Consider the following 72,089-nt stretch of genomic DNA (forward strand, 5'->3'; position numbering starts at 1 on the left):
GTTTTGTTTTGTTTTTGGCTGCACCATGAGGCTTGCGGGATCTTAGTTCCTTGACCAGGGATTGAACCCAGGCTCCAGCAGTGAAAGTGCCAAATCCTCACCACTGGACCGCAGGGAATTCTACTAAAGGGTTCAGTCTTTGAACCACTTTTACTCCGTTCTCACTAATTCTCTAGGTCCATAAAACAAGAAACTTATCTAGGTCTGTAACATCAGATGTCATCTTTCAGTGCTGTCCAATAGAACGCCAGTGATGATGGGAATGTTCCACATCTGCACTGTCCAATACAAGAGCCTCAAGCCTCATGCGGCTGTTAAGTATGTGAAATGTGGCTAGAGCAACTGAGAAACTGAATTTTTAATGTCATTTAATTTAAATTTAAATTGCCACATGCAGCTAGTGGCCGTCACATTGGACAGCATAGATCTATGTGACTTCCATATTTCTAACACCAGTTCATAACTGTTCCCTGAACTCCAGACTCATGCCAGTATACCCAACTGCCTACTCAGTATCTCCACTTGCAGATCTTACAGGCATTTGAAAATTAGTACATTCAAAACCAAGCTACTGATGTTCTCCCCCAGTATCTGCTCTTGCTGTAATCTTCTCCATCTTGGTTAATGGCAATTCCATTCTTCTAGTTTCTCAGACCACAAACCTTGCAGTTGTCCCTGACTCCACATCTAATTTGTCAGCAATCCTCTCTGTTCTACAAAATATAGCCAGAATATGACCTCTCCCCAGCATTACTACTGCAATCATCCTAGTGTACACCACCATTATCCCTCACCTGGATTATTGCTAAAGCCTCCAACTCTTGTCTCCCTGCTTTCTTCCTGGCCCTCTTGAGTCTGTTCTTAACAGGAGTCTATTCTTAAGAACAGCCAAGGGGCTTACCTGGTGGTGCAGTGGTTGAGAGTCCACCTGCCGATTCAGGGGATACGGGCTCGTGCCCCGGTCCGGGAACATCCCACATGCCGTGGAGCGGCTAGGCCCTTGAGCCACGGCCGCTGAGCCTGCGCATCCGGAGCCTGCACTCCACAACGGGAGAGGACACAACAGTGAGAGGCCCGCGTACCGCAAAAAATACAAATAATTTTAGAAAGAACAGCCAATGTTATTTTGTTAGAATATAAGTTAGACCACATCACTCCTCTGCTCAAAGCTCTGCAGTGGCTTCATGACTCAGAGTAAAAACTAAAACTCTTCCACAAGCCTAGAAACTTCCTACGATCTGGTGCCCTGCCCCTCCCTTTCCTTTCTGACCTTATTTCTCACCTGCTCTAGTTTCCTCCACTGCAGATACATTAGATTCCTTGGTATCCCTCCACAGGGCAATGCAGGGCCTTTGCACTGGCTATTCTCACTGCCTGGAATTCTCTTATGCAGATAAATTCTTGGCTCATTCTTTCACCTCCTTCAATCTTTCTCAAATATCACTCTCTTGGGGAAGCTTTTCGTATTTAAAATTGCAGCTCCTATCCTCAACAATCCTTAATTCTACTTTCTTGCTTTTTTTCCCTCCATATCACTGATCACCATCCAACATGTTACAGTAGTGTTTATTATTTGTGTCTCTTCAGGCTTACACTGAAACAGAAGCTCCATGGAGCTGACATTTTTTGCTGTTCAATCTCCAGGGTTAGGTGCATAGTAAGTGCTCATTACATATTTGTTGAATAAATGAATGAATATTTGTGCAGTTTACTACTTAGTGTGTGCTGTAACATTTTTCTTTAATCTACGTCTACCCTGTATAATACTGTGACTTCCATAACAAAGAGAACAAATATTTTATTTATCTTTGAAGTCCCTAAAACCTAGTGTTGGAAAACATTAGGTACTCAATAAATATTCACTGAAAAGAAACAACTCTACTAACACATACTATCTAAGAGTCACTCGCAGAGTTTAATATGCCCAAAACCCTTCCTGCAGAAAACTGATCTACCCACAGCTACTTTTTTCTTACCACCTGACCCTGGGCAATTTGCCACTACTGCTCAGACCACAAGTAAGCTCCTGACTCAAGAACAACCCTTCCATTGGCTGGCCAAAAACCTATAATGTACCCTGGCATGAAAAGATGAAATGAACTAACTTAACTTTCCCTCTTTGGATTCTAAGTTAAGAAGTAAAAAGAGAATTACGTGGGGCTTCCCTGGTGGCGCAGTGGTTGAGAGTCTGCCTGCCAATGCAGGGGACACGGGTTCGGGCCCTGGCCTGGGAGGATCCCACATGCCGCGGAGCAACTGGGCCCGTGAGCCACAACTACTGAGCCTGCTTATCTGGAGCCCGTGCTCCACAACAAGAGAGGCTGCAACAGTGAGAGGCCCGCGCACCATGATGAGGAGTGGCCCCCGCTCGCTGCAACTAGAGAAGGCCCTCACACAGAAACGAAGACCCAACACAGCCAGAAATAAATAAATAAATAAATATTTTTAAAAAATTACGTGATGGGAACATGTGAGTTAAAACAAAAGAGAATCCAAGAATTAAAGATAGGAGCTTGAGGAGCCTGGCAAGGCAAAGTTTTAAGGTAGCAGAAACTACATTAAGTAGAAACTCTGAAATATAGAAAAGGTGTACAGAGTAAAAGGGGATGGGGGAAGGAACACAGTACCTAAGAGAGAGTCACTGAATAACATTAATAAGCGTGCCCTGGAATGAGGATCCACAGACTCCGGCAATTGAAGTCCCATTTGAACTGTTTTGAATCCAGTACTCTTGAAATTCTGGGCCCCTTCTTGCTCTCTGTGTCACGATAATGCCCAGTTGCTTGAGGTGCCTTAAAGAGATTGTCCCTGTAATTTACAACCCTCAACCTAACTAAAACACCATTCTTGGTTCATACAGTTGCGGTCACCTGTCAAAGAGTGAAAGTATTGCATTTTCGTATTTTCTACCAAATGATACACTTGAGATGTTCTTCAGAGCCTTTGACAATTGACCCTTTGAGCTTTGAACCTTTATTGGGAGGCACGGGGACAAATGTTCTCTTCAGAGCTGTTTGGTTTCCCTTAAAGTCACCCTCCTGTGGCAAGCCAGGATCCACGTATACTGTGAATGTACCTTGCTTTAAACAGATTTGAAACTCTGGATTTACAGCAATAGATTATTACGGGGTCACTTTTAACAATCTTTTATTTATTTATTTAATCAGAAAAGTCACATACTGTTAGAAATTCAAAGCATATTCTTTTCAATAGTGAGGATTTATGAACCACAAGAGTGCCACAAACCTCAAGTTCCCTTGCTATGTTTCAGGGACTACCATTGGCTTGGGTAAACACAAAGCACCCAAGGAAAGGTGCTTTCTGCTTCAAAGACTTGGTCACAATCTTTCTCTTTTTCCTTCTCCATGAGTAGCTCTCCCCCATGGGTCCACACAGCTGCCACTACCCAAGGAAGCCAGCTATTTCAAAATGCATTCACTACTTTGCTCAAGGGGCAGTGGGGCATAACCGTTAACACAACCAGCTTTATTTTGAATACGTTTTGGCAGTATCTACCAACATTTTAAACATGCATGCTTAAGGCCCAGCCGTTGATGCCATTCTGACACCTACAAATCTATCCTACAGAAACACTAACGAAAATGCACGAACATATACATATAAGCAGGGTCACTGAAGCAATGTTTGTAATAGCAAAACCTTGGAAAGATCCTACATTGTCTATCAGGGAAGTGGTTAAATGAATTAGAATACGTCCATACAATGGTATACTAGGCAACTATTAAAGAGAATGAGGAGTGTGTTATGTAATGAAATGGAAATAGGCCTATGACACGTTGTTAAATCTAAAAAAGGCAAGTTGCAGAACAGCAGTTATTGTATAATCCATTTTAAATGTGTGTATGTGCGTGTTAGGAGCAAAATAAAAAGTTAGAAGGATTGTCCACCAAACCATTCACACATTGGTTACCTCTGAGAAGTGGAATGGTGACTTTCTACCTTACTATATTGTGGAGCAATATAGCAAAGGTGTATTATTTTTGTCATTTTTATTTAAATAAAACATTTCAATAAAGAGAAAAGAAAAATGAAGGAAGAGGCTTCAGAATCAAACTCTGGTTCAAATTCCAGCTGTGTCATCTTTTTCAGGTTATTTGGGATATTAAAACGAAAACGTGCTTTATCTTACCTTCTGACTGACTTCACAGCAATTGCTTGAAATACCTCAACTTTTACTGTGCACATTGTTTTTAAACACCAGAGAAGATTCTGCCTTAAGGGACTTAGGATCCGTTTTTCATGTGAGGAATACTTTTTGTAAGGTGAGTAATTTCATTCCTTAAGTTATCTGTTTGCTAATAAGGTATTCATAATAAAGAGGGCATATTCTGTTGCTTTCGAAAATCCAGCTCCCTTTTCTCCCCTTCTCACCCCAAGCCTCCACAACCTGGGAGCTGTCCAGGTACAAATTAACATGTACAAAGTCCTCTAGGTGTTCACACAAGCAGCTCTATTATTGCTCTCTCCTTTACAGCCTTGGTCTGCTCAAAAACCCATATTCAAATTGGATCACATCCACTCCAGCCCTTCTGCACACAGGTATTGTGGCAGAGAGGCTGCTTTTGGCTGCAAACCCCTTTATTCACTCTAAAATAACTTCATTCATAAGGTTCATTGAACAACTAGCTTGTGCCCATCACTGAATCTGACAAAGCATTTTTGCCTACCTGTCACACTAATCCTTACTGAAACTCTGTGGGTGGGTGAAGCTTCATTTCACAGATGAGCAAACCAAGGTTCCAGAAGGTGAAGAGACTTGCCCAAGTTCACACAGCTAGTAAGTGGGGGAGTCTGCTGGGAAATCTAGGCTTACTAAAGGTCTCCAATGGTTCTTTATCTTTTTCCTTTTTTTGAACTAACTAGTTTTAAAAGTCAAATAGTACTCTAGAACATGTAAAGGAAAACAGCCTTCCCCTACCCCACACGTCCCCTCTCTCCTATTCTAACGCGCCTGTGCAACTACGTGCAAAGTTTTCAGCTCTGTCTACTGGTTTACCTCCAGATTTCTAGATAAACGCATGACCCGTGTGTTGAACAGATTTAACCACGGTATAACCAAAACACCACTCTACCGTCCACTCCCTTTGCTTGCTCTTGGTTCCTGGGGTCCCCCACCCCGCCCAGCTTGGAAATTCGATCGGGGCCCCTCTCTTCGCTCACATAGTCTCCAGCACCTCCGCTGCGGTAACTAGGCTGGCCAGGGCCAAGGGACCACCATCGGGACCCGGGCCGGGATGCGGGCTGAGCTGTCAGCCTCCTCTGGCCCGGCCAGGGCTCACCCCAGACCCCTCGAGGGCTGCGGACAGGGAGGGCTCCGGGCGGCGGTCGGTGTCTGTGAGCGAGGATTGGGCGGGGGCGAGAGGCTGGGGTCGCAGGAGAGGGTCAGGGTCGGAGGGTCGGAGGCCCAGGGCCTGGCCCGCGGGATGAAGATCCGTGTCAGCGGGAGAAGAAGGTCTGGGTGGGGGGCCGAGGGCCGGGGTCAGGGGACAAGGAACAGAGTCAGGGATAGAGGGCCCAGCGGGCGCAGCGGCGGAGATGGGCACTGGAAGCGAGGCGGAGCGGAGCGGAGCGGGCGCCTCCCCACCGGGCCGCGGTGGCCCTCGGGGGCCTCCTGCCGGCCGTCGATAGAGCGGCCTCAGCCCCGTGGACAGGGCGCCGCCCTCCGCTCCCGTCTGGTCCCCGCAGCTACTCGGCGCCGCAGCCCGGGCCCAACTCGCCAGCCCTCCCCTGCTGCCCGCAGGCCGTTGGCCTCCCAGGCCACGGATTCGCCGCAGGAGGCGGCCCGGGTCGCAGGTGGCGCGAGTCAGGCACCAGGGCTCCGGGTTTCCCGGCCCCTCGGCCCGAAAGCCGCCCCCGAGTTCGGGGTCGAGGGTTGCACCCCTGTCCCTTCCTCGGGGGACGAGAGGGTCCACAATCCCGCAGCCTTGCTCCAAAGAACTGCTGCAACCAAGCCCTCCATTTTTCCCTTCTGGCCCCGTTTGTATGTCCTTTCTCAGACTAAAGGGGTCCAAGACTTGGGCAGTTTCTGAGGGAAATGTCCTTTGTTTATGGAGGGGGCAGTCTGTTTCCCGTTCAATGTGGTATCCTCTTAGCAGTCTCTCACCAACTCTGTCCCCTTTTCTCCACACACACTCATCCTCCCCACACCGTGGGTTAAAACAATTTTTAATTTACATTATTATGCATTGAAAATACTTTTCACAGTGGGTCTGAGTAATACACTATGATTGTATCTCCTGTCTAGTCCCTAGAGTTAATCACTGTCTCAGTTCTTTGTTAAGCATTCTACATGTCGTATCTCACTCATTTCCCCCCAAACTGTAAATCTCCATTCATTCATCAGGTAAAATACATCTTATTTTGTTTTTTCTCGGGAATCTTCCCCCCATTCCAATCTTAACTGTTGCTCACTAAGCCAATTGCACAGCTGTTGTTCTGGGCTTTCCCTTCATCGTCATCCTGGGAATTTTCCTTACCTTTTTGTGTGAGTCCCCTGTGTCCTGGATCCCATGTCTCGTTTTTTCTCCCTCGTTTTGGTGCAGCACATCTTCTGCTAGCTTCCTGAGAAGGAGTGTAAAGGAGGTAATTTTATTTGGGATCTTGCATGTCTGAAAATATCTTTATTTTACCTCCTCACTTGATTGAAGTGATAATTTGTCTGGGTATATAATTCTAGTTTGGAATTCATTTTTCCTTACAACTATGAATTGTCTTCTAGCTTCCAGTTATCTCAACAGTTATTGTTGAGAAGTCTAATGAAATTCTTACTTTTGTACATGACCCATAGTCCTTTGTGTATTACTGTATTTTATTTCTGGAAACTTTGATTATCTTCTATCTTTGGTGTTCTGAAAATGCCCAATGATATACCTTGCTATACATCTTTTCATTCATTGTGTTAAACACTCAAGGGCCCTTTCAATTTAGAAATTCTTGCCCTTTAGTTCTGGAAAATTCCTCACTTTTCTTTTTTTCCTTGCATTACTCATTAGATCTCTCCCCTCCACACACACATACTCTGCTCCACTCCATCCGGATGTCTTCTCTGTTCTTACTTTCTCAAACTTCTCTTATCTGTACATCAGACTCTCCAAATAATTCTAATTCTCTCATCTTTTCTCTTCCACTTCTCATGTCTTTATTTTCCCTACTGTCTGCAGATTTCTTCATCTCTATTTTCCAAACTTTTCATTACCCCTTGGCCAATTTTGCCTTCTAAACAATGTTGTGCCAGTAAATGACTAACAACCAACTCTCCAAAGGCGGGGTGTGTGTGTGTGGGGGGTGTGGGGCCTTGATTGGTAGTGCTTGCCCATTTTCAAAGTGTAAATATTTGCACAGTGGCTGATTTTAAGCTACCAACATTATACCATTGAATGCAGAATTGGGAAGAGAAGCACAATAGTATATAATTATACTAGTATTTCTATAATATAGATACAAGAGACAATCTCAAGAGCATAGGTGATCATAAAATATCAATAATAAAATAATTTGGAAGTGATGGGTTTTGAGTATTACTTTTATTTTTAATATCCTTAATTTTAACCTTATATAACCTAATTTTAAATAACAACTGTGTTTAACAAATGGCTTACAAAATTCCTCAAGATCCACCAGTTGGCTCTTGCAAGCTGGTATGAGCCAGCTCCTGCAAATTATTGTTTCAAAATAAAAAAACCATGGTCTCGAATGTAATAAAATTAAATCAGAGTAATCCTCCATATGCAGTTCTGATCACATCATTCCCCTGAGTGAAACTCTTTATTGCTTCTCTGCCCTCTGAAACCCTCAAGTCAAGGCTCAATTCACATTCTACCTTTCTTATTTGTTCATCCAAAAATATTGATCTGGTATCTGCTAAGTTCTAAATTAAAAGAGGCTGAGGATCCAAGGATGAATAATATAACACTACTATATTTAACATAGATAATTAATGAGAACCTTCTGTATAGCACAGGGAACTCTACTCAATGTTCTGTGGTCACCTAAATGGGAAGGAAATCTGAAAAAGAGTGGATATATGTATACGTATAACTGATTCACTTTGCTGTACAGCAGAAACTAACACAACATTGCAAAGCAACTGTACTCCAAGAAAAATTAATTTTTAAAAAAGGATGAATAATATACATTTCCTTTCTTTGATGTAGTCCCAGTGTAGTAGGAGAAGCAGAAACCTAAATACATTCTATAGAATGTGGTAAGTACCTTTAAAAAGGTATGTACAAAGTACTATAGGAATGTCTAGCAAATGAATAATTCAGCCTGGGTGATCTACCAAGAAAAAACTCAGCATGTTTTTCCTTGTCTTCTAGGTCTACTAGTGGGTCAGGTTTTTAAATTTTATTCAGCATTATATATTTTTCTCATCACAAGCTCTAAGGGTAAAATGGAGTTTTGATTTTGAAAAGTGCTAGTGTGTTTTTTTTTAGCTACAAGAGATGTCCTCAGAATAAACTGCGGGTTAATCCAGTTAAGTGCACAAATTTTAGACTGAACTTACAGAGGATTTTTTAAAGCTATGTATGGGGAAGATAGGCATATTAAAGTATGTGGTGCTAAGTTTCTGGACCATATTTACATGTATGAATAGAAGAAATGTCATAGAAATAATGTAAAACATAAATGGAAGTAATAGAATATAAGGCAGTGGATGAAATACACTTAAAAGTTGTAACTGAGCTCTAAGAAGCTTTCAAGAAATCATACAGGTAGAATTTCATAGGACTAGCAATCTTCTTATCAGAGGATCACAGAGATTTTTCTGACCCCAAATATTTGAGGCTATGATCTCATTCCAGACTGAGAATAACTGATCCAGCGGAATCTTCTAATTGTGTAAAGAAATAGGCCCAGAAAGTTGAAGCGACTTTTCTAAGGCTATGTAGATGTTGGTTGAGCTAGGATCCGAGAAGCTAGGTGACTTGGCTCCCACTTCAGTGTATCTTTCCCTTTAAATACTTTCAGTATTTACCTAGGGGCAAGCTCTGATGTCCACCAAGCAGCGCTGAAGCAACTTTATGTAGATATATTCATTTTTTGTTAATTAGTTCAACAAACATTTATTGAATGCCTTTTCGGCAATAGGCTTTAAAGATACACAGATGAATTAGATGTTAGCTAATAGGGTAGACAAGCACATACACTATGGGTAATTTATTCTATCTGGCAAGATTAGGCAGTATTTTCATGTCAGAGGTGACATCTAAGTGAAAATGATAAATGTGCAGAACTTTGATGAGGGAAGGGGGGAAGGCATTCCAAGCACAGTAAGAAAGTATAGAAGTGCTCATGGAATAATGCTGAAACCAGTATGACTGGAGAGCAGGCAGTACAGCCAGGAATAGAAAGAGATGAAATATGAAAGTAGGAAGTGTTACAGACAAGGGTTCTTGGCCTACCCCAATCAACAGAAATTGACCAGAGGCCAGGCAAGAAATTCAGGCAAGGCTTTATTGGGGCCCCTGCTGCACCAGGGGGGAGTGAAAACAAGTAACAGGTTCCCTTGCTTGCTGGCTCCCTGAGGGGGAGCAAGCTTGTTCCTTATACCGGGTGAGGGTAGGGGTGTGTCCAGGGGTGGCTTAGGTGTTTTGCTCACTCCTTAAGTGGTGTTGTGTGCAGGGGGAGTGCGCAGTACCCTGCTTTTGCTCCAGGCTCTTCAAAATTGGCAGTTGGGTTTTTTTGGTCTCTTTGTATCTTTTGGATCCAGAATTTGCCCCAGCTGTGCCTGCATGCAGTCCCATATAGTTTCTTTGTATTTTATTGCTCGAGGAGAGGTGTGTCCATGTGCAAACACTGCAGCACTGCAGCAAAGGGTCCCAGGTCCCAGCCTGTCTCAGAAGGACTCTGATTTTGCAAGCCATTTTCCTGAGAAATTAGGGATATTTATTAACTTTGCAAAAGGCCCGATCATAGTGTTGTTGGAAGCAGGATTCAGTAGCTTAGGCACTTGAAAAAGTCTTCAAGACTCATGACTTTCCAGACTACTCGCTATATGCCATACTCCTCGAGGAGATACTCTTGAATTCACAGTGTCAGGAAACATTTATCCCAGAGTAAAACAAGTCCCCCAACTCTGTTTGGGGTTTCATGGTGAAGTTCCCTCTGTTCAAGATATATTCTGGGGCTTCCCTGGTGGCGCAGTGGTTAAGAATCTGCCTGCCGATGCAGGGGACACGGGTTCGTGCCCCAGTCCAGGAAGATCCCACGTGCCGCGGAGCAGCTGGGCCCGTGAGCCATGGCCACTGAGCCTGTGCGTCCGAAAAAAAAAAAGATATATTCTGTTCTCCCTTCTTCTGCTCAGACATGTCAGTAAAATTTTAAGATTTCCAAGAAATGAAAACTAGCTTCTAACGAGAAAGAAAAGGAACTCTTGAGTATATAATTAAGTGTATAAGAAACATAATTAGAATCAGAAAGATATAACTGATACTACAATTTTCCAGGAGCCCTTAACGTGAGAAACCTGAAACATGCCCCTTATGATGGGGACTCACGTTAAAGTAAAGAAGAAGCCCCCAGTCTGGAGAGTGAGCTCTGCCAGGAAAGAGGAAGGATAACTGAGAAGTAGACCTTCAACTAGTTTGCTGTCCCCATTGCCTGTTTCTCTCAGTGTTTGCTGGGAAGGGCAATGAGCTGTGCCACCCTTCCTTTTACTGGGGGATTTGGTTGTCACCTCTCTCCTCTGTAACATTTCAAGTTTCCTGGGAAAATGAAATTAGTTCTTTCTCGAGCATATGGCTGATTCACTTTGTTGTGCAACAGAAACTAACACAGTATTGTGAAGCAGTTATACTCCAAAAAAGATCTATTTAAAAAAATGAATATCATGTTATATGTCAATTATATCTCAATTTTAAAATAAATGAAAACCTGCATGTTGCAAAAAAGAAAAGGTGGTAGCACCTGTTAAACACACAAGTAATTATATTAACAGCACCATCTGGAGCGTCTTGGGGTAAGTGCTCAGGAAAGGGAGAGAGATTGAAAAGAACACGACGACTACTATTGAAAAGCAAACATTAAAATAAAAGAAATAGAGTCTGAGACATCAGTACAAACTCAAGTTTAGCTTAATGTAATAGAGATGACAGGCAGAAATAATTACATATTTGTGTGTATGCACATGCTAGAATACATACACATATATCCTATCCACTGAGAGGGCCTAGAAGAAATGACACCTCAGAAGCTATGAGCACACCCAGCACCCACATCTTGGTTTCTCCATCATTTTATCATAATGAAAGGAACCAGAGGTCCTTAGAGAAATGGCTGCTCTAGGACTGGGGTAGGGAATATTACAAGATGAGGCTGGCACTTGTCATAGTACAAGAAAGTAAGAAATGGCTAAAAGCAAAACACAAATGATGGTGCTGTGTCAAAGGGGCACATCTCCCCAATGGCCAAAGCAGCAACGATCTGAACAACAAATTAAATGGTGTAGTACTGAATATAGCCCAAAGTATCCAAGTAAATATCCATAAATAAATGATTGCATAAATACAGAAACGAGGGAGAAAAGTCTTCTATACAGAGGAATTGTAAATAACTTACAAAGCTACTCCCCCATCAAGGAAGTGGATACTTCCTTCACCACCACAACCTCTATCACCACACCTGAGTGTGGGCTTCACGTGGGGACTTGCTTTCAAAGAGTAGAGTGGAGAAGACTGTGAAATACTTAGTTGTTCTGGTGGCTAAGGTTAACATCATCAATGACAATCATGTTGATAGCAGGTACCCTGGATATGAAGTGATGAAAATGGCAATTCGTCTCTGGGATCTTCCTCCCCAAGACCCATAACCCCACTCTATTAGAAAAACATCAGACAAATCCAAACTGAGGAATATTATACAAAATACCAGTACTCTTTAAAACTGTCAAGGTCATCAAAAACAAGGAAAGTCTGAGAGCTGTCACAGGCCACAGACCAGAGGAGACTAAGGAGCGTGAGGAACAAAAGTAATGTGGTATCTTGGATGATGACAGGTGGATTGATAGGTAGACAGATATAGATGATTAACTTTATTTGTGTATGTGTTTTCTTTTCTTTTTCTTTCTTTCTTTTCTTTCTTTTTTTTTTTTTTTGCCGCGAGTGGCTTGCGTGGATCTTAGTTCCCCGACCAGGGATTGAACCCAGGCCCCTGCAGTGAAAGCGTTGAGTCCTAACCACTGGACAGCCAGGGAATTCCCTAGATGATTAACTTTGGACACAACAGAAAATATCCATATTATTGAAACATCCATGGAACATTAAAAATAATTGACCATTTGGGGCCCTGAAAAAAAGACTGGGGACTTCCCTGGTGGCACAGTGGTTAAGAATTTGCCTGCCAATGCAGGAGACATGTGTTCCATCCCTGGTCCGGGAAGATCGCACACGCCATCATGGGGCAACTAAGCCCACGTGCCCTAGAGCCCACGTGCCGCAACTACCGAGCTCATGTCCTGCAACTACTGAGGCCTGCGTGCTGCAACTACTGAAGCCCGTGCACCTGGAGCCCATTCTCTGCAACAAGAGAAGCCACTGCAATGAGAAGCCTGAGCACCACAACAAAGAGTAGCCCCCACTCGCCACAACTAGAGAGAGCTTGTGCGCAGCAACAAAGACCTAACACGGCCAAAAAATTAATTAATTAATTAATTAAAAAATAAAAAGAAGTAAAGGTAATTAAAAAAAAGACTGAACAAATTCCCAAAAGGAATTTATACAGGGCTTTTTTTTCTTCTTACCATAGTGTAACACAGAATTAATAGAAGATGGGTTATTGTGCAATTCACCTTCTTACCCGGCACTATTCTGCACCATTTGACATGTTTTGAGCTGAATTTGTTAACCCTTTTTTGCTCCATTGGAGAAAAGATAACACTATTTGCCTTTTGTTTATTGATCATTCAGGAACCAAAAGTAGAACCCAAGTTTTATGATTTTTACAGAAAAGGAACATTAGGATGAATTTAACTTTGTTATAGCACACTAGAAGGTGATTTCTGTGATTTTCTTAGAATTAAAGAACGGGGATAACTTTAACAATAACCTATATCAGTGTTTCTTGATTTTTTTCCCTCGATATCTAATTTGATTTTTGAAAACTTCCTATTCCCCTACCCCTGTAACCCATGTCTATCTTTATAGGGAGATGTGCCTTAAGAACACTGATATCTGGAAAACTGTCTATCTCTTCATGTACCCACTGATACAGAACTTTATTTTCACTGATTATAGGGTAAAAACTGCAGATAGCTTTGTTTTTGCTTTCCAAAAATAAAATTATAATGTTGAACATGATTTTCCACATTACACATGATCTACCTTCAACTTCCAGGGATTCTGTTATGGACAAAAATCACTGGTCTAAATCAATCCTTAATTTTATATTTGAGAAAAGAAAGACCAGAGAACGTAAATAACTTTCTCAAACTCACACTGTGAAATAATGACCAAGTCAAGTCTTGATTGATAGTATAATGTTCTTTCTCCTAAGTTTGTTGCAAAGTGGAACTTGAGGAAAAAAATAGATTTTAAAAATAGAAATAGAGCCAGAAGCATTTCTCTCCTAGTAAGAAAATTCTCTTCGAAGAGTACGCTCTGAAGACAGCTCAACCAAATTAAAATTCGCCTCTGCGTGTCAATTTTGATCCTGATACACTAAAAGTACAGAAACAATTTATCTTGATATCAAGTTGAAGTCACACTCCCCCAATCGCTCTCTCTCTCGTCACTTACAATGCCTCTGTGATAGAAAATGGTTACAGAATTCTGAAATCTATTGTCAAATGCTTTTATGACCTCAATGAATTTTTTCCAGGCACGTAGAGTACTAACTATCCCAGTGGCAACAGGTAAGGTCTGTGCTGTTCTATCAAAAACAGCTGCTAAAGCACTCTGCGGTCTCTTCAGGACACCTCTCTTATTCAGCTCAACCATGAGGGTGGCAACTTTCGCAAATTAGTCACGTGAATAAGTTATTGTAGGAAGCCTTGAGTATGAAGAAAAAAAGTAGTTCAACCAGGAATAACAGCAATGTTTTCCCAGGGTCTAGTTCCACTGAATAGTGTGCAAGCAGAAATAAAATTCTGAGTCGAGTAAGGTGGATGAGGACTTTTTTTTAATGAAGTACATACCAAACATCCTAAAGAATACTGAATGTATAAGCTAAGAGGCAGCTTTTCCACAAATATTTAGCCCTATAGATTCTCTCTCGGCATATACTTAAACCTCCTGTGTGATCTTGGCAAATTAAACTGTGGAACTCAGTTTCCTCAGGTGTATAAAAAGAGGCTTAAGCTAGATACTATCTAAGTTTCCTCTAGCTATAAAATTTGTTTTCATCTAATAAATTAAGTTATAAACAGTAATTGCTAAATGTATCCTACAAACAAAAACCATATCATGGAAAGAAGAACAATATTTGTAAAATGACAACTAGCTAAAACTAAAGACCTGTATCTCTTAATTTGTTCTGATTAAAAGTAGTAATCAGCAATTGTAAAATGAAGGTGAACTTATAAACTTTAAATGGAAATCCAGACTATACCATTATTATGGAAGTGGTATAATACCTAGTTTTGTTGATATTATTTATGAAGAATGGTGACATAGTAATGCTCTTTTTTTCCTCAGAAAATGAGGGAAACATTTAGTTTGGAAACAATCAGTTCACACAAAGATAAGGGGTAACAACAGCAAGACTGAATTTTTTTTTCTGGGCAGGGCATGCGTGAGATATACACAGATTTTTTTCATCTATATTTCATTACTATTAAAGTAATCTTCATTACTCTTAGCATACTCTTGTTTTTAATGGTGTCAAATTTTGAGGTGAGTATAGCCCAGAATGCATTATTAGTGTCATTTTAGCTCATTGTTTCTCATTATCAGGCTTGGGAAGGTAGCTGAGTGTAATGCGGTGGTTTTCAAAAAATATTTTTTCAGCAAGTAGATCCATTATCTTCAAACAAATTATAAACACATAAAAGCAGAACAGATCTGATTGAAGATGAACAAAAGGGGAAGCAGAGTCCACACTGTTTCCCTTGAGGTAGATTTTTGAAACTCTGGGGCTTCCAAAATGCTTCCTAGATACCTTTGTTATACTGGAAAACACATGGGGTTTTGAGTTCCCTGTAACTGGGTTCAAATCTCAGCTCACCCACTTAAAAGCTGTGAGATGGGGAGAGAGTTACTGAGATTCAGTTACTCATGTGTAAGAGGCTAACAATAGTAAATAACATAACTGTTTATGATTGTTGTATGGATAGAATGCTCAATAAATATCAATTCACTCCTGCTTTTGTTTAAAATTAAAGATAAAACCACCTGTCCTATAGTTTTAAAAATGGGCATAGTAGCTATCTCCAGATGTAGGCCTCCCAAAATTCAGGTTTAGATATTTCCAATTTGTCTCAGGTGGTTTTTCCTCCCTCAAGTTATTAGTGTCAAGTTTCTTTTTGTCTCAGGGGTTCTAACTATGCCTTACTAGCACCCTTATTATATCTAGTTAAAACTAGATAAACACACACACACACACACACACACACACACACACACACACATCAGGGGTTTATTATGAAAACCCCATAATACACAGTGAACGTTCCATGGTTCTTATAGTTTTCTTTTCTAGACAAAGGAAACAAAAATGTGCAAGCTTTTGATTTTAAACTTCAAATAGAACTGTTAAAATTGTTCTTTCACACTAACTTGTATTAGGAGGTTATTAGTATTTTTACTTTGGAGGCCATTCCTTTTTAAAAATCAAATTTGATTATATCTCTCCAAGAATTTATCAGCAAATATAACTTCAGTTCACTCAAAGCAAGGCTTAAACATATATATATTTTTTCTGATATAGCTTTTGTTGGCTTAGATTCAGTGCTTAATCTTAAGGTGATGGGAGTGGATGGAGGACAGAAAGACACTATACAAGTAAAAAGGAAAACTGATACCTAGGTTATTTTTCAGCAAATGCATTCAATACTGAGGATCATTCATTCCAGTGCATCAGAGGCAATATTTACTAATTTTTCTTGACCTAGAAATGACACGTGCAATATTTTATATCTCTAAAGCTCTCCAGTTTCATGGCATGATGGTCAAGAGTGAGAGCTCTGGAAGCAGATTGTTTGGGTTAGAATACCAGCTCCATTAATTGTCTTGTGCAAGTTACTTAACAAGACTTGCCTTTGTTTCTTCAACTATAAAATGGGAAAAATAATAGTTACCAACATCAGAGGGTTGGTGGGAGGTCTGAATGAGTTGGAATTGTTAAAAGCTTAAAATACTGCCTGGCACATAGTAAGTACTTAATTATTATTATCAGTATTTATATTTATGCACTGGTGTCCATTCCTATTTATCAAAACTCATTGGATGAGCCCCTCTTCTATGCCAGGCACAGTGACAGACACCTCAGTTGCTAAAACAAATCACCCATCATCTCTGCCCCCAAGAGCTTACAGCCAAGTAGAAAGAAAAAGACTTGATGCTGTGACGCCAAGTTGTAAATCTGTATCAAATTCAGGGAGTCCCCGAATTTAGAGGAGAAAATAAATTACCTCTTTATGTACATTAACCTCTAACTGAAATTTAGCATTTCCTTCAACTACTAATATAGGTGACAAATCACAGTAGTGTTAGCAATGCCTGTGGCTTTGTTTCCAAGAGAAGTTACAGATATTTTCATATCACATTACACTTCTTGCAGGTATCTCAAAATATTATTTGCCCTCATCACTGCTTTGAAATTATGATAGTCATAAGACTGACCTGCTGCTAGATCTTTAGTAAATTTAAAAAGAAGCACCTATATTAACACATCACAACTTTGTTGGTTTCCCTTATAATCCAATACATTTTATATTTGTGCATTTACAAAAGAAGTTTTCATAGGCTCCATCAGACTGCCAAAGGGGTCCATGGAACAAGAAAGGTTAAAAATCCCAGCACAGAAGTCTCTGTAAGGCCAAGTGGGGACACTGATGAAAAAGGGCACAATAGGAAGGAGTATAAAATGATTTTTTTGGGTAAGAGAAGCTAAGTGGTCTTCAGTTTTTAAAACATACTTAAAAACCATCAACTTGAGATACTAAGGGTAACTTTATGCTGATTGCAAAAGTGCATAGAAATTGAATTTTAAAAACCTGGGTCCAGGGACTTCCTTGGTGGTCCAGGGAAGTGGTTAAGACTCCGTGCTCCCAATGCAAGGGGCAGGGAACTAAGATCCCCTTTGCTGCAGGGTGCAGCCAAAAAAAAAAACAAAAAAACAAAAAAACAAAAAAAAACCTGGGTCCAACTCACAGCTCTGCCACTAAATGAGCAAATCACTTAACGTCTCTGAGACTATTTTCTCTTCTGTAAAATGAAACTAGTGCCAATTTCATAGGATCATTATGACAAAGTGAGGTAATATACATAAAAGCATACTCACAACTATAAAGGTCAAAATGATTGCTCTTCTTCTTTCCTTGCATGTATATCTAGTCCTGTGCTAGGAAATATAAAAGAAATGAACAGGGGCCTTTGCCTTTTAGGAGTTTACCAATTCCAAATATGCATGAAGGCAGAAACAAAGGAAACCCTGGAAAGCAATTCAAATTCAGTGTGAGTTAGGGGACTAAACATACACCTGTCTTTGACAGTGAATTGGCATCGAAAGTCTCAAAAACTGTTGCCACACCAACCTTAAAAATAACAACACAAAATAAATAAGCTGGCCACAGAAGTTACCAATACTGAGGTGATATACAGACATTTTACCTATAGGACAGAGTCTGATTAAGAGTACTGTAATGTAACCAAGAAAACCCCTCAATTAATTCTAATCTGTCCGAGGGTATAAGGATTTTTTTTAGTGTTCTACAAAGCAGACTACAAAAAGGGAGAATTTGTTACTATGCCCCTCCCATAGAATGGATGGCTTTGATTCTCATGACCAGTACTGGTAAGCGACTGTACGTTAAAACCATGTCCATGCTGAAGCCTAGAACGCTACCATGGCATTCCTAAAGGAATACCCTTTAAGAACATCCCAACTCCTTTGGCCGCATTTTTCTGTTCATCAAAGATTTATAACCTGTGACTCGGTCTTTTTCTTTGACTGTACCTGTATCTCCACCCTCCCGTCATCCCAAAGAACCCTGTATAAATGACAAAGACTGGTAATTCTGCCAGTTACATTTACTGTTAATTCATAAATGAGCATTCTGGTTTATAATTTGATATCTTGCGATTTGCTTAGTGTGCTTTAGTTCTCCAGACCCTGACTGAATTGATGAAACTTCATTTTCTAACCCTGTAAAGCTAAAGATGAGCAGTTTAGCAAGATCTAAAACCCCACAAGCCTCTAGGGGTGGCACTAATCAGAGAAGGCTTATTTGAGAAATCTAAAGAACAAAACAAAACCTTTTTTTTTCTTGGTAGGGGCGAATATTTTTTAAAATACTGAGTACAGAACAGCATAACAAAGAGAGCATTCTGAACTTTTTGTCTGACTAAAAATATAGACTGTACTTAAAAATCAGCAACAAGTATACATAATTTCAGATGTGTTCCTGAAATGCCAAATTTTATACTACAGGCATCATTTGTAGAGCTCACTTTCTTATGTAGCAAATGCATTGTAAAATCAGCACTTTGGTTATTTAAATAACCATTCCAAAGGTACTTGCTTTGTAAACAGCGTTTTGAAGTGAATTCTAAAGGGCTCAAAGCAGGCATTTAAAAATATTATTGAAAGTATGAAACGGCTCTGTGTTTACAGATTAGAATTTTTGAAGATAATGTTTCATTTTAATGTAACACAAGATTACAGGATTTGACTTGGAAGAACATCCTTAGAGATCATCTTGTCCGACTTGAAATTCAAATCTTGACGAGTATTAGCTCAACTCCAAACCCGTCCGGGCCTATGCATCTCTCTTTTTAAGCGAGACCGGCTGAACACCGGATCCCCTCTCCAGTTTTGGAGCGCAAAATGAGCAGGTTCTCAAAGATGGGTGTAGGTACTTCTAAGAAATCATCCAGTTTGTCCCTCTGGCCACTCCTGTGGTGTCCGGGAATCAAAAATCTAAGTGTTGCTTCCAACACGTTGAGAAGCCACGACCGCTCTCAGTAACGATCCTGGTGCCTCACCGCACCTACAGAAAATCCTTTTCCTCATTTGATAGGACATTCCTGCTCCCTAGAAATCGCTCCCTTTGGTGGAGCCCAGCGGTGTCCGAGAGCAGCAGCCGCAACCCCTTGGCTGCCCCCAGTCCTCTCCAGGGCTCGCTGGGTGGGATTCCGCCAAGGGTGGCTTGAGTCACGTGGTGGCGAGGGGACAGGGGAAGAGATCCTCGCCCTGCGAGCCCCTCAGACCAGAAGCGACCCGACCAACACCAGGCAGGCCCCTTCCTGTGAAGTTAGAGACTCGATGATCCGGCATGGATCTCAGTTCATTTAATGAGCCCCTCGACCCCCCAGCACCCGCCCCGCCGTTCCTCAGAGGCCTGCCTCTTCTCAGGGGTCCTGTATCCCCCGGGGGTGGCGACTGACGACGCTCAGAAGGCGAGAAACGGCTCCCTAAGCCGCTCGCTGGGTCCCTCTCACCCCACAATGCACCGGGGCCAGCAGGAAGGCCGCTCCGACCCCTAATTTTCCCGCGAATTCAGTTCAAAGAGGCGGCAGGGCCAGCGGTCAGCAGCGCGCACGGGCCAACCAAGCTGCGCCTGCGCGAGAAGCGCCTCCGCGTGACTGACGGGGGAATGCGCGGGCCAACAGGCTGGGCATCAGAGCGCCGGGCGGGGGAAGTGAGCGGTCTCCCGAGCGGAGCGGGGCTCTCAGGAGGAGACACTTTTTTTTCCCTCCCTCCTTTCCCTCCTCTCCTCCTCCCTTCCCTTCCCCCCCCCCGCCTCTCTCGTCCTTCCCCCCTCGGTCCGCCGGAGCCTTCTGGGGCGAGCGGTTGGTATTGCCGGCGCTTACTCTCCGGGGCCGCCCGGCGGATAGCTGGCGTGGGGGAGGAGGCAGGAACCGCGAGGGCGCCTCAGGAGCACGGCGGTGGGGGAGGGGGCGGCTCGGGGCCCTGCGCGGGGTCCGGGGGAGGCGGCTTCGGGGGTTCAGTGGCGGCAGCGTCAGGCGGCAAATCCAGTGGTGGGGGCTGTGGAGGCGGCGGTAGTTACCTGGCCTCCTCCTCTTCCTCCGTGGCGGCAGCGGCCGGGGCCGCGGTGTTACCGGTGAAGAAGCCGAAAATGGAGCACGTCCAGGCTGACCACGAGCTTTTTCTCCAGGCCTTTGAGAGTGAGTGTGATGAAGGCTTTGAGGGCAGGAATCCCCACTCTTGCAGCGTTAGGGGGCCGGGACACTCGTGCTGGGACCCCCTTCCTCACCGGGAGTCGGTTTGATTCGGGAGTGGAGGGCGAAATTGAGGGGGCCATTCCGCCTTCCGGGGTTATGGCTCGAGGGGGCCCGAAGTCTAGGGCCTTTGAGGGAGGTGGATTAGGGGGTCCAGGTGAGGTTCGTGCCTCCCCGAAGATTTACACGCGAGCTGAAGCATGGTGCCCCGCGTTGAGAGCAGGCTGCTTTTTAGGTGGGGAGGTCACAGTTGGACTGTACAGTTGGATCTACCGTCAGATCCCAGGACTAGTTCTTGCTTTCTTTCATGCCTTCCATACTCTAGAAGTACAAGGCTGTCGGTTGTAGGTTTAGAGGAGCAAAATTAAGCCTGTGAAGAGAGGAGTGCAGTAAAATCGACCAAATTGTCATTAGTCTGAAATGCCTTCGCACTAACTTGGTGCATTAACATGGCACCGTTTGATGCTCTACACCTTTCACATCTTTCCACCCGTTTCATGGGTATGTAAACTGAGACAGGCAGTGTTTAAGCATCTTATTTCTCTCTAGACGATCTCGGAATTCTGTCCGTTTGTAGTTGTCTTCATTTCGGGACATTTTCTGATGTCAGTTTCTGTTTTTAAGGTCTGTTTCGAGGGCAGAGCTACGACTTAATTTGGGAAGGGGGCAAGGTGTCTGGAAAGAAGCAATAAAATATATAAGAAATGTCATGACTGTGAGTAATCTGAACTGTTCTTGAATGAATATTACATCCTGATGGTTTTCCTCTTTGCTTTTGTATGGATGTTGTAATTTGGATGACCTTTAATAGCTAGATATCTTACAGAGACTTGAAAAAACTCAGCTCTACCACTCAGTGTCTTTATTTACAATTTTTTTTTGTGGCATATGTTAAGGGCTTGGTATCAGCTGTTCTTGGAAAGATGTATTACGTTAATACCCTTCTTTCATTCTCTCTCATTAGTGCTTCATGAAATTCTAATTGGATTTTAATACAAGGAATTTCGGTTTTTATTGAAATTCGTATGGAACCTGCTTGAGAAAGATTCACATTATTCTAGCGTTTGCTCAATATACTTTCAGAAATCTGGAGAGGCTTTCAGTTGGAAATATGGTGGAGAACTAAAGCACAGTGATGACAGTAAACATACATGTTTGCAGCCTTTCTAAAACATCTCATCTCCTTTTAGTTTATTTGAAACTAAAACTAAACTAACTGAAGATTAAGTGGAAATTTAAAAAATTCTTTCCAAATGTAGTGAGAAGACAAATCCTGCAAGAAAGTTTTAGCTGTTTTGCTTTTTTGATGAGTGTACTTCAGAGAGATGAACTGTCATTAAGAGTTAGATATGGTCACAAAACAACTTGATTGTTCTCTAATATTGATCTTAGTTTCTGAGAAGTTTATATGCTTTGATGTATTTACTAATATAGTTATATTAGGTCATTTTTATACCGCTTTATTTAAAGAAACATAATACTAACAGGTCATTAATGTAACTGCTATTATGGTACTTGTATATAAAATATTTTCTATCTGTAACCTAAGTCCTTTATAACAGATTTTAACTAAACAGCATTAAAAACACTGTGGAAATCTGGTACTTTAAAAATATGTGTTGAGGCAGTATTTACATACTGAGGTAATATTTACACTGAGCAAAATAGAAACCTGAACTATAACTAGCAATATTCATTGAAAATTTTAGCTAATTTATGTCTTGGATTTCACTTTGATTATATCTGTATTAGGACATCTATCCAGGTAACGGTTTTATTCCATTTCGGCTTACTACTGTACAGACTTTTGAAAAGACCAGTTAAAAAGTGAACATTTTATTTTCTTATTTGGCTTCAATAAAGAGTTCCTTTACTGAATCCAACTCGTTCACTTTAGCTACTTTTTAGAAGGAGATGGGTTATAAATAGTTTTAATTAAATAAATTAAATGAATATAACTACTTTTCAGTTCTTCATACAGCTAGTTTAAAAATAGCTACCTTAGAAATGCAAGGTTTAAGAACTAGATTGTAGAGAAACTTAAAGTAAATGTAGATGCATTTTGTGAATGTATGCTGTAGATTGAATGTCTTTTGATCTAATCGTGCTTACTTATTTTCTTGATGTAAATGTTCACTACATAGTTTCCATAATAGGTTATTGGTTTATATATTGGTTTATATAACATGGTCTGGGTTGGTATTTTCTTAACAATTTAAGTAATAAGTAAATTTAGATAACTTTGGATTTTGTTTCTGTTACCTAGAACCAACGCAGTTCTATAGGTTTCTTCGAACGCGAAATCTTATAGCGGTAAGTAATCAACAAAATTTACTGATATTATTTTTTTCCTAGAATTTCACCTATTTAATTTTAATATTTTAACTTTTTTTATAGCCAGTATTTTTGCATAGAACTCTTACTTACATGTCTCATCGAAACTCCAGAACAAACATCAAAAGGTACATGTTATGAATCTTATTTCAAGTTGTTCAAACCATGTTAAAATTTTGTTTTAAAGTATGATTTCTAATGAAAGATTAAATATGAAAACTGAGGTGAAAGAGTGAATTGGTTGCAAAGTGATTTTTAATAGTATCATTTCTGTAAATCCCAGTTGATTGCCAGTTTTTTCCTAACAAGTGATTTGGTAGTGGAGTAAATGAAGTGATTTTACTGACTAATGTTTTTTACTCTGTGCTAATAGTTATTTTCAAGTTTGGTAGAAGTTGAGGATTTAAGTATTTACTAAAGGGCTCATGGGAACTATCTTTGATACATAAATTTAACAGTTAATGTCTGAATATTTCTTATATGTTCTAACAATAAAGAATTCACTTCTATGAGGATAGGTTCAGAAAGTCTCATTTTATGTCTTTGGTGGTTGTCTTATTAAAAGGGAAATACTTTTGAAGTCAGTAGGAGGAATGTCTTTAAAAACTTCTTAATCTTAATCACCTAGTCTTAAAGTGGAATCTGAAGGTGTCAGAGAGCTTCTTTTTGCTCTGTAACATTTAACCGTATATAATTATAGAATGGTAGTTTCTTGTTCTGCACCCATGACTATTTACTGAGCATATCAAGTGAACAACTTTACATTTTTAAAGGAGGGAACCTCTACTAAGCATTTGGTATTGTCATAGTTTTGACTTAGTAAAACCATTAAGCTTTTCAATAAACTTTGAAACTAAACTCCTTTGGAGACTCCTACTGGTTATTAAATAAGCACCGCTTTTTTTACAGCAAGACATAGTTTAGCTTTGTAGATATATCTAGATGTATTTTGAAGGATTGAAACGTTAAAACTATTTGTCTTCTGGTAATCTTTCTGAATCGAGAGAGAGAGAGAGAGAGAGAGAGAGAGAGAGAGAGAGAGCGAGAGAGAGCGAGAGAGAGAGCGCGAGTGAGCGCGCATTGCATTTAAGGGGTGAAACCTGCCAGGTGCCTAAATAACTAGGAAGAAGGTGATGAATTAAGCAGCAGAATTATGTCAGCTCTTTACCTGTCTACTCTATGCCAGGAATCAGGAAAATTTTTCTCTAAAGGACTAGATAGTAAATATTTTAGCCTTTGTGGTCCAGGAAACGGAATTGAGGATATTAGGTAGTATGTAGGTACTTACACAGAAAGAGAAAACGAATATCAACATTTTTTTTTAATTGATGAAATTCAAAACATAATAATTGAGTGCAGTGTTTTCTTTTTTTTTCCTTTTCTTTCTTGGGGGGTGGGGGTTGCTGCACGGCTTTCGGGTTCTTAGTTCCCTGACCAGGGATTGAACCTCGGCCCTGGCAGTGAGAGCGCCAAGTCCTAACCACTGGAGCCAGGGAGTACAGTGTTTTATAATATGTGCCTACTAGTGAGAAATGTGGGATTCTTTTATTTTTGTGGGGTAGGGTGGGAGGGATAACATTTAGCTTAATTGGGATTTAGAGTTAGTATTCTCTGTTATCAAATCACTTGCAAATGTTTTATCTGTAAAAACCATTCTTAGCTCATGGGCTGTGCAGAAACAGACAACAGGCTGGATTTGACCAATGGTCCATAATTTGCAGACCCTTGATTTACTCTATAAAACTAGGTGAATTTGATTTAGTAGTAAACTTTTTCTTTAAGTATTTTTAATATGGAAGATCAGTTACCATGTAGAGGGCTTCCCTGGTGGTCCAGTGGTTAAGACCCTGTGCTTCCACTGCAGGGGGCACAGGTTCGATCCCTGGTCAGGGAACTCAGATCCTACATGCTGAGGTGTGGCCAAAAAAAAATTGTTTTTTAAGTACTGCAGTTATCATCTAGAATGCTTCCTGATTTTAATTTTAAAATGATAAAGTGTTTTCAGAATAAATTTGAGTTTAATCCATAAGTGTATTAAAAATATACATCATGTTTGTTTATTAGACTATTTGACTGCCTCATTGTGGGATACATTTCTGTTGTCTGCTAATGAGTGGAGGCAATTTCAAAAGCATGGCAGTAGAAATGAACTTTCTTAATTTAGTACCCCTTAGGTAAAAAAATTTCCTTTGGGACAGTTTTGAAGCAGTTTGCCAGCCAAGAAACATACATTCCATTTAATTTACTTCCATGTAAAAATGCATTAGGAATCACTTAATTCTTTTGTTGTATGCCTGGCATATATAAGACAATAAGACTGATTTTTAACAAATTATACTACAACTTAATATCTTCAAATGAACGCTGTCCTTTTCAAAGTAAGTTGGTGAATTTGGAAGGTGATGAATTCAGCCCAGCGATTGTGGTCTTTGTTCCAAATGTTTTTGGAACTGCTTTTACAGAATTGCTTTTAGTACAATCCCTTTGCTCAGAATGTTTTTGGAACTCCTTTTGTACTGTTACACAACAACATCATATTCACTGTTGGAGTACACTTATCACTCCTTTTGAAGTTGTACAAGCAGGTGTAACATTAATCTGATATATTTGTTAAACTTGCCTTTTACTTTAGTTGCACTTCATAGAGGTATTCAGATTCTGTAGCCTGACACTACACTGGCACAGTGGAAATACTGGTGAGGACAACGGCGTCTTTTATTGAATCCATTTTAGTAGGTTTTATGTAAGCTGTTTCTGAATCCTCCCCCGAAAATGTCTTGAATTTTAAGAATATTCTCCTTTATGATGACCTTTTGATAACTATTTCCCTTGTTAAATCTGAGCTACAGTAGCAGTACCTTTCTAAAGAAGCAGAAATACTTGGTGTTGGGAGGTGGGGCTGCTTTTGTATAGTTGCCTATACAGTTCGTTTTGTTTTTCCTAAGGAATGCTGGGTTACCTGTATGATCTATTCAAATGGTTGTTAATATTCAGTTTTCCTATGTACAGCTGCATAAAGTTGGAAGAGGTGAACCTTGTGACCTACAGTCTTAACTTTTCTTCCTACAGACAGGGTTTCTTCTTAGTCATTACACAAAGATAAACATATTATTCTAAAAAGTTTTCAGTAACTTTACAACCCTCCTCAGTAGTACATTTCAGTATTTATACTGAAAAGTTCTTTGTAACTAGCCTAAAAGAATCCTACATTTTTCTTCTTTCTTCTCTCTTATCTATGGAGATTGAAAATGTATTGCCTGCCATCCTTCGTAAAGAACTCCTTACTGTGCTTTATTGGGGGAAACTTTAATATTGAGGTTTTCAGTAACTCTAAAGGTAAAGAGAGAAGCTTTTTTATAAAAAAGATCTTTTGTTAATGGAGGCTATTTATTCACCTGAAATATAGATCGTATCAATTCTGCTCTTCCTATCAGTGTTTTACTACAATATATTTACATTAACATTTCTCTACTGATAATTTTTATTATAGTAGTTGAGTACAATAGCTGTTTTTGAGGAATGAGCATATTAGTAATTTCTAATATCTGAATTCAAATTTTATAAGAATACATGAATCTTTCCAAGTTCTATATTTGAAGAAAATATATGAGTATAAATAGAAATATTTGTTTCCAATTAACATATATGGGTCTAATTTTTCAGCCTCTAGAAAATGTATATAGTAGAGCACCTTAAGAACTAAGATGAGGCTTGTTTTAGAATCCATTCATTCTTTTTTTTTTTTTTCCAGTATGCGGGCCTCACACTGTTGTGGCCTCTCCTGTTGCAGAGCGCAGGCTCCGGAAGCACAGGCTCAGTGGCCATGGGTCACGGGCCCAGCCGCTCTGCGGCATGTGGGATCTTCCCAGACCGGGACACGAACCCGTGTCTCCTGCATCGGCAGGCGGACTCTCAACCACTGCGCCACCAGGGAAGCCCTAGAATCCATTCATTCTTAAATTGCTTGCTAAGGGTGTGGTTATTCTTAATATAAGCTTCTATTTTATTGGAAATTACTTTTTTCTCTTAAAGTTGTTAAGTTAAAAGCTGATAATTTTGTTATGATTTGATGGGTATGTCCTTTAAACTTCAAATTTTTTTTGTGATGGTGACAACCATCTCTTTAAAATGACATACTTAACTTTAGCCATTGCTGCTAATCTTTGAGGATGTTTTACTAACTTCATATTTGTTTTATGGAATATCCATATTTGTCAGGTTACTTAATGGAAATACAAGTGTTTCAAAATATACATAATTTGCATTTGTTTGGCTCAGTCCAACAAATGCTTGAACACCTACCAAGTATAAGGCAATATGCCAAGCACTATGTGGCTTTCCTTGAAGAAAACAAATCTCTGCCCTTCAGGAGCTAATAATCTAGTAGAAATAAAATATTTATGCAAGTTTCACGTTTAGGAGACTAAATGTCAAAATAAATGTAAACCAGGTGACATAGGTGGGGAAAAAATCACTCTGGTTTGGGAATAATTACAAAAGGTTTCGTAGAAAAGTTAGCATTTGAGATGGGGCTTGAGGGCTTGTTTGCTGTATTACAACATAACACTGTCTCGATAGTATTCATTGTTATGGCTAACCATCCCATAATTTATCTTATTATAAATAAAATCAGATCTCCAACTTGCCTATTATAGTGACAGTAAAGTATAATCTGTTTGTTTTTCCCAGTTGAGAAGTGATTATTTTGTTTATCTGTCTCTTCCAGGAAAACATTTAAAGTTGATGATATGTTATCAAAAGTAGAGAAAATGAAAGGAGAGCAAAAATCTCAGAGGTAAGATAACCTAAAAGTTTACATGAAGTGACATACTTGAGGAAAGAGGAAAAAGTACAGTGATCATTTTCCTAGTGATCACCTCAATATTGTAAGGAGTTAGAATGAACCTTAGATCTCACTTGGTCCAAACTCATACACAGATCAGGGATTACTTCTGTAGCATCCCTGGCAGAGAATCAGTTCTTAAGCCTCATCTTGAATATCTCTAATGCTGGGAACTCACTGTTTTCTAAGGCAGTTCTGTTCATTATTGTTTTTCTCTACTACCAATTTCTTGCATTCTGAATCAGAGTTTCTGTAACTTCTGTATTTAGTGTTAATCCTACTATCTCCTCTAAAGAATGATGGAGACTCATTTTTTATGGTATATGCTAGGTACTGTGCCAGCTGCTTCACAACATCACATGTCTTCTAAGTAATCATCTACAATTCTGAGAGAGGCTCTCTCTCTTTTTTTCCCCCATCTTGTCCTTGCTCTTATTTACAACTTTCAGGCAAAATATTCTTAACTTTAGTTTATATTTGAAATATGTTTATCACATGATAGTTTCAGAAACCTGGCCCTTTGGATGGAACCTTCTTATTGTCTGTTTTCACATGTGTTACCCAGAACTAATCCCTAAATGTTCTGACTAGCCTAATATCTGCCTAGGCTACACAGTATGCTTCCCTTCCTCGACAGTATGCTTCTATTTGTTCTTTCATATGAAAACTAAAGAAAGTTGAATATTATTCTAAAGAGAAACAGGGACTTGGGTGGTATTTGTTTATTCATTGACTACTTTTAGGAAGAATGTAGAACTAAAAATACTGGATTAAAAAAAATGGAATTGGGAAAATTGCCACATGGATTTTTCTTTTTCTCTTGAAGTTTTAAATCATATCTTGCCAGTTTAGATAGGATGTACACTGACTTAATGATGCTTCATTTATACTTTCTCATTTTTGTGGCTAGTATAAGATGTCATTTTTCAATTGCTTTTATTTTAAGTTTGCCTTTTCAATTAGGTTATTTTACTGGAATTTTTTATTGCATTTTAAAATTTTTGTATCAGTATCTTGCAGTCTTGTAGGACTGAAGTGTAATTTATATTTCCATATCTAGGCAATCTTGATTTGTAAATAGACTTTGATAGTCCATTCCCAAATCTTTACCTAATCTGTTATTGCCCAAGGAATACCTTACAATACAGGTTTATAAAGACTGAGAATATTCCCAGCGCATGCACTCTCTATTCTTTGCTTGAATTTCTATTCCAGATCGTTGGCTGTTTACCTACCCTGGACAGAGCTTTTGGGATCCTCAGGGCCTTTTTAACTTATAAAGTATAAAGCTGTAGTCAGAACCTAATGTGACATCCTCACTTCTTTTCTTCTAAACACCTTAATAGTTTGCCCTCCAGGTCTTTCAGGGCTCATGTGAGAAGGAAGAATGAACCAAGAGGAAGAAAACTTGACCCTTTTCTTCATCTTCCCCATCAGGGTTCTACCTTCATCACTGCTAAACCTTACTACTATCTCATTGTGACCCTGGCTTTGATAAATATTACAGAACTTCCTTGATAGTGTGTGTTGTGAGGAAGATAGATTATACTGGTCAGTTCTCTCTGAATAATCACTCACCCAATGATTATATTTCTTTCGACCCAATGGGTTCAATAGCTAGGCCAGTACTATAACAGGGGTATTGTTAACCAACTCACAGAAACATCAGAGAGTTGCATAGAATTCCTGCTTGTAATTTTGAAAAGCAACTTTTTCACTCTTTAGGATCTAGCTGGGACCAGTGAGTTGGTCATTTCAACACCCAAGATCTTTTTTATTTCAAACAGACCTAACTGTTAGAGCTGACCATGCTTATTTAATACCCAGTGAGGCACTTTAGGCCCAGGAGGTACTGAGTTACTGTACTAGGTGCTTCAACCGCCCCCCTGGCCACCATCTTTATGAATGTTTCATTGTTGCTCCCCGAGTCACTAAAATTAATTGAGAAGTTGCTTCATTTTAAGTTTACCCCTAAGGCCCTGTATTATTAAATTTCTTCAGTGTATTTCTCATCTCAAATTAGGCATAATTGGTTTAGTAGACCAATAGGTCTACTAAACTTATCACATAGGATTGTAAGAAGTTCTCTAGATACCAGTATATAATGCCAGCATTGTAAAACTTTACTTGTAAAATCTATGGGCAAATTCCCTGAGAGAACAAAATAAGCCTTTGTTGTTAATTCGTAGATGTTAAAATCTTAAATCACATACACAAAGGTATTTCCATCTGTATGTTTATTCTTTACCATCTCAAACATAGAGATCTTGTTCAGTTTAATTGGATCCTGGGTCTGTTCAGTAGCTACTGTCTGGATGTCTCCCACTGGAACTCATGTTCTTTTAGTACTTCCACAGTTTTAATGTCTCCACTCTCAAACCCAATGTATTTCATTCTCAGAGTTCCAGGAGAATATCAAGATACCCCAAATTACTGTAGTACTACAGCCCAAAGCTTAGAACAGTCAAATGCCTGACCTGTTTATGACAGTTGTAGTGACTTACAAACAAACCCAAATTCCTGGCATTGTCTGTACAAAATAAAGTTGGTGTCCCAGGATCTCTTTTGTGTTTTATACTCTAGATCTATATTTGTCTTACTTGTCTCAGATAATGGCAGAAATTTATTAGGGGAAGGAGCTGATAGAAAAAAGAAACATGGGACATTTCATGGTTTTCACTTCTTTAAGGTAACCATTTGTGACAATAGACCAGAATTGCATTTGTAACCTTAAAACTCAACCATAACACCCACCAACTATGAAGATTTTTTCTTTTCTCGAACAGTGGCTTCTAAAAACTCCACAGCAATTAGCAAATTTTAGAAATTCATAGTGGTCAAACTACTTGACCAGGTTTTTCACATAGTCTAGTGACCAGACCTCTAGTCTCCAGGTTTTTCCTAATCTTTCTCCTTGCTCTTTTGGTGTGGTTATGTATATTTAAAATATCTTTATTTTCTTTTTAGAATTTCTGATGTAATGCCTTATATTCTGTCTTCTCCGTCTCTTGTTTCTGGCATGCCAGTATATTGTGGGTTTTGAGTTTATTTTGAGTTTTGACCAAGCGCCATGGTTTATTGGTATAAATCTCTGATCTTTCTGTAGTTTTCTGTTCTAGCAGGATCCCAGGGGGTCTCTTGGGCTATTAATCCTACCAGTTTTGGAATTCTCTAGTCATATCTCTTGTCTTCTAAGTGCATCTCCACTGACTGAAAGGTATCATGAAAAGATTTCCAAGTTGGAATTGCTTCCAGAAGTATTTCCTGTGGTCAGATTAGAAGCATTTCCACTTAATCATTTTCTGTTCCTGGTCTACTGTTAGTAGCTGGAGAAATCCCCTCCAAAGGTAACTGAACTAGAACATCTACTAGATATATTTTCAAACCTATGTTTTTAGTAGGTTGATAAGGTAAAGTACCTTTCATCACTTTTTGTTGTTGTTATTACAACCTAAACTTCTGAATTAGTAATCTTCCTTTTATCATCTTTTTGTACTGTAACAAAGTCTGGGATTTTTTTCTGGGATTCCCATTTCCTCAGTGTACCATGTCCCAGACCCTATCCTAAGTCCTAGGGGATATAATAATGAGCAAAACAGATGAAGACCTTGCCTGTATGGAACTTATTGGCATTTAGGAGAAAAAGACGTCATTCCAGAATAATGGGCTTGATGCAGTCACCAATTCCTCAGCTTTATAATACATCACAGCATGACATGTAACAGTGTAGATGCCAAATAGCTTATCATCACACTTGGGCTATTTTGAGGTGATACAGCCGTGACCCTAGAAATGAAGCCTTACACCTGCCACTATCAGATTAATGTGTACAAATTCAAGGCCCTAATCTTGGTTTCTTTCCTGCATAAAAATGTTGGTCCTCCTGTGGCATCTGGCTGTTCTTAAAATTTGAGTTTCCTACATGAATCTCATCGCAAAATGTTAGTCCCTTATGAATTTAAATTTACTCAACCTTATTCTGCAGACTTCTTTAGAATTGTCAGGTACTTGTGTTTAGACTCTTATCCCCAAATTTCACATTCCCCCTCTAGTTTCCTGTTGCCATATTGCTTGCTTCCTAAGATACAGATAGGGAACACATCAGGAAGAGGAACCAAATCCTTATCTGATATCTTATCTTGATCACCTAAGCTAGATCCTTTGCTGCCTAAAACTAAAGAGGCCTGACCTTGTTTGTTTCTTCCCTTCTCATTCCCCTCTTCTGATCCAGTTTAACCAATTAAGATGTGGACACAGTAGCAACAAGAGAGGGAAGAGGGTAAATCAGAAAGGGAAAGAAAACTGCCCTTTTTCCTTGGACTCAGCCATCAACTAGGCCTCATTGTTACATTTTATTCTAGGTCCATATCAAGAGTGTTTACTTTTAGGAGGGGAAGGAGGAGGGGAAATTGTGCATAGCAAATCACATTCCCAAGTTTGTTTTTTAAGTTGGTTACTTGAAATTTGGAATTCCTTTTCTCAAAGAAATGTTGTAATGGTGGCTGAATGTCCTTGCCGTCTTTTTTGTGTGTGTGTGCTTGCCATCTTATTTAACTTATAATGTAGCAATTAAAACTGTGTCTCAGACCATCCTTTGGTGACCTTTTTGTTTGTTTTTAATTTCCAGTCTTTTTTGGATGGATACTTTTGTAAATGTACTGATCACATACTTGGATGTTATGTCAATGTTAAATTTTTGTGAAAGTGGTTAAAGTCTTATTCTCAACTTCTTGCCGTGTTGTGGAATGGTAACAGTATCCCGGATGACCTCAGTCTGCAGACCACGTTTTGAATAACACTAATTTAAAATATTTTCTGGGGTAGATCAATGCAAGGTATTTCTGTCATTTCACAGTTGGAACTTAGAATCGCATTCCCTATAAAAACAATGTAAATAATACTATAAGTACTACAGTATAATGGGTCCTGATCCCTGACCTTAGAAATCTTATTACTCTAGGGAGGACATCATTATCCTTTTGAAAATCATTTGTTGAGTGCCTTTCTGTAAGACACTGCTAGGTGCTAAGGACACTGATATGTCAAGAGAGAATGTGTGTGAAAAATTGTGACAAAAAAAGTGGTAAATACAGGTGCTTGTAAAGGAAATTAAGCTCTGGGATGTTTGGGGATGGGTCTTTGTAGAAGAGGGAGAGGGTATTTTGATGGATTGTTTACTATTTTATCCAAGCCTCACAATCTTGAGAGAGGTTATCTCCTCATTTTATAGATATCAGGTCACAGCTAATAACTGGAGCCAGAATTCAAACTTGGATTTTGTCATCCTATTCTACTTTCCTATATATGGCTTTAGAGGTAAAAAGGAATGGGAACCATATTACAGACAGCGGTTAGACAAAAGATTTCACAGTTGGGGACCCATTAGAAAATTGGAGAAAGGAATGATTCATACAAAATCATTTTAAGAAAATTTACCTGGCCTTAGTAGGTAGGTTTAACTGAAGCAACTAAGAATAGGATAAACTGGTTGGGACTAATGGATTATCTTCTAGCAAGGAAACTGTAGAATATTTCTCTCTTTCAGTTTTGTTTTGGAGTTTCACCAATTCTGCATTGTTAGGTTACATTTATGGAACAGTTTTGATAGGAAAATGCTAATTATCTTTTAGTAAAATGGCACGTAGATTTCATAGATGGTAGATATACTTTTTAAAAATCAACTTTGGGTATAATTAATATTCAATAAAATACACTCACCCTAAGTATATAGTTTGAGTTTTGCCAAATGTATGCATTCGCACAAGCATAACCACAGTGAAGATATAGAACATTTTCATTACCTTGAAAAAGTCCTTTGAGCTCCTTTACAGTTGATCCCCTTAATGTACTTTTTTTTTGAGGTATAAATGATATGCAGTCCAGTTCACTCTTTGGTGTATAGTTCTGATGCATTCAGTCAGGTAACAACCACTACAATTAAGATAAACCCTACAGATTCCCTCATGCCCCGTTTATAGTCAACTCTCCACCTCCTCTGTGTTTTTGAAATGTATCTGATACGTGTTAGAAAGTAAGATACATGAATTAACTGTTTTCAAGAATCCCATTTTAGTTTCTTGATACTTAAGTTATAGTTGCTGTTCTTAGTTTTTCTTTTCTATGTTTATGCTTTCTAACTCTGCTTGGACCCTTACACTTCTACTCTACCATAGTCATTTTGTTCTCTACTGATATCCTAGCATACTTTTCTTAGTACTGTTCTAGAAATGCCCTTCAGGACCCCCACCTTGTAGTTTTTTTAAGCATACGCTTTCATGGATTACCTCACTAAGAAAATAGAGGTATCCTCACATCTTCTGTTGAAATATCTCACTTACCTCCTGTTTCTCTAAGAAGAAGAGTCCTGGGCAAAGTTACAGAGCTAACCTCTTTATAACATGTCCTCATTTCCAGTCATTACCTGTTCCTTAACACTCACTTGCCTCAAAGTCTTTACATAACTCTTCCCCTCTGATTATAAGGATGCGTAGATTGTCACCATCATTTAAAAAAAAACACAAAAACATACCCTTTATTGATCCTTATTGCCCTTTTACTGCTATTTACTTTGATTCTTTAGTAAGTTTCTTGAGTAAAAGTACTGCTTCCCTTTTCCCAACATCTGTTCTGGAAAGTTATGAATGGTTCCTGATCACGAGATAGATTGCTCTTTTTCCAGTTGAAAGGTACTATAAAAGCCTGTTGATGTTTTTGTTTATTCTATCCCAACTTACTAGTTTTTCCACTGGTAGTAAATATTTTTCAAAACAAAAGGATCATTATAGTTTATGCTTCCTTTTCATTGCTTCTAAAACTAAAAGTGAAAATGACAAGTTGAAACAGTAAATTACAAATCTATAGCAGATTTGTGATTGTAATATTTCATCCCTAATTGAAGTAGAAAGTGATGGTTCTGCATCATTTGTTAGGAGGTTGAAATTTCGTAGCTTGAAAATACTCAAAAACTTTTGCCTGGATTCAGCTACCGTTTTGACGGGTGGGAAGGGAAACCTGTCCCCATTTTATAGGTAGAACACTGAAGCACAGTAAATTATCTTGCCTCTTATTTGGTGGTTTATTTTTTTCTGCCTTGCTTCTTTGGTGTTTTTGTTTTTATTTGTGTGTGTGTGTGTGTGTGTGTGTGTGTGTGTGTGTTTAATGTGTATAGACACACTGTATTGGATGTCATACTTAACAGGGAGAGCATGGGGTCATGGGCTTGAACAGAGTTAAGAATTAGGCAGCCAAATATTTATATATTAGCTGAAGTAGCTTTGATTTCAGTGTTATATTTTAAAGTTTAGGTTATTTTTATTATAGAATATTAAAGTGATAAAATTTTTTTGTTCTATTTAGCTTGTCAACTCATCTGCAGCTTACATTTACTGGTTTCTTCCACAAAAATGGTATGTACTTAAACATATTGGCATTCTAACAACAAAACACCTTTGTGACTGAAAAAAATTGCGTGTAAATTCAGAAAATTATATTTAATGGAAAAGATGTTGATGTTGATAATTTAATTTCTCTTTAGTGGATTTCTCCAACAGTTTCAATTATTGCTTTATTTGGTCAATGGTGGGATATGGAGGAGGTAACTTGCAACTCATTAAACTTTAAAAGTAGTAGTTCTTAAATTTTAGTGTGTGTAGAAGCATTTTGACAGTTTGTTTGAAATACATATACCTGGACCCTACAGGGACTCAGATCTAGCAGGGTTTTGGTGGAGCTTAGGAGTCTGCATTGTAATAAAGCACCAAGGTAATTCAGAAGTAGGTTGTCTGAGGAACAAGTTTTAAGAAACTCTGGCATTAAAAAAAATGTGTCAATATATATGTGTGTAACTGAGTCACTTTGCTGTGCAGCAGAGGTGGGCACAACGTTGTAAATCGACTACACTTCAATAAAAATAAATAAATAAGAAACTCTGCCTTAAAAGTTTTTTAAAAATTGTAGGTAGACTTTATACATAAGGTTGTGTTCATCGCCTTGTTTTCTTATTGCTGTCTTGCTGTCTATTTAAGTTTTAAGTAGATTTTTAAATTATTAAAATAATCAGTGCTGTGTGGGATCATTCTTGAAGGTAAATGTTAGCTTCATCTGGCTCATATCTAAATAGATGAAATCCCAGCTCTTACCGCTCAACCGTACCTTTTAGGGCTCTAAGTATCACAGTTTTAAAAATGCTGTGTAACATTATCTTACCCAACTCAGAGCCATCATCTTTCCAAAGATTGTAAGTAGAAAATAATGGGAAGGACTTGTAATGAAATTCAATTTCTTAGATTTTTGTCATTTTTTTATTTCCAACGTTTTTCAAACTTTAAATTATAAAGACTAATGATGAGAATTGTAATTAATTGCCTTAGAACCTGGAATAGGTGAAGAGTCTCCTGAGTAGAGCCCTTTCTGCATAAACATTTTGAGTATTTTTAATACAATAATAAAACAACTGAAACAACCACTGCTACCAATGGGATATATCAATGTGTTAGATATTATATAAAGAAAATTATATAGTCGTAAATGTTACTTCATTAAAAGAGGTGAAAGCATACTGGGTAAAGTTTCCGTTGGTTTCAGAATGAATAAAATGCCTCTAGGCTTGTCCATCTTAAATTTGTGTGTGTATCCTTTAATAATCAGGTAATGGAATAAAACCTTTATAAGAAACAGGTCAAGTTGGTCATCCTTGGTATTGTTTAGTAAGAAACAAAGTTTAATAATAAGCAGAATGGTTATATTAGAACAGTTTGATAACTAGTCAGGTTTTTAATGTAAGAAATTTGAAGTCTGGTCATATCTGTATTAGCAGCTAATGTAACTTTACTTATAGTTTTGCCTTACATCTGGTCTATTTAAGTAACCTCAGTAGCATTTTCATGTTTTTTTCCTCCTAAATCATTTATAATCATCTTGTAGAGATCATATTTCTAATCACTCATCATACTTTGTCTTCTGTGATACTTAAAAAGTACATGAACTCTAATACTTTAGAAGCTTATAATTTGAATTTTATAGGTTTGTTTGCCCTTTGTTCTCAGGGACTTCTATAAAACATATAAATTATTCATCACTGAAATCATTGATGGATATTAATCGAATAATATTTACTAATTAATATTATTTAATTAATCATAATTGAATTTACTTGAATTAGTTAGTTGAAATTAACTGGAACATGGTACGATAAACTTCTTTCCCATCTACATGGCAAAAAAGTTCAAAAATTGCACAAATTCACTTAAACTTTATTTTCTTGATATTACTGAAGTAAATGAGAAAGTAAACTCTGTTGATACTTCTATTTCCAGAAAATAATTTCCCATTGTAACTTTGAAATGAGTGGAAGTTGGAAAGAAGCAGATATATTGCCTCCTTTGTCTATTCAAGGTATATTTGTAGTTTTTTTTAAAGAAATAATATTTTTAAGAAATCAGGTTAGAAAAGCAACATCACAATCCCTAAAATATGATTATTTTTTCTTTTGTTTTTAAATGAAGACTTTTGTTTAGCAATTACTACTTGAGACTGCTTAGAATGAATACACAAAGATTATTAGGGTACTATTTTCATGGTGAGTATTGTTCAGAGAGTATTTTTGTTACTGCATTTTAGATATTCAGTTATTTTTTGGTATATTAAATTATTTTTATCCTGGCTGCAACTTTCAAGAGACTGATTGAAATGTATTTTATGTATATACCGTGAGTAAGAAGAATGTTTTCAAGTAGAAAGAAGTATTGTCCAAAATCTCAGAACAAAAATTATTTTATTTCTGTATATGTTTATAGATTTTTCTGTAATATATAGAGAACTATATAGAAGTGTACATAGTAGTTCAATATATTAGGAACTTAATGATGAATGAATGATTAAATATTAAAGTTTTTTGGACTATTAATGCCTTTGGGATTAAAGACAAGCTGTAGGGAAGTATTCTGGAACCTTAATTTGCAGAAACCTTTGTTAGAGTTCATTGATATAGAGAATATAGACTATTACTTTAAAATTAAATTTCCTAAACATTATAAACCAAGAGATTTCCCTAGGTAGTAAATAATATCTTAATTTTTGCTATCCCATTTAGGCATGTAAGTTTTATGTTTAATATTTTTTGAAAACTTTTTTTAATCCCTTTGGTTATAAGTTTCGATCAAATCAAAGAGCCTTTTAAGTTTAAATATCTGAGCATTCAAAATGAAATGAAATATGTAAAAATAGTAACCAGTTCAATTTAAATGTATCTTAAACTAAATAATTTTTCTGATAGATTTTAGAAGAAGGAAAAAAAATTTTAATGTTTATTTTGTGTGTTACCTCGCCTGAACTATTTCATTTGTGCTTTCTACTAAGAAGCCTTAACTGTATTTGTCAAATTTGAAACTGATTTTGGGAAACAGGAATGAGTAAACTTCTGAGAAGACTTCACTATAGGAAGTCTTTTTTGTAAATTCTCAGACTTCTTAGGAAAATGAATACTATTTTTTTAAAAATAGATTTTAATCATTTCTCGGCCTTTTGGCTAAGATCAAGTGTAAAATAGATTTTAAAGTATTGATTTTCTATTTAGATAAGCCATCACAAAATTCAGAAAATGAACAAAATTCTGTTACCCTGGAAGTCCTGCTTGTGAAAGTTTGCCACAAAAAAGGAAAGGTAATGTATAGGATGCTACTGGTAGATGAAATGGAATAATTTTTTTCATTGAATATGTTTATGCATATATATTGTTTATGCATATAAACCTTAAAAGCTTTTAAATATGTTGATGGCTGAATTGTAAAACTGATAAGCTCTTTTGCCAACCTCCCATATCTTCATGTTTTTTTCTAATCTGGCTATAGGTATCTGCATAGAACCTTCTGTTACAGGAGTATGACAGTGAAGGGAAGAAGCTATCTTTTAGCATCTTAGGACATAAATTCAGTTGCTTCCTGCCACTTCAGCCTCTGAGCTTATTTTTTGTAGCTATTTGTACACATTAATGTTTTAAATAAGGTCTAAGAGAGAGTTTTTCCCAAAAGGATTATATTGTAACACTACTCTCAGGCAAAGAAATTTCTGTTTCTAGCATTATCAGTCATTAACTTATAAATATATTGCTTCAAGTTTTTATTTATAAGATGAAATCATTTCACCGTCGAAACAAGTATTATGGTGGTTAAATTTCCTGGGCAACCCACCAAAGCCAACAGAGATACTTTTAGTAGCCTTAAGTCCTTGGGTATTTTAAGAATGGGAGGGAATTCCCTGGCGGTCCAGTGGTTAGGACTTTATGCTCTCACTGCAGGGGGCCTGGGCTCCATCCCTCATCGGGGAAGTAAAAGCCCACAAGCCATGTGGTGAGACCAAAAAAACGAGGAATGACCTGTATAGAGGTTCTGATTGCTCATGCTCTTCCAAAATCAATCACAGTAAGGTGATATGGTGAAAACTGTGCTAGAGCATTGGTATGGAATAGACCAAGGTGATGGGAGACAGCAGTGTAAGTACATATTAAAAACTCTATAAAGTTAGCTAGTAATACTCCACGCTCTCACCCAACACCCATACACAACAAGTAGTGATGTGAAAATTCAAGATAATATTATTATTTAGACAAAAAAATGTGCCTGTAACTATAGTATGATCCTTTTTGTGTTAAAAAAAAGTAATAGGCATACATATTTTCTTCAGAGGATAAATACAACCAATTGCTAATATTAGTCTTCTCTGGAGTATAAGACCCGGGGAGGGGGGTGGAGGCGACTTTTATTTTTCTCATTTTATATTCTTGTAGAGCAGAATTTTAAGACCATAAGCATGTATTCTGTTTGTTTTTAAAAAGAAGTTACCTAAAATATGTACTATATTTTCTTGTTAAAAAGGTCTTCTGCATCTTGCAATTTTTCAACTTTGCTCTTTCGGCATAACTAGTTATATAATTACAGAACATTACTCATAAGATGATTAATATTACTTCTTATAAACAATTATTTAAATATATGGATTTACTATTTCTCAGTGTTTTTGACAGTGGGGTTATTGTAATAATCTTTTTTCATTTCTAATAGTCCTATCAGTCATTTTGTTAAAATAGAATATTTAAGGGGAAAAGATTAATTTACATGAGTTGTAATATTTTAAGCATGGTTTTAGTTCTATATTTCTAACTTAAAACTTTCTGATGACCATCAGCTAAATATTAGATATACTATTATATCATTGTTTTCATTGTATTGAGGATATCCTCAATTGGGCTAATATTTGAAAGATAGTTGATCCAAATTTTCTTTTTGCTTCATCACAATTTTCAGATGTATGGTTAGAATTTTAGCATGCCATTTGGAAATCACGGCCTATACCATATTTCCTATAGCTGTGATTAGAGGTTTTATTGTAATTCTTACAATTGCATATGCATAAATAAATATAATAATCTTTGCCTTTGCAGGATGTACGTTGTCCAATAAGACAAGTTCCTACAGGTAAAAAGCAGGTGCCTTTGAATCCTGACCTCAATCAAACAAAACCTGGAAATTTCCCGTCCCTTGCAGTTTCCAGTAATGAATTTGAACCTAGTAACAGCCATATGGTGAAGTCTTACTCATTGCTATTTAGAGTGACTTGTCCAGGAAGAAGAGAGTTTAATGGAATGATTAATGGAGAAACCAATGAAAATATTGGTAATTTTTATTTTAATAATTTTACTAGATTTTGTTGTTGGAGATTAAGGTGATCAGTGAAAATGATTGAACTAATCCATCTTCATAGTATCCGTAATTGTGTACAGAATATTTCTTTTTTTAGTTATTTTCATAATTATTTAGAGGGAAAAGTGGTACAGAACTAGAAATAAATGCATGTGTTCTAATAGCATGGCCTCTATTTATTTGCAAATCTCTTATAGTCTAATGAGATACTTAATTTTATGGTACATTGGCCTTGCTCTTAGACTTTTGGCTATGATGTTGTACTAGGTATTTAATCTGTAAAATTCTCATTGTTGTATGATGAAACATTTCATGCAGCAAAATGAAAATACACACACACATATATATATATATGTATATATAAAACACTGGATGGAAAAGACTGGTGTTTAAATTAGTCTCTCAGCAAACAATGAATTCATTCCCCCCTCAACATTTTATTGTGAAAAATTTCATACATATGGAACAGACAAAAGAATTTGGTAGTGAGCACCTATCTACCCACCACTTAGAGTCTACAGTTAACATACATCTATCCTTGTATCCTCCCAACAGTTCTGAATCCACCTTTGAGGTAATCATTCAAACAACATATAGGTGTTGGGAACACAGAGATGATTAAAAAGTCCAGTCCCATCTTCCAAAGGCTCATAACCTAGAGTATGGAGATAAACATAAAATATAATTGCAGCTAAATGATATGTGGTATAATAGAGGTATTTGTGAAGTTCAGGGGAGAAGCAGCTTGGAAGAAATAATCTTTGAGTCTTGAAGTATCCTTTGAAGTTCCTGGAAAGTAACCATGAATGAGGAGGGTTTTTTCTCCTTGCCTAGCAATAAAGATCATTCTGAACAGAAAATAACATTTGCAAAAATGTGGAGTTAATAGTGTCAATGAATATCAGGAAGTAAGGACATACACATAAGGTTGAGACATAAAGTTGAAGAGTGTTTGGATATTATTATATTGCAACTTAAGTTTATTTGTACCTCATTTGGGATAAATGTAGTATGTTATGTGAAGGGACTATATATCATAAATCTGTTTTTGCTTGAATATTTGATTCATGAGAAATGTTTGTCAAATTCAGATGTCAATGAAGAACTTGCAGCTAGAAGAAAACGAAATCGTGAAGATGGGGAAAAACATTTGTTGCACAAATGACAGTATTTGATAAAAACAGGTAATGTTGATGGACAAGCAAGGCTCCCATGTTTTAGAAATGTTTTTATTTTGAAGCAGAATATAGTGATGATACTGTTTCTTTGCCTTTGTTTCTCTTTATTCTTATGGATGAAAAAACAAATTTGCAAATACTGAACTTTTGTCTTTATCACCTAGAAAGCAATAAACACAGACGAGGAACTATTTGAACGGCTCAGTTAAGATTGTTCATTCAGCCAGTATTTTCTGAGTGTGTCCTCTTTGTCAGACACTGTTTTAGGCAGTGAGAAGGCAACAAAACCCCTGCCCTCATGGAGCTTAACTTCTAGTGGAGGAAATAGACACCAACCCCAAAATTGTATCAACTAATGTCACTTAGTGGGAATGCTGTGAAGAAAAATAAAGAGAATAAATGGTGGTTTTGTAGAGAAAGCCTCTGAGGAAAGGTCATATTTGAGCAGAGACCTGAATAAAGTGGGCCCCATGCAAATCTTGAGATTATGTATTTACTAGAGTTAAGGAAGAAAAGTGTGTGAAATCATCGTTTGGCTCTGTGTGCATTTGGCACAGGGTAGCAAGGAGCACTTGGATTTATAATCATCTCTGCAGTTTTCAGTTGGGAATGAAGCATCTTAGTGCCAGTAAAAGAACCTCTGGGAAGCAAATACAGTATTCTTTTTTGATAGGGTTGAAGGGTGAAACTTATAATATGTCATGATTTCTTGTCCTAGGCTGCTCACTGGTAGTTAACACAGTCCACCATCAGGTATAGGAGAAAGAGCCAAGAAAAGCAATGAGTGTGTTTCTCCTGCTCTTTAAAAAGTAACTTGTTGCTTTAATGTAATCCACTTATTAGCCACTAGGATAAAGACAGGTTATAGGGCTTTTAATGGGAAAGCAAAGGTGATTAGGAATAATGCCATGGATTTTGCTACCATATTGTCTTAGAATATATCACTTAATGTCGCTTAATGTTACCAGCAGAAACCAATATAGTGTTTTTTTAAAGTCAGAAATTTGAATGTGGATCAAAAATTTAAATGGAGAACAACAGAAACATATATGCTAAGAGATAGGGGTTGTGTCTGTGGGAGAAGCAATTAGGCTGTTGTTGCACACTGGGCTTCATCAGTGTTGGTAAATGTTCTATATATTTTAGGCAGCGTGAGGGTAAGGGTACATTCTTTTAAGAATTCTTTCTACCTTCCTTGTATTAACATATTCCTTGTACGTTAAAACAAAGAAACTGCTTTTTAAAAAAGTACCAAGAGGAAATCATGGGAGAATTTTCCCCAAACTTCTTTTGAAAATTTCCAAACCTATAAACATGTTGAAAGAACAATGCAGGTAGTAATACCCGTGTACCCTTCACCTAGATTCATCAGTTGTTAACATTTTACCACATTTGCTTTATTTGTGAGTGTATTTTTGTGACAAACCATTTGAGGGTTAGATCATGACGCTGGATTTCATTCCTTATTCATAAACACTTCATTCAGCGTGTATCTCCTAAGAGCAGGGACATTTCCCTCCATAACCACAGTACGCCTATCATATTCAGGAAATTTAACATGATACCAAAAATACAGTACTCTCTCCCCAGTTTCCTGGATAATGTCCTTTTCTGTTCCCTACTCACCCCAGTTAAGGATTGCGATCTGTCAGTTGCCATATCTTTTCAGTCTCCTTCAATTTGGAACCATTTTCCAGCCTTTTTTTTTTTTTTTTTGCCTTTTGTAACAACACTTTAAATACAGGCGTGTAGTTTTGCAGAATGTTTTTCAGTTTGGACTTTTGTGATTGTTTCTTTATGTTTAGATTCAGGTTAAACATTTTGGGCAGGAACACTCATTGGTGATGTGTTCTTTGTGGACGTCACAGACACAGCTGATATTAGGTTTGATCGCTTGGCTAAAGTGGTGTTTACCATATTTCTCCATTGTAATGGTCCCTTTTCACTTTAATTAATTAATATGCAACCTCTGTAATAATACATGAAACTGGATAAATATCCTTTTTCTCCCAACAGTTATTTTTTAACGCAATAGTTTAGCATCCATTGATGATTCTTACTTGAATAAATTATTCTATGGCGGTGGCCACATGGTAACTTTCTATCAGTTCTTCCATGTTTGATTTGTTGGCATTTTTCTGTGAAGAAGAACGTTCCTTTTCTCAACCTTTTTTTAAATCAGTATGGATTAACGAATTCCACTTTTATTCAGTCTGTTTTAATCTATTGATGTTGCTATATTAATGCTCAAATTGTCCCAAATTTGGTGAGGAGGAGCCCCTCCAAGCAGGCTCCTAAGTCCCTTTGACTTGTTTTTATTTATTTATTTTCTTGTTTTCTGCAATATTCTTCTAGATATTCCAGGCTTTACATTCTCCTTTTCCTACCTCTGCTCTGGAATTGGCTGTTTCTTCAAAGGGTCATAGTTCTTTTCAGTAGAGGAGAAGTATTTGCCAACCAAGATCTGAGGAGTTAGATGTTTTAAAAATTCTTTTTATAATCTCTTGAGAAGCTAAAGTCTCCTTAAAGAATGACTAAAATTCAAAAGCCATATTGAAAGAGTATGAAATATGGAGTGAAATAAAAAAAAACCTTCTTCTGAAAACAAAAACACCATCATAAGCCAAGTCAAAATAAAGATAACAAGTCAGGAGAAGATTAATTTCAACTCATAATGTATAGATAGATGCCTCATTCCTTTAATATAAAAAGATTATACTAAGTAAAAAGAAAAACACCACAGGCCAGTAGAAGAATGAGGAAGGGATATCGTGAAAATGTTTACAAGAAAAGAGAATATATATGGTTTTTAAACAACTAAAAGGTAAAACATCTGAATATAAAAGTACACTGAGATGTCATTTTTTCACTTAGCAGTTTGACAGATATCAAAAAACTTGATAAAGCACTGTTGATGAGGCTGTGGGGGAAAAGGCCCTCTTCATAGACTACAGGTAGGAGAGTACATTGGATTGTAGCTATCACATGTTCAGCCATAAAATAGAATATTATGTAGCCATGTAAACATGCAGGAGGAAAAAGTCCTTTCCATTTTAGAAGTATACTAATGTATTACCTATTCAAATTAGTAAATAAAATTATCTTCTAAATTATTAAGTTGAACAGCCTTGTTGATAAATTATTGAAGTAGAATAAATTCAGTAGCACAGCATAAAGACAAGAATTCTTTTTTTCTTTTTTCTTTTTTTTTTGCGGTACGCGGGCCTCTCACTGTTGTGGCCTCTCCCGTTGCGGAGCACAGGCTCCGGACGCGCAGGCTCAGCAGCCATGGCTCACGGGCCCAGCCGCTCTGGCGGCATGTGGGATCTTCCCAGAGCAGGGCACAAACCCGTGTCCCCTGCATCGGCAGGCGGACTCTCAACCACTGCGCCACCAGGGAAGCCCAAGACAAGAATTCTTAAGGCTCAAAATCATGCGGTGTTAAGAGCCAGACTTTGGAGACAGATTGCCTAGATTCTGTTGCTAGCTCTGGCTACTTACTGTGTCATCTTAAGGCAAGTTATTTAACCCTCTCTATGCCTCAGTTTCTTCTGAACAATGGAGTAATAACATCTACTTCATAGAGGTGTTGGGAAGATTAAATGAACTCTGTAAAGTCTTTAAAATAGTGCCTGGCACATAGTAAGCACTCAATAAATGTCAGCTAATACCACCTAACAGAATTTCTCTAAGACTGATGAAGAGATGCCAGATTCTTGATATACAATTAATTATTGAGTATGGTTGAAGAATGGTATTTAGGTTAGTAGTGTTTAATTGTATGGAGAAAATAACATAAACTATGTATACACACACAGATATGTACACACACATTAAAAGTATACTGTGAGGATGGGTAGAATTTCATCGATTCTTTGATTCAACCAGTATTCCATTTATTCATTCACCTATGAAATGTTTATTGAGCACCTGTATGTGCCAGGTGCCCCCCAGGATCTTACAGTTAATTAGTTTACTGGTCAAGTATAAAAGTCAAGAATTCTAGTTCAAGTACTTACAGTAGTTAAAGATAACAGAGACCTAATTCTTAGCTGTTCCCTAAAGCAAGTATTATAACACCGTTGTTACCTTGTTTTTAAAAGTATAAAGCCTGCGCACATGCTTTATACTTAACATTTAAAACTTAGCAAGTTTTAAGACCTTAGGCCTATTATACTTTAAATGTTTAAAGTTATATCTGAGTAGCTACAGTAATGAAATAATTCTCTAGTAATAATTATCAGTACAAATCATTAAAATTTCTTTTGTCAGGAATGGAGTGTAGGTATATCTTTAAGTCTTGTTGGGCATGTAAGCTAGTTTATAAATTTAATAAGTGCTTTTTAGTATAAATCTAAAGATGTAGAATTTGTGTACTTACAATAATAGTCAGGTTACTTTAAAGTGTATGTGTTTGTCTAACAGGCGCTTACAGCTTTTAGATGGGGAATATGAAGTAGCCATGCAGGAAATGGAAGAATGTCCAAGAAGCAAGAAAAGAGCAACATGGGAGACTATTTATGATGGGAAGGTATGGACTACTTAGAAGACTGAGCATGTTATAGTTATGAACTCCCATTTTTTATTGATGTTTTGTTCCCCAAATGCAAATTCACATTGGAAGGAATTCAGGTTGGAAGGAAGAAGTCCTTTTTTTTATACTTTGAAAAACACAAGTCAAAATTATCTAGTTCAGAGTATTTAATGGAAGGCATCATCCTTGGAACCAGGTTGCCAGCTTCAAATCTCCACTCCTAGCTATGTGGCATCTGGCAAATTACTTAATTCCCTGTGTGTCTCGGTGTTCTCATTTGTGAAACAAGGCATAGAATTGATGAATTAAATGAAATAATTAAAGATGCTTAGCACCGTGCCTGGCATAAAATAAGTGCTCAGTAAATGTTAACTGATATTTTCAATTCCATTCATAGTAACAGCAGGTAACATATGACTAATTTATCAAGAAATCTTCAAATCTTAGATGAAGCAGGCTTAAAATAAGTCTTCTAAGAGACTTAAAAAATAAATAGGCATACATACATTTCTTGGATAGGCAGACTCATCAGAATACTAATGACATTTATTTCTAAATATATTAGATCAGTGTACCAGCACAAGCAAAATCCTGATTTTTTTAAGCCTTAAATTAGTCTCAAGTTAACCTAGAACAATATGTAATGATACTAAGGAAAATTATGGAAAAGTTTTTTGAGAACCTTTACTTACCAGATAACAGAACATAGTATAAAGTTAAAAGAACTTAAATTTATGGTAAAATCTTAGCAATAGATAAGCCCATCACTGAAGCGTAGTCTTGAAATAGACCTGTATATTTTGAATTTAATCTATGATAAAATTGGTGTTAGATCTGTGTGGGAAAGATAAACTGTTCATTATCCTTGTGACAGAATTGGTCTCTAGCCATCTGGAAATAAACTTAGACCTAATAAATTCCAGAAGGCTCATAAATGTAAATGTGAAAATTAACACTCTATAACTTGGGAAAAAATACAGCTGAATATTAATGTAATCTTGCTATGAGGAAAGCCCTTCTAGGTATGCTACAAAAGCTAGAAAGCATAAAATAAAAATGACTAATTAAAGTGAATCATATACTGCACAAAGCTAAAATTGAAAGCAAATGATGGACTGGGGCTAATATTTGTAACATACAGAAGGCTAATATGAATATGCAGTTAATAAAAACATAAGCAATCTAATTAGAAAAAATGGGTAAAAGTCTGACAGTTCTTAAAGCAGCAAATATAGATGACCAGTAAGCTTTTTAAAAGATATTCAATGTTACTAGTATTCAAAAATACGCAAACAAAATCAGAGATACTACTTTTGACTAGTAGTTTGACAACAGTTACAAAGGGTTGAGAGTTTCTTGTTGGAGACGTGAGGGCACATGCTCTCAAATAATGATTTAATGTAAGAATAAGTTGGTATAACCTTATTGGAGGGCAGACTGGCGATACAAATAAAAATTTTAATTTTGTATATAATTATTAACAGTTTTATGTAACAGTTAATTTTCATTCTACAGTTTTTTTTTAAATTTTTTAACATCTTTATTGGAGTATAATTGTTTTACAATAGTGTGTTAGTTTTCCCTCTACAACAAACTAAATCAGTTATACATACACACATGCTCCCACATCTCCTCCCTCTTGCATCACCCTCTCTCCCACCCTCCCTATCCCACCCCCCCAGGCGGTCACAAAGCACAGAGGTGATCTCCCTGTACTATGCAGCAGCTTCCCACCAGCTATCTAATTTACATTTGATAGTGTATATATGTCCCTGCCACTCCCCCACTTCGTCACAGCCCACCCCTCCCCCTCCCCATATCCTCAAGTCCATGCTCGAGTAAGTCTGTGTTTTATTCCCGTCCTACCACTAACCTCTTCATGACATTTTTTTCCCTTAGAGTCCATATATATGTGTTAGCATACGGTATTTGTTTTTCTCCTTCTGACTTACTTCACTCTGTATGACAGACTCCAGGTCCATCCACCTCATTATAAATAACTCAGTTTCATTTCTTTTTATGGCTGAGTAATATTCCATTGTATATATGTGCCACATCTTCTTTATCCATTCATCTGTTGATGGACACTTAGGTTGCTTCCATGTCCTGGCTATTGTAAATAGAGCTGCAATGAACATTTTGGTACATGAGTCTTTCTGAATTATAGTTTTCTCAGGGTATATTCCCAGTAGTGGGATTGCAGGGTCGTATGGTAGTTCTATTTGTAGTTTTTTAAGGAACCTCCATACTGTCCTCCATAGCGGCTGTATCAATTTACATTCCCACCAGCAGTGCAAGAGGGTTCCCTTTTCTCCACACCCTCTCCAGCATTTATTGTTTCTAGAGTTTTTGATGATGGCCAATCTGACCGGTGTGAGATGATATCTCATTGTAGTTTTGATTTGCATTTCTCTAATGATTAATGAGGTTGAGCATTCTTTCATGTGTTTGTTAGCAATCTGTATATCTTCTTTGGAGAAATGTCTATTTAGTTCTTCTGCCCATTTTTGGATTGGGTTGTTTGTTTTTTTGTTATTGAGCTGCATGAGTTGCTTATAAATTTTGGAAATTAATCCTTTGTTAGTTGCTTCATTTGCAAATATTTTCTCCCATTCTGAGGGTTGTCTTTTGGTCTTGTTTATGGTATCCTTTGCTGTGCAAAAGCTTTTAAGTTTCATTAGGTCCCATTTGTTTATTTGTGTTTTTATTTCCATTTCTCTAGGAGATGGGTCAAAAAGGATCTTGCTGTGATTTATGTCGTATAGTGTTCTGCCTATGTTTTCCTCTAAGAGTTTGATAGTGTCTGGCCTTACATTTAGGTCTTTAACCCATTTTGAGTTTATTTTTGTGTGTGGTGTTAGGGATTGTTCTAATTTCATACTTTTACATGTAGCTGTCCAGTTTTCCCAGCACCACTTATTGAAGAGGCTGTCTTTTCTCCACTGTATATCCTTCCCTCCTTTGTCAAAGATAAGGTGACCATATGTGTGTGGGTTTATCTCTGGGCTCTCTATCCTGTTCCATTGATCTATATTTCTGTTTTTGTGCCAGTACCATATTGTCTTGATTACTGTAGCCTTGTAGTAGAGTCTGAAGTCAGGGAGCCTAATTCCTCCAGCTCCATTTCTCGTTCTCAAGATTGCTTTGGCTATTCGGGGTCTTTTGTGTTTCCATACAAATTGTGAAATTTTTTGTTCTAGTTCTGTAAAAAATGCCAGTGGTAATTTGATAGGGATTGCATTGAATCGGTAGATTGCTTTGGGTAGTATAGTCATTTTCACAATGTTGATTCTTCCAATCCAAGAACATGGTATATTTCTCCACCTATTTGTATCATCTTTAATTTCTTTCATCAGTGTCTTATAGTTTTCTGCATACAAGTCTTTTGTCTCCTTAGGTAGGTTTATTCCTAGATATTTTATTCTTTTTGTTGCAATGGTAAATGGGAGCGTTTTCTTAATTTCACTCTCAGATTTTTCATCATTAGTGTATAAGAATGCCAGAGATTTCTGTGCATTAATTTTGTATCCTGCAACTTTACCAAATTCATTGATTAGCTCTAGTAGTTTTCTGGTAGCATCCTTAGGATTCTCTATGTATAGTATCATGTCATCTGCAAACAGTGACAGCTTTACTTCTTCTTTTCCTATTTGGATTCCTTTTATTTCTTTTTCTTCTCTGATTGCTGTGGCTAGAACTTCCAAAACTATGTTGAATAAGAGTGGTGAGAGTGGGCAACCTTGTCTTGTTCCTGATCTTAGTGGAAATGGTTTCAGTTTTTCACCATTGAGAACGATGCTAGCTGTGGGTTTGTCATATATGGCCTTTATTATGTTGAGGAAAGTTCCCTCTATGCCCACTTTCTGCAAGGTTTTTATCATAAATGAGTGTTGAATTTTGTCAAAAGCTTTCTCTGCATCTATTGAGATGATCATATGGTTTTTCTCCTTCAGTTTGTTGATATGGTGTATCACATTGATTGATTTGCGTATATTGAAGAATCCTTGCATTCCTGGGATAAACCCCACTTGATCATGGTGTATGATCCTTTTAATGTGCTGTTGGATTCTGTTTGCTAATATTTTGTTGAGGATTTTTACATCTATGTTCATCAGTGATATTGGCCTGTAGTTTTCTTTCTTTGTGACGTCTTTGTCTGGTTTTGGTATCAGGGTGATGTTGGCCTCATAGAATGAGTTTGGGAGTGTTCCTCCCTCTGCTATCTTTTGGAAGAGTTTGAGAAGGATAGGTGTTAGCTCTTCTCTAAATGTTTGATAGAATTCGCCTGTGAAGCCATCTGGTCCTGGACTTTTGTTTGCTGGAAGATTTTTAATCACAGTTTCAATTTCAGTGCTTGTGATTGGTCTGTTCATATTTTCTCTTTCTTCCTGGTTCAGTCTCGGCAGGTTGTGCATTTCTAAGAATTTGTCCATTTCTTCCAGGTTGTCCATTTTATTGGCATACAGTTGCTTGTAGTAATCTCTAATAATCTTTTGTATTTCTGCAGTGTCAGTTGTTATATCTCCTTTTTCATTTCTAATTCTATTGATTTGAGTCTTCTCCCTTTTATTCTTGATGAGTCTGGCTAATGGTTTATCAATTTTATTTATCTTCTCAAAGAACCAGCTTTTAGTTTTATTGATCTTTGCTATTGTTTCCTTCACTTCTTTTTCATTTATTTCTGATCTGATCTTTATGATTTCTTTCCTTCTGCTAAATTTGGGGGTTTTTTGTTCTTCTTTCTCTAATTGCTTTAAGTGCAAAGTTAGGTTGTTTATTCGAGATGTTTCCTGTTTCTTAAGGTATGATTGTATTGCTATAAACTTGCCTCTTAGAACTGCTTTTGCTGTATCCCATAGGTTTTGGGTCGTTGTGTCTCCATTGTCATTTGTTTCTAAGTATTTTTTGATTTCCTCTTTGATTTCTTCAGTGATCACTTCGTTATTAAGTAGTGTATTGTTTAGCCTCCATGTGTTTGTATTTTTTACAGATCTTTTCCTATAATTGATATTTAGTCTCATAGCATTGTGGTCGGAAAAGATACTTGATACGATTTCAATTTTCTTAAATTTGCCAAGGCTAGATTTGTGACCCAATATATGATCAATCCTGGAGAATGTTCCATGAGCACTTGAGAAAAATGTGTATCCTGTTGTTTTTGGATGGAATGTCCTATAAATATCAATTAAGTCCATCTTGTGTAATGTATCATTTAAAGCTTGTGTTTCCTTATTTATTTTCATTTTGGATGATCTGTCCATTGGTGAAAGTGGGGTGTTAAAGTCCCCCATTATAATTGTGTTGCTGTCGATTTCCCCTTTTAAGGCTGTTAGTATTTGCCTTATGTATTGAGGTGCTCCTATGTTGGGTGCATAAATATTTACAATTGTTATATCTTCTTCATGGATCGATCCCTTGATCATTATGTAGTGTCCTTCTTTGTCTCTTGTAATAGTCTTTATTTTAAAGTCTATTTTGTCTGATATGAGAATTGCTACTCCAGCTTTCTTCTGATTTCCATTTGCATGGAATATCTTTTTCCATCCCCTTACTTTCAGTCTGTATGTGTCCGTAGGTCTGAAGTGGGTCTCTTGTAGACAGCATATATATGGGTCTTGTTTTTGTATCCATTCAGCCAGTCTGTGTCTTTTGGTGGGAGCATTTAATCCATTTACATTTAAGGTAATTATCGATATGTATGTTCCTATTACCATTTACTTGTTTCGGGTTGTTCTTGTAGGTCTTTTCCTTCTCTTGTGTTTCTTGCCTAGAGAAGTTCCTTTAGGATTTGTTGTAAAGCTGGTTTGGTGGTGCTGAACTCTCTCAGCTTTTGCTTGTCTGTAAAGGTTTTAATTTCTCCCTCAAGTCTGAATGACATCCTTGCTGGGTAGAGTAATCTTGGTTGTAGGTTTTTTTCCTTCATCACTTTAAATATGTCTTGCCACTCCCTTCTGGCTTGTAGAGTTTCTGCTGAAAGATCAGATGTTAATCTTATGGGGATTCCCTTGTGTGTTATTTGTTGTTTTTCCCTTGCTGCTTTTAATATGTTTTCTTTGTATTTAATTTTTGACAGTTTGATTATTATGTGTCGTGGCGTGTTTTTCTTTGGGTTTATCCTGTATGGAACTCTCTGTGCTTCCTGGACTTGATTGACTATTTCCTTTCCTATATTAGGGAAGTTTTCAACTATAATCTCTTCAAATATTTTCTCAGTCCCTTTCTTTTTCTCTTCTTCTTCTGGGACCCCTATAATTCGAATGTTGGTGCGTTTAATGTTGTCCCAGAGGTCTCTGAGACTGTCCTCAGTTCTTTTCATTCTTTTTTCTTTCTTCTGCTCTGCAGTAGTTATTTCCACTATTTTATCTTCCAGGTCACTTATCCGTCCTTCTGCCTCAGTTATTCTGCTATTGATCCCATCTAGAGTATTTTTAATTTCATTTATTGTGTTGCTCATCGTTGCTTGCTTCCTCTTTATTTCTTCTAGGTCCCTGTTAACTGTTTCTTGCAAATTGTCTATTCTATTTCCAAGATTTTGCATCATCTTCACCATCATTATTCTAAATTCTCTTTCAGGTAGATTGGCTATTACCTCTTCATCTGTTAGGTCTGGTGTGTTTTTATCTTGCTCCTTCATCTGTTGTGTGTTTTTCTGTCTTCTCATTTCGCTTATCTTACTGTGTTTGAGGTCTCCTTTTTGCACGCTGCAGGTTCGTAGTTCCTGTTGTTTTTGGTGGCTGTCCCCAGTGGCTAAGGTTGGTTCAGTGGGTTGAGTAGATTCCCTGGTTGGGGGGACTAGTGCCTCTGTTCTGGTGGATGAGGCTGGATCTTGTCCTTCTGGTGGGCAGGTCCTCGTCTGGTGGTGTGTTTGGGGATGTTGGTAACCTTATTATGATTTTAGGCAGCCTCTCTGCTAATGGATGGGGCTGTAGACCTGTCTTGCTCTTTGTTGGGGATAGGGTGTCCAGCACTGTTCGTTGCTGGTCCTTGAGTGAAGCTGGGTCTTGGTGTTGAGATGGAGGTCTCTGGGAGATTTTCGCCGTCTGATATTACGTGGAGCTCGGAGGTCTCTTGTGGACTAGTGTGTTGAGGTTGGTTCTCCCACCTCAGGGACACTGCCCTGGTGCCTGGCTGGGGCGCCAAGAACCTTTAATCCACACGGCTCAAAATAAAAGGTAGAATAAATAGAGAGGAAAGAAAAGGAAGGAAGGAGGGAGGGAGGGAAGGAAGGAAGAAAGGAAGGAAGAAATGAAGGAAGGAAGCAAGAAAGGAAGGAAGGTGCAGAGGAAGAAAGGGAGGAAGGAAGAGAGGAAGGGAGGAAAGAAGGGGGAAGGAAGGAAGAAAGGAGGGAAGGAGGGAAGAAAGGAAGAAAGAAAGGGAGAAGACAGAGTAGTATAAAGTATAGTTATTAAAATAAAAAATAATTATTAAGAAGAAAAATTTCCTTTTAAAAAACAAAAACAAAAACAAAAACAAAAACAAACAAACAAACAAACAAACAAAAAAACAGAAAAATGGGTCGGTCTAACCCTAGGACAAATGGTGCAAGCAAAGCTATACAGACAAAATCTCACACAGCAGCACACACATACACACCCACAAAAAGAAAAAAAAAGGGAAAATAATAGTATATCTTGCTCCCAAAGTCCACCTCCTCAACTTGGGATGATTCGTTGTCTATTCAGGTTTTCAACAGATGCAGGGCACTTCAAGTTGACTGTGGAGCTTTAATCCGCCGCTTCTGAGGCTGTTGGGAGAGATCTCCCCCTCTCCTCTCTGTTCGCACAGCTCCTGGGGTTCAGCTTTGGACTTGGTCCCGCCTCTGCGTGTAGGTTGTCCGAGGGCGACTGCCCTTCGCTCAGACAGGACGATGTTAAAGGAGCAGTTGATTCGGGGGCTCCAGCTCACTCAGGCTGGGGGGAGGGAGTGGCACGGGGGCGGGGCGAGTCCGCGACGTCAGAGGCCGACGTGACGCTGCACAGGCCCAAGGCGCGCCGTGCATTCTCCCGGGGAAGCTGTCCCTGGATCCCGGGACCCCGGCAGTGGCGGACTGCACGGGCTCCCGGGAGGGCCGGTGTGGAGAGTGACCTGTGCTCACACACAGGCCTCTTGGTGGTGGCAGCAGCAACCTTAGCGTCCGACACCCGTCTCTACTGTCCGTGCCGACAGCCGCGGCTCGCGCCCGTTTCTGGAGCTCCTCTACGCGGTGCTCTTAATCCCCTCACCTCACACCCGAGGAAGCAAAGAGGCAAGAAAAAGTCTCTTGTCTCTTCGGCAGCTCCGCGCCCGGTTCTAGGGCTCCTTTAAGCGGCGCACTTAATCCCCTCTCCTCGCGCCCAGGCAGCAAAGAGGGAGGAAAAGGTCTCTTGCCTCTTCGGCAGCTCCAGACTTCTCCCAAACTCCCTCCCGGCCAGCCGTGGCGCACTAGCCCCCTTCAAGCTGTCTTCACTCTGCCAACTCCAGCCCTTTCCCCGGGATCCGACTGAAGCCCGAGCCTCAGCTCCCGGCCCCGCCCGCCCCGGCGGGCGAGCAGACAAGCCTCTCGGGCTGGTGAGCGCCGGTCGGCACCGATCCTCTGCGGGAATCTCTCCGCTTTGCCCTCCGCACCCCTGTGGCTGAGCTGTCCTCCGCGGCTCCAGAGCTTCCCCCTCCGGCGTCCGCGGTCTCCGCCCGCGAAGGGGCCTCTAGTGTGTGGGAGTCTTTCCTCCTTCTCGGCTCCCTCCCACTGGCATAGGTCCCGTCCCTATTCTTTTGTCCCTGTTTATTCTTTTTTCTTTTGCCCTACCCAGATATGTGGGGAGTTTCTTGCCTTTTTGGAGGTCCGAGGTCCTCTGCCAGCGTTCGGTGGGTGCTCTCCATTCTACAGTTTTGTTACAAGGTAGCAACTGTTTAACTGAAAAGATGTAGATAACAAGTCTTGCCTGAATTTTTTTTTTTTTTTTTTTTTTTTTTTTTTTTTTTTTTTTTTTTTTTTTTTTTTGCGGTACGCAAGCTTTTCCCTGTCGTGGCCTCTCCCGTTGCGAAGCACAGGCTCCGGACGCGCAGGCTCAGTGGCCATGGCTTGAGGGCCCAGCCGCTCCGTGGCACGTGGGATCTTCCCGGACCGGGGCACGAACCTGTGTCCCCGGCATTGGCAGGCGGATTCTCAACCACTGCGCCACCAGGGAAGCCCCTAGGTGATGGGACTTTAAATAATTTTTATTTCTTTATACGTATCTACAGTGCTTGAATTTTCTGCAGGTATTATCTTTCTGTTTTAAATTTGTTTGTTAAAGTTTGTTACGTTTATCCATGGGAGAGTAAGGATTATTATATGAGTTGTTGGGTTTTCCCAAGAAATTGAGGCAATATAAAATGGGTATCCTTGTAAGTCAGGTCATATAGATTTGCTTCTTTTCAACAGCTCTGTGTTATTGTTTTAAATAAATGTCCCATAATTTACTAAACCAATGTCACTTCAATGGATAATTTATTTTACTTTTTTTACATTTCACAAATGTTATAGTGAGTATACTTGTATTGGATTGACCACAAAGTTCGTTCAGGTTTTTCCATAAGATCTTAATGGAACACCCAAACGAACTTTATGGCCAACCCATACGTGTATCTTTTTGCATTGCAAGTATTTTTATAAGATAAATTCCTAGATATGGATTCACTGTGTCAAAATTGGTTTATATGATTACACTTTCACTTCATTCCGGTCTAAAATTATAGTTTTAAGAGGGTTATTTGTAATAAAGATGTAGAGGGAGATTGGACTTGTGTGGCAGTAAAAATAAACAGGAGCCCATCGAAGGATTTCTGTGAAAGGGAATAGCATGAAAGCAGTCTTTGAGAAGATTATTTGGTCTCCTGGATATGGATTGGGAAGTAAAAATTAGAACCAGGGAGAGCAGCAAAGATACTGGACTAATAAGATAGTAAGGATCTATATACTTGATGATGATGTAAGAAAAGCAGAAGCAAGAATAGGGGTCAAATGTAATTCTGAAATTTTTAGTTTAGGGTCACTAGTAGACTGATAATGCTTGGAACAAAAATAATAGCACCTTAGAAGGAAAGAAAAGATAATACATTCAGGTCTAAAAACATATTTTATTTATTTATTTATTTTTCTCAGAACGCAGGCCTCTCGCTGTTGTGGCCTCTCCAGTAGCGGAGCACAGGCTCCGGGCTCGCAGGCTCAGCAGCCATGGCTCACGGGCCCAGCCGTTCTGCGGCACATGGGAACTTCCCAGACCGGGCCACGAACCCGAGTCCCCTGGATCGGCAGGCGGACTCTCAACCACCGCGCCACCAGGGAAGCCCTAAGCTGCACTTTTTTAATAAGCTTCCTGGGCAGTCGCACAACAGTGGTCCATGTATAGAGTGACCAAATTATTGTGTCTTCTCGGTTGCTTTGGGGAGTCAAAGTGGGCAATATTTAAAACTGCAGCAGGCATATGTAGAAGCAGGGAATATTCAAGGCAAACAGAGGTGTATAGTAATTGTATGCATGAATCAGATTTGAGAAAAGCTAGCCTGGTGGTTAAAGAACACAACGCTTAGGACAGACAGACCAGAATCTATCCTACTTACTTGTGTGAGTTGGACCAAGTTCTTTTATCTTTCTGACTGTTTGCTCATATGGAAAAGAGGTATGGCTGTACATAGAGCACAATATTCTATTTTGGCAAAAGTTGCTCTGGGTCCATTTGTGTTCTCTGCAACTTAACCCTTTCCAGTCAGTGTACAAGCATTTTTAAGTCGTTTGATGAAGTATTACATTTGACTTTCAGCTGTTCATTACTTTGGGCAAAGCTTTTATAGTGCTGCAGAGGTCAGAACCTATGCAGAGATAGTGAGAGGATGCTATAAGCTTCTTCTGCCGGTTTTGTAAAAATGTTTAACCTTTTCGCCTCTTCCTCCACCTGCCACCAAGAGATGAGAAAGAAGGCAGAGGCTGGAAATGCACACCAGGCAATACTGTGTCAGTTTGCCTTTTCTTCCGCTGCCAGTACTTCCCAGAGAGATTTCACCAAAAGTGCCTAAGCTTGCCATGGCCATTGTTGTGCAGGAATTTTCTATCTCTTGCTAGTCACATCCCCTTTTCCTTCTCCTGGGGCTTAATGGATGTTTGGGGGCAGGGAATAAAATGCAATACAGTGAAGTGTATATTCTGATTTAATAGGCTTGGGTTGAGGCCGGGCCATTGGTAGTTTTTAAAATCTCTCCAGATGATTCTAATGTACAGCGAGGTTTCAGAATCACAGTTATCGATGAAGCACTTTGGGAATTGCAAAGGCATTGCAGAAATAAAAAGTGGCTATTGGTATTCCTTCACTATTCCTGCATTTTCCTTCCTGCATCAGGACTGTTGTGCAGGTGCTGATCATTTTCTTTTCAGCCCTTTTCGCTGTTTGCCTAGACCCTTCATCCCTCTCTCTAACCTCACACCCTACCTCCTTCTTGTCATTCACCCTGTAGTCCGTCATCTATTTGGGATTTATCCTAAACTTGGTGGGAAGCCATTGCAGGGTATAAAGAGAGAAGTGGGGTTGGCAGAGATGCCTTTTTCAGACACCATACTGGCTAGTGTAAGAGAATGGCTAGGAGGGGGCAGGACTGGATTTGGGGAGACTCATTAGGAGACTGGCTTTGTGCACAGTGGTGGCCTTGGAGGTGGAGTAAAGCAGGCAGGTTAGAGTCCTATTTGGAAGGTTAGTGATGGCTTGGAGGTGAATAGGAGTTAGTGATGAATTGGATGTGGGGAATGTGGGTTAAGGATGTGGAATTGGGTAAATGGAGGTGCTACTTACTGAAATGGGAAACGTTTTCTGCCCCTATACTGGCCTGATAAACACCTTCTCACCCTTTAGACCTTGAATCAGAGATGCTTTCTTGTTTTATTTAGTTGTATTTTATTTTATTGCATTTTTGTTTGGGCTGTGATGCCAGCTTGCAGGATCTCAGTTCCTCAACCAGGGATTGAACCCAGGCCCCCTGAAGTGGAGGCACGGGGTCATGACCACTGGACCACCGGGGAATTCCAGCAGATATTATTGCTTTTCATTTTTTTTCTTTTTGTAATATAAGGTTTCATTAATTGATTAATGAATTAATTCATTAATTAATTTTTGGTGGCCATGGGGCTTCGTTGCCGGGCGTGGGCTTTTTGTAGTTGCGGCGAGCCGGGGCTTCTCTTCATTGCCGTGCACGGGCTTCTCAGTGCAGTGGCTTCTCATGTTGCGGTGCATGGGCTCTATGCACGTGGTCCTCAGTAGTTGTGGCGCGTGCGCTCGGTAGTGGTGTCTCGCGAGCTTACTTGCTCCGTTGCATGTGAGACCTTCCCAGACCAGGTTGAAAACCCGTGTCCCCTGCCTTGCCAAGTGGATTGTATTTTTTGTTTTTGTTTTTAAACATCTTTGTTGCAGTGTAATTGCTTTACACTGGTGTGTTAGTTTCTGCTGTATAACAAAGTGAATCAGCTGCATGCATACGTATATCCCCACATCCCCTCCCTCCTGCGTCTCCCTCCCACCCTCCTGATCCCAACCCTCTAGGTGGTCGCAAGGCACTGAGCTGATCTACCTGAGCTGTGTAGCTGCTTCCCACTAGCTAGCTATTGTACATTTGGTGTTGTATAGTTGTCAATGCTACTCTCTTACTACCTCCCGGCTTACCCTTCCCCCTCCCTGAGTCCCCAAGTCCATTCTCTATGTCTGCGTCTTTATTCCTGCCCTGCCCCTAGGTTCATTAGAACCTTTTTTTAAGATTTCATATATATTTATTAGCATGCGGTATTTGTTTTTCTCTTTCTGACTTTCTTCACTCTGTATGACAGACTCTAGGTCTAGCCACCTCACTGCAAATAACTCAGTTTCATTTCTTTTTATGGCTGAGTAGTCGTCCATTGTATACATGTGCCACGTCTTCTTTATCTATTCGTCTGTCGATGGACACATAGGGTCCTTCCCTGTCCTGCCTATTGTAAATAGTGCTGGCAGACGGATTCTGACCCACTGTGCCACCGGGGAAGTCCCCAGAGATTATTTCTTTAGGGAGGCCCTCCTTAAGCCCCATCAGTCTCTTCCCTGCTGCCATAGTCTCCCACAGCATTACATAACTGTTCCTTCTTAGCACCATACACAGTTTTAATTTCATACATATTTGTAAGTTCCCTTTTTGTAACCCTGTGTTCTAAAGGACCTTTCCCTCCTGCCTCATCATTTTATGACTAGTGCCTACCAGTGCTTGGCATATCTTTGGGTCTCAGTAAGTGTCTGTTGAACAAAGAAATGGAGACAGAGGACAGGACTTTGGAGGGAAGATCAAGGCTTTGTTTACTATATGTTGAGTAGAAGATGCCCTTAAGACATCCGAGTGGGGATGTGTTTTGCGCAATTGTTGTGAGATTGGGATGCCTTTGGAGATGGTCATGGCCAATATTTTAAACCATGGGTGTGAATAAATTTGTGAGGGAGGATGTGTGAAATTAGAAGGGAAGAGGGTCCCCGACTAAGGTGCACCCTCAACATGTGAGAAGAAGAGGTGAAACCAGCAAGAGTGTGAAAAGCAGGGGTAGGGAGAAAAACTGGGAGAGTGTGCGGTCGACGAACCCAGGGAGGAGAGAGATCAAGGAAGAGGGGAGGCTCAACCATGCCATGTGCTGCCAGCCAAACAAGATTGAGGACAGACAGGTCAGTGTCTCATAGGTTGAGCAACTTCGAGGGAATTGGTGACTTTAATCAGAGCAGTTTTGGGAGAGTGGCAGAGGGGGAGGCCAGGCTGGAGTAGGGTGAGGAGTAAAGAGTTAGTACCTCTGAGAAGAGTATCCTTGGCAAGCTTTGTGGTTTTTAGAGGGGACCATGTTTGCTTAGAATAAATAAAGTAACAGTTATCTCTGGAACATGGGATTTTGATTTTCTTCATTTTACTCCTGTTGCTCTACCTTCAAAATATCTTTAGAATGTGCCCACTTCTCACCACCTCCCCTACTATCTCTCCATCCTGAGCCACCATCATCTCTGACATCGGTGACTGAAGAGCCTTCTCCTAACTGATCTGCCTGTGTCTACCGTGGCCCCCACAGTCTGTTTTTCATCCAGCAGTCACCGTGATCATGGGGAATGTGATCAGTCATGCCACTCCTCTCCTTAAAAGCCTTCACTTTGTTAGCTTGTGAAGAGCTAACAAAGCCCGCAGAGCATCGTTCAAGGCCATTCGGGGTCTGAGGACGAGATGGAAAAGAGATGAGGTGTGCCGTGGGGTGTACCATTCCAGAAGGCAGACTGGGACTGATGCCTGCCAGGGAGTCAGATTCTGAATTTGATATAGACTGCTCTAGCAACTAGCAGTGCTTAGATCTGTCTAGAGAGTGCTGGGTGGTCTGTCACTGCAAAGTTTCTGTATAGACTGATGACCACTGATTGGTGATATGATAGAGGGAGGCTGATATAAAGGATGCTCCAAGATATTGTGATTCTACACTACTTTTACGATTCTATCCCAGACCTCAGAGCTCCTCATTTGTGAGCTACAGAGCTCCTTGGATGTCTGCTCTGACATGTTTCATCCATTGACATGTGCCACTCATTTTTCAGGTACAGAACAAAGAATCACTTTGCAAAAGCCCGAAGGGATACACTGAAAGAGTGATCGGAAAAGAATAATACATAGGTATGTATTTGAATTGACTTTCTGCAAATATTTGAGACAGGGTAGCTGGTTAGTGGCTGCTTTCTCATGCTCGAGCCCTTAGAATGTGATCACCTCAGAATGTCATAGGGACTGGAGCCAGTCAGAGCCTGTCTGTCTCTGCGCACGGCCCCTAGTTTCTTCTTGTCATTGCTTTCGATACTGTGTAAGGCCCTTGTCTTTTCCTCCTGCTCACAGCAGACATTGAGTAACCTCTAGTTGTTACTGAGATGCATATTTCACAGTATAGTACTTTAGAAATGAGAAAGGTTTACTTATTGTGGAAACCAATGTCAGCTCTTGGGAGTGTTAGTGTCACTTGGTAATGTTTTTCCTAGGGCTGCCGTGGTAACTGACGTTGCCTGGTTACTCCCTAAGGTTTGAAAAGAATTCTTCCTTGGATCTCAGGTGATAGTGGTACATTCCTTCATTCATTTATTCATTCAGGAAATATTTTCTGAGCACTATGTATGTGCCAGGTACGTTTCATATGGACAGTGAACGAAACAGAATTCCTGCCGCAGTGAACTGTATATTCTGATTTCATTGGTTTGGGGTGAGGCCTGGCCATTGGTAGCGTTTAAAATCTCTCCATATGTTTCGAATGTACACCGAGGTTTGAGAATCACAGCTATAAATGAAGCACTTTGGGAATTGCAAAGGCATTGCAGAAATAAAAAGTGGCTATTGGTATTCCTTCACTATTCCTGCATTTTTCCTGCCTGCATCAGGACTACTGCACAAGTGCTGATCATTTCCTTTTCAGCCCTGTTCGCTGTTTGCCTATACACTTCATCCCTCTTTCTAACCTGACACCCTGCCTCTTTCTTGTCTTTCAAGCTCCAGTCCATCATGTGTTTGGGATTTGTTTAAATGTAAGTTTTGATTAATTGGTTAATGAATGAAATTATTTATTTATTTATTTATTTTTGGTTGCATTGGGTCTTCGATGCCGGGCATGGGCTTTCTGTAGTTGCGGCGAGACGGGGCTACTCTTCATTGCGGTGAACGGGCTTCTCAGTGCAGTGGCTTCTCATGTTGTGGAGCACGGGCTCTCTGCACGCGGTCCTCAGTAATTGTGGCACGTGGGCTCGGTAGTGGTGGCTCGCGGGCTTACTTGCTCTGCGGCATGTGGGAGCTTCCCGGACCAGGGAGCAAACCCCTGTCCCCTGCCTTGGCAGGCGGATTGTTTTTTTGTTTTTGTTTTTAAACGTCTTTGTTGGAGTATAATTGCTTTACGCTGGTGTGTCAGTTTCTGCTGTATAACAAAGTGAATCAGCTGCATGCATACATATATCCCCACATCCCCTCCCTCCTGCGTCTCCCTCCCACCCTCCTGATCCCAACCCTCTAGGTGGTTGCAAGGCACTGAGCTGATCTTCCTGTGCTGTGCAACTGCTTCCCACTAGCCAGATATTTTACCTATGGTATTGTATATTTGTCAGTGCTACTCTCTTAACTGCCTCCCAGCTTCCCCTTCCCCTTCACCGAGTCCTCAAGTCTATTCTCTATGTCTGCGTCTTTATTCTTGCCCTGCACCTAGGTTCATTAGAACCTTTTTTTTTAGATTTCATATATATGTATTAGCATACGGTATTTGTTTTACTCTTTGTGACTTACTTCACTCTGCATGACAGACTCTGGGTCTATCCACCTCACTACAAATAACTCAGTTTCATTTCCTTTTATGGCGGAGTAAGAGTCCATTGTATATATGTGCCACATCTTCTTTATCTGTTCGTCTCTCGATGGACACTTCGGTTGCTTCCCTGTCCTGGCCACCGTAAATAGTGTTGGCAGGCAGATTCTGAACCACTGCGCCACCAGGGTAGTCCCCAGAGTTTATTTCTTAAGGGAGGCCCTCCTCAAGCCGCATCCGTCTCTTTCCTGCTGACGTAGACTCCCACAGCCTTACATAACTGCTCCTTCATAGCACCATACACAGTTTGAATTTCTCACATATTTTTAAGTGCCTTTTCTATAACCCTGTGTTCTACTGAACCTTTCCCTCCTGTCTCATCAGGTTATGTCCAGTGCCTACCAGTGCTTGACATATCTTAGGGACTCAGTAAGTGTCTGTTGACTCCATAATTGGAGAGAGAGGACAAGGCTTAGGAGGGCAGATCAAGGCTTTGTTTTCTACATGTTGAGTAGAAGATGGTTCAAAGCAGGAGCCCTTGAACCTGAGCCTCTTCCCCGGTGAGCGGGGATCCAACCCGAGCCCCCTGCAGTGGAAGCGTGGAGTCCTAACCTCTGGACTACCAGGGAAGTCCCCCGTGTACCTTTAACTGAGGTCACAAGCTCCAGCGCAGAATAGGAGGCACACGTGAGGCGGATGAGGTCGATTTGCTCCGGGGTGAGGTGCTCAGCATCCCATTGGTGGTCTGGTGTGGGACGTAGGCTGACCAGAAGTGAGGGAAGGCCAGGGCTTGGTTTGGGGCTTGGAAATCCTTGGGCTTCTCATCGCCTCCTCAGCTCACTGAGCCCAGAAGTCACGTGTAACGCGTTGTTTTTTTCTGTGGTTCTTGGTTGCCCGTCAGGGTGGCTCACGGTGACCCCTGTAGCCCCCAGCATCCATGGCATGGCACTTTCTAGGTCACTATGGTAACATACTTCCAATGTGACTAACCTGTGTTCTCGGAGGCCCCCAAACTACCCCACTATTCCCCAGCAGCCACGGGGACACCTTGTGTGTCCCCTTGGTGCCTGTGCACCCACGAGACCGTCTTTCAGCCCGTCCAAGCTGGTGTGGCTGTGGCTGAACTTGCGCAGATTAACAGCCTAGAGCCCAGCCCATTGTGGTGCAACTGCCTCAGGACCAAGGGCATGTTGTTGTGGCTGGAGGGAGGTCAAGGCAAATGGGTGGGCCCCTTAGGTCTTGGGATCAGGCAGGATACATTGACTGGCCTGGGGCAGCCTGAGGGAGCCTCACACCACGATTGTGTGGGCACCTCCGAACCTCCTCCACTGCCCAGGGCCAAGCTAGGCCCCCAACGGCCCCAAGCAGCCCGCACACACGGCAGCCACCCATCCACAAGCGGGAAGTCCCGCATCAGGGCCCGCGTGCGCTCCCGCGGACTTGGGGTGCTGGAGGTGGCCGCCGTGGTGTGCACACAGGTTACCGGCCACAGCAGCAGACCCAGCAGGAGCAGCAGACCCAGCAGAGGCTGCTGGTGGAGTGCGCGGGGACCCTCGAGTCCCACCGGGTCGCAAGCTGCACAGGGCCAGGCAGGCGGGCAGAGGCGGCGGGTCTGAGAGGGGCGGGTGATGGGGTTGTGCCCGTCGACACAGGCCACGCAGCGGCGCGGCCTCGCGAGGGGCCCTGGGTGAGGGAGGGGATACAGGGTCAGAGGACCCTACGACCCGTGTGCGGAGAGCCACGATCCGCGAAGTCCGGAAGCCACGGGGCAGCACTGCCCTCCCGGCACCTGGTCAGAGGTCCCACGGGCTCAGCTGGCCTCTTCTGAGAGCCCAGTGGCCTCCCATCGTGGGTGCCCTCTGCCCCCGGCCCTCTTCCCACTCCCACTGCTCCGAGGGGGCGCCCTACGTTGCTCTGCCCCGCCTCTAAACTTCCTGTCCAAGCTGGGGTGCTTCTCTTGGGGGGCCACCTGCAGCCCCAGGCCTCCTGGGAGCACACCTGGTCCCCATGCGCCTGCAGCAGGCCCCGCCCACACCGAGAGCTGGGTGCGAGTGTCTCTGTGGCCGCAAGGGCTCTGGGCTCCCGGTTTACCGGTACCGGGCCATGGGGGCTGACATGGGGGAAGAGATAGTTTCTGGAAATGGTGGGGGATAACCTTGTGAGCTCTGGATTCAGGTAGGGGCCCTCTGCCCCCGGCCTTCTCTCTCCACCTACTTGACTCTCCAGCCTTCATGACCATTCTCTGGGGACTTCAGCCAGCACCTGGGACCTATCAGGAACCTCCCCCACTTTGGTCAGCCAGCCTCAGGAAAGAGCGCCCTCAGGAGTTGCTACACGCCCCCCAGGGCCCGAACAGAGGGACTTTGGGGATGTGAACTGAACAACCTTCTGGGGAGAGTCAGCGACCCTTTTACTCACCAGAGCAGGAACCCAGTCCATACGGTATTTGAGTGGAAGGAAATGAAGTCATTTCCATGGCAGCAGAGCCACCAGTGCAGCACCCTTCCTCCCAGAGCTGCCGCTGGCTGTCCTTCTGGCCAGAATCGCTGCTACCTCAGTGTGGAAGGCCCGGCCTCGTGGAGAAGTATAGGTTCTGAGGAGAGATCTGGCACCTGGCTTCTGCTGCTCCACTTGCCTTCTCTCGTGGCCCTTGTGGCTCTAGCTTTCCCAGAAACCTCAAGGGCTAAGTGCCTGTGCTTGCTCAGAGGCCGCACGCCATTCCCCATTTCCAGCCTCAGGCCCTCCCCCTAGCTGCCTCCTCTAGGGACCCCTTCCCCCCACCACCTCCCCACACAGTGGGGATGTGCCTTCTCACAGAAGCTCAACCACTGAGGTGCTTTAGGGACTGTGAACAAACTCCTTCATCCCCAGCCTCTCAAGTTTTTGCTCTGATCCCTGGCACCCCCTGGAGCTGCTCCACCTTTGGAACCTTTCCCGGGTGGCAGGAGTGCCTAGCACAGGGGTGGTGACCTAAGTCTGAGCTGTGGCGACCTTTAGAAAACTTTTACAGAAAAACACTTTGCCGAGCAGTAGGGGACGCCACTGGGGACAGAAGGGGCTGGGAATAAAGGAGCATGTGAATCTCGGGGCAGGGTGTGTGCTGCTTGACTCTCCATCCTGTTCTTGCTTCGGGGAGCAGGAAATGGGGGGTTGTTGGGGAGGGCGGTTGGTAACCTTGTGAGCTTTGCCATGGCCCTCTCTTGAGAATGGCTCAGCCAGCAAGATTCTGTGGAGTCCGCCTCCTGGCACCATGCTACAATCGCCGGATTTTGGGTCGGAAGAAAGATCTTCATCCGAGTCTTGCGGAGCGCGCTTTCTCTTGGGTGTACGTCTGGCGATTTGCTCCTGCTCCAATTCCACCATTCCTGGCGTGGCCTAAGGAACATCCCCGTAGGCCCGGTAGCCACCAGCCCGGCAGTATGTCTCCCCATGGCAGCCCAACTGCGTTTCCCCACACCCTCGGTTGACGACATGGCAGTGATCAGCTGTACGAGGAGAAACGGGAGCCGCTGCTGCTGCAAAGAAAATCAAAAGTGACCAGTCCCTTCTGCTGTACACAGTCTCCTGGCAGAATCTCCCTCTTTCATGTCTCTCCCAATTTGTGGCCGGAGACCTTTCATCTACTGGACATCCAAAACACAGCCTTGGCCCATCACCTCTCTGAGTCCCAAGAGAACGGGCCCTGGCTGCAAAAGCGATTCCTAGCGCCAACGGCTGCAGCAGATGAGGGAGTCTCTTCACCGTTTCCAGGGAAAACGGAAGAACCTGAAAGTCATTGCAAGCATGATCCTCTCCATCTCTCCCTTCCACAACAGAGAAAACATTTCTTGCAGTCTGTCACTTGTGAGGCTTTAATGGAAATATCGTTCAAGTTTTGGAAAAAGGTAATCTAATATAAATTGGTTCAAAACTCCTCCCAACTTGGCAACCCCTCTTGGGTCCCATTTTTACAGTGCCCATTTCATCCACACGGAACTCTAATCCTCTGATACTTTTACGTCGATTAGAGCAAGGCCAGATACTGAGGCAGAGTGATCGAGAGACTCAGAACCGGGTTCTGGGTACCATGCCTAGGCTCACATCAACCCTGCCTCCTGGGACACCATCTCCTCAGCCCTCCGGTCTCACTAGCACTTCATCACGCCCCCTTGGTTCTTCCGCTCCTGCCATCAGTAGGGCACCACCGTCGGCCCTAGTACTCAGCAGCTCAGTATGGGATGTGTCTGAGGGGACCGATCTCGATGTCTCCGTGCCAGCACAGAGGTGCCTGGGTTTGAAGGTGCGGTTTAAGGGTGGCCCTCTTCCTCAAACTGCTCCATTTACCATTCGTCAACAACAACGCACTTGTCTTTTGCTAAGAGGCCCAACAGGAAATGGTCTGAATGGAAGCATCCTGTAGCCCAAAGGGGAAGGCTCCTTCAATACAGATCAGAACCTTCCTGCACACTTGTCCAGGGATGACCTTTCACTTGTCCTCAGCAGTGAGCCCTGTGGGTACTTGAAGGTGTCCGGGTCACTGGTATAAGTTATAGCTGGGAAAGTGCTCAGGTGTATGTGCTGGGCAAGCCCCAGGGAACATGTGGCAGCCGGGGGAAGTTGTGCGTACACCATGCCTCTTGGAAAGATGCCCGGTCTCGGTGTACCTCGTGCACTGCCCTCTCAGGGAACGTAGGACAGGTTAGAGTAAATGCAGAAGATCGGGTCAGTCATTCTCTCTCAGACAAGCAAAGATATTGGTATCTGGTGGAGAAGTGGTAGCGAAGTATCTCTGAGGGCAGCAGCACGTTTGCATCGTTACCCTGGATGGAAACTGTGAGAAGGCCTGTGAGGTCATCACTAGCCAGTGAGGTCCTATAAGGAACGTGTGAGTTGAGGGGCAGGCTTCAGGAGGAGGGGCAGTTTTGTGGAGGAGAGCAGGGTGGAGGCAGAGGTATTCTGCCTGGGCCCTCACACCGGGGCCTCCCCACCCATGCCGTAGTCTAATAGACACCGCACGTGGGGTGTGCCGGTGGGCTGGCACAGCCCCAGGGGCCACAGGAGGGCAAGAGAGACCCACATCCTGAGATCGGCTTGAGAGGCAAGATGAACGTTAGGAGGCAGCTAGGTTGTGCGGCCCTGACCCTAAGAGGCAGAGATTTGTGTGGACTGGGGAATCAGGGAAGGCTCCTTGGCAGTGGGCCTGAAGGACAAGTGACATGTGGACCCATGGGGAAGAGAGGGCAGACATTGCATTTTGGAAGAATAAAAGCAGAGACACACTCTTCTCGACCTTGTCCTGCCCCAAATATAAATTCATAGAGCCCTCCCGTTATTACACCCAAGAGCTTCAAAATCCCGAGAGGTGAAGGGGCCTACCCAGTGTTACACAGGTCGTGGAGAGGTGTTGCACTCAATGGTTAGGTTCATGTTGGGGCCCTGGATTCCCAGCTAATAGAAACGTGAGGACAAACTCATGCCGTTTCAAACATTTCCAACGTGATACTGAGAGAGATGTTAAAGGTGCAAAATGAGGGTGCTGAATGACCTCACAAAGTGGGAATGGTGGGCCCACTTTAACGTGAAAGTCCAAACAAATTCCTGTCAAAAGGACATCATACCGAATGATCACATAATCATGACACTAGCCCTCTCCCCTAGAGGTAAGAATCATTAGAATCCCCTCTCTCTCTCCACCATGAAAGGATGAGAGAAAGGCTCAGCAGCAGCCCCCGTGAAAGACATGGTCAACACCGTGAAGAGGTGTTACGAAGACGATTTGGTCCGACTCAGAGACGAAAGAGATGACTCTGCCCTTAGCCTGAGCAGGCCCACAGGGAGGAAGCACATTTGGGGCAGCCTTGGATAGTGTGGCAATGAGAGAGGACCTTCTTTAGGAGGGGACTCCCTGTTGCCGACCTTGAGAAAGCAAAGATGGGACATTTGTGTCCTTGGGCTGTTGCAGAGGGGATGTGCCCAGGAGGTAGAGACTGCTTGGACTACCATTTTAGAGGTTGGGCCACCCTGGTTGAGAAGCACAGCACCTTGTTCTCCTAAAGTGCTTGAATCAGCGGGTGCCCATTAGGACAGACGAAGTCAGGCCTCATTGGAGCAGATTACCTTTGGGAGTGGTAGAAGGTGAAGTGTGAAGGGGAATGCTCTGGAGGAGGTTTGTCGTGGCAGGTGGGCCAGCATGAGACCATTCAGATTCTCCAAGGCTCCAGAGATGACTTGGCTGGGAGCATCTCTGTGATGTGGTGCGGGGACTCCAACCTTAACAGGACCTGGCTGGGCATCTGGGGGAGGCGGAATAAACGGTTTCTTAACTTAGGAGAGTGAGAGACTCACCTGAGGAGTTCCACAAAAGCACTTAAAAAGACTTGTACCTGGATTCTTGAGACAACCCTCAGAAAACTTATCTAGATGTGGAGTAGGGCTCAGGAAGCTGCAACTTGTGTGTGTGTGTGTGTGTGTGTGTGTGTGTGTGTGTGTGTGATGCGTGGGCCTCTCACTGTTGTGGTCTTTCCCGTTGCGGAGTGCAGGCTCAGCGGCCATGGCCCACGGAGCCAGCTGCTCCGCGGCATGTGGGATCTTCCCGGACCGGGGCATGAACCCGTGTGCCCTGCATCGGCAGGCGGACTCTGAACCACTGCGCCACCAGGGAAGCCCTAAGCTGCACTTTTTAAATAAGCTTCCTGGGCAGCCCCACCACAGTGGTCCATGTATAGAGTGACCAAATGATTGTGTCTTCTCGGTTGCTTTGGGGAGTCCAAGTGGGCCGTATTTAAAACGGCAGCAGGCATACGTATAAACAGGGAAGATTCGAGGCAAACAGAGGTATATGGTTACAGTATGCATGAATCAGATCTGAGAAAAGCTAGCCTGGTGGTTAAAGAACACAACGCTTAGGACAGACAGACCAGATTCTGTCCTACTTACTTGTGTGAGTTTGACCAAGTTCTTTTATCCTCCTGACTGTTTGCTCATGTGGAAAAGAGCTATGGCTGTACATTGAGCACACTATTCTCTTTTGGCAAAGGTTGCTCTGGGTCCATTTGTGTTCTCTGCAATTCTTTCCAGTGTGCAAGCATTTTTAAGTCGTCTGATGAAGTATTACATTTGACTTTCAACTGTTCATTACTTTGGGCAAAGCTTCTGTAGTGCTGCAGAGACTAGAACCTATGCAGAGATAGTGAGAGGATGCTATAACCTTCTGCCGGTTTATAAAGAAGTTTAAGCTTTTCTCCACTTCCTCCACCTGCCACCAAGAGATGAGAAAGAAGGCAGAGGCTGGAAATGCACACCAGGCAATACTTGTGTGTCAGTTTGGCTTTTTCTTCCACTGCCAGTACTTCCCAGAGAGATTTCACCCAAAGCGCCTAAGCTTGCCATGGCCATTGTTGTGCAGAAAATTTCTCTCTATTGCTAGTCACATCCCCTTCTCCTTCTCCTAGGTCTAAATGCATGTTTGAGGGCAGGGAATAAAATGCAATACAGTGAAATGTCTATGCTGATTTAATTGGCTTGGGGTGAGGCCTGGCCATTGGTAGCGTTTAAAATCTCTCCAGATGATTCTCATGTACAGCGAGGTTTGAGAATCACAGTTATCGATGAAGCACTTTGGGAATTGCAAAGGCATTGCAGAAATAAAAAGTGGCTATTGGTATTCCTTCACTCTTCCTGCATTTTCTTTCCTGCCTGCATCAGGACTGTTGTGCAAGTGCTGATCATTTTCTTTTCAGCCCTTTTCGCTGTTTGCCTAGACCGTTCATCCCTCTTTCGAACCTGACACCCTCCCTACCTCCTTGTTGTCTTTCAGCCTGCAGTCCATCATCAGTTTGGGATTGATCGTAAACTTGGTGGGAAGCCATTGCAGGGTATAAAGAGAGAAGTGGTGTTGGCAGAGATGCCTTTTTCAGACACCGCACTGGCTACTGTAAGAGAATGGCTAGGAGAGGGCAGGAGTAGATTTGGGGAGACTCATTAGGAGAGTGGCTTTGTGCACAGTGGTGGCCTTGGAGGTGGAGTAAAGCAGGCAGGTTAGAGTCCTATTTGGAAGGTTAGTGATGGCTTGGAGGTGAATAGGAGTTAGTGATGAATTGGATGTGGGGAATGTGGGTCAAGGGTGTGTAATTGGGTAAATGGAGGTGCTACTTACTGAAATGGGAAACGTTTTCTGCCCACATACTGGCCCGATAAACACCTTCTCACCCTTTACACCTTGAATCAGAGATGCTTTCTTGTTTTATTTAGTTATATTTTAGTTTATTGCATTTTTATTTGTGCTGCGATGCCAACTTGCAGGATCTCTGTTCCCCAACCAGGGATTGAACCCGGGCCCCCTGAAGTGGAGGCACGGGGTCCTAACCACTGGACCACCGGGGAATTCCCAGCAGAGATTTTTACTTTTCGTTTCTTTCTTTTTTTAATATAAGTTCTGATTAATTGGTTAATGAATGAATGAATGAATGAATTTTGGGTCGCATTGGTTCTTCATTGCCGCGCGTGGGCTTTCGGTAGTTGCGGCGTGCAGGGGCTACTCTTCGTTGTGGTGCCCGGGCTTCTCAGTGCAGTGGCTTCTCATGTTGCGGAGCATGGGCTCTATGATGCACGCGGTCCTCAGTAGTTCTGGCGCGTGGGCTCGGTAGAGGTGGCGCGCAGGCTTACTGGCTCCGCGGCATGTGGGGCCTTCCGGGACCAGGGTGCAAACCCGTGTCCCCTGCCTTGGCAGGCGGATTGTTTGTTTTTGTTTTTGTTTTTAAACATCTTTGTTGGAGTGTAATTGCTTTACCCTGGTGTGTCAGTTTCTGCTGTGTAACAAAGTGAATCAGCTCTATGCATGCCTATATCCCCATATCCCCTCCCTCCTGCGTCTCTCTCTCTCACCCTCCTGATCCCAACCCTCTAGGTGGTCGAAAGGCACTGAACTGAACTCCCTGTGCTGTGCAGCTGCTTCCCGCTAGCTAGGTATTTTACATTTGGTATTGTATATATGTCAATGCTACTGTTCTTTCGTCCCAGCTTACCCTTCCCCCTTCCCATGTCCTCAAGTTCATTTTCTGTTTGCGTCTTTATTCCTGCCCTGCCCTTAGGTTCATCAGAACATTTATATACATATATATATATATGTGGTAGCATACGATATTTGTTTTTCTCTTCCTGACTTACTTCACTCTGTATGACAGACTCGAGGTCTATCCACCTCACTACAAATAGCTCAGTTTCATTTCTTTTATGGCTGAGTCATATTCTATGGTATGTATGTGTCACATCTTCTTTATCTATTCGTCTGTCGATGGACACTTAGGTTGCTTCCCGGTCCTGGCTACTGTAAATTGTGCTGGCAGGCGGATTCTGAACCACTGCACCACCAGGGAAGTCCCCAGAGATTATTTCTTAAGGGAGGCCCTCCTCAAGCCCCACCAGTCTCTTCCCTGCTGACACAGACTCCCACGGCCTTACGTAACTGCTCCTTCTGAGCACCATACACAGTTTTAATTTCACAGACATTTGTAAGTTCCCTTTTTATAACCCTCTGTTCTACTAATCCTTTCCCTCCTGCCTCATCATTTTATCTCCAGTGCCTGCCAGTGCTTGGCATATCTTAGGGGCTCAGTAAGTGTCTGTTGAATCCCTAATTGGAGACAGAGGACAAGGCTTAGGAGGGAAGGTCAAGGCTTTATTTTTGTTTTCTACATGTTGAGAATTGGTCCTCGTGGGCGCGGGGATTCGTCCAGCCGCGCAAAGCCAGTGGCACGGGCTGACAAGGGCCCAGCGTGTGGCGTACTGGCTGGTTCAACTCGGGCCGCCACGCGGAGATCAGCAGCGGCCCGGGTCGCGCCAGCACCGGTCGCGGG

The 72,089-nt window shown here is 40.9% G+C and overlaps 1 protein-coding gene across 1 annotated transcript; it reads left to right on the top strand.

Annotated features, from left to right (window-relative positions):
- Nucleotides 1-19,002: 19,002 nt before the first annotated feature.
- On the top strand, nt 19,003-45,953 carry LOC131765792 (polycomb protein SUZ12-like). The gene is given in 13 exon segments (XM_059079666.1): nt 19,003-19,026; nt 19,491-19,574; nt 19,679-19,816; nt 19,952-20,303; nt 22,624-22,670; nt 22,755-22,819; nt 27,418-27,486; nt 34,891-34,940; nt 38,108-38,193; nt 39,971-40,202; nt 41,321-41,368; nt 41,371-41,413; nt 45,833-45,953. Coding segments are annotated over 13 exon segments (1,359 nt in total).
- The last annotated feature ends 26,136 nt before the right edge of the window (nt 45,954-72,089 follow it).

The sequence above is a fragment of the Kogia breviceps genome, chromosome 11, assembly GCF_026419965.1.
Source record: "Kogia breviceps isolate mKogBre1 chromosome 11, mKogBre1 haplotype 1, whole genome shotgun sequence".
Lineage (NCBI taxonomy): Eukaryota > Metazoa > Chordata > Mammalia > Artiodactyla > Physeteridae > Kogia > Kogia breviceps.